The sequence below is a fragment of the Chenopodium album genome, chromosome 18 (assembly GCF_948465745.1).
Source record: "Chenopodium album chromosome 18, dcCheAlbu1.1, whole genome shotgun sequence".
Taxonomy (NCBI): Eukaryota; Viridiplantae; Streptophyta; class Magnoliopsida; order Caryophyllales; family Amaranthaceae; genus Chenopodium; species Chenopodium album.
In genome coordinates, this window is record NC_137851.1 from 9,131,224 (window position 1) to 9,203,312 (window position 72,089).

At 35.1% G+C, this 72,089-nt stretch overlaps 5 protein-coding genes and 1 non-coding gene across 7 annotated transcripts; 4 read left to right on the plus strand and 2 right to left on the minus strand.

Annotated features, from left to right (window-relative positions):
- The first annotated feature begins 793 nt into the window (after nt 1-793).
- LOC145591748 (oleosin L-like) lies at nt 794-1,288 on the plus strand. Its single transcript, XM_081648252.1, has one exon. It carries the CDS (start codon nt 794-796, stop codon nt 1,286-1,288), a length of 495 nt encoding a protein of 164 aa, XP_081504378.1.
- Nucleotides 1,289-1,994: 706 nt separating this feature from the next.
- TRNAE-CUC (transfer RNA glutamic acid (anticodon CUC)) lies at nt 1,995-2,067 on the plus strand. Its single transcript has one exon. It is a non-coding gene; the product is annotated as a tRNA-Glu (tRNA).
- A 922-nt stretch (nt 2,068-2,989) lies between these two features.
- On the plus strand, nt 2,990-18,259 carry LOC145591422 (calcineurin-binding protein 1-like). The gene is made up of 19 exons (XM_081647866.1): nt 2,990-3,166; nt 3,302-3,376; nt 4,188-4,307; nt 4,393-4,433; nt 7,158-7,369; nt 7,518-9,367; nt 11,063-11,278; nt 11,373-11,963; nt 12,089-12,321; nt 12,404-12,614; nt 12,769-12,924; nt 13,295-13,452; nt 13,549-13,741; nt 14,153-14,523; nt 14,718-14,898; nt 15,986-16,218; nt 16,516-17,161; nt 17,678-17,756; nt 17,919-18,259. The coding sequence occupies exons 1-19, from the start codon at nt 3,164-3,166 to the stop codon at nt 18,173-18,175; spliced, it is 5,826 nt and encodes a 1,941-aa protein (XP_081503992.1). The 5' UTR covers nt 2,990-3,163; the 3' UTR covers nt 18,176-18,259.
- A 4,192-nt stretch (nt 18,260-22,451) lies between these two features.
- LOC145591423 (glutamyl-tRNA(Gln) amidotransferase subunit C, chloroplastic/mitochondrial-like) lies at nt 22,452-28,409 on the plus strand. 2 transcript variants are annotated; one of them, XM_081647867.1, is made up of 7 exons: nt 22,452-22,600; nt 22,800-22,898; nt 24,715-24,983; nt 25,111-25,151; nt 25,774-25,829; nt 27,996-28,047; nt 28,139-28,409. In XM_081647867.1, exons 3-7 carry the CDS (start codon nt 24,777-24,779, stop codon nt 28,212-28,214), a joined length of 432 nt encoding a protein of 143 aa, XP_081503993.1. In that variant the 5' UTR covers nt 22,452-22,600; nt 22,800-22,898; nt 24,715-24,776; the 3' UTR covers nt 28,215-28,409. The 2 variants fall into 2 exon arrangements, with proteins under 2 accessions (XP_081503993.1, XP_081503994.1); XM_081647868.1 differs by having other exon boundaries at nt 24,719-24,983.
- Nucleotides 28,410-29,145: 736 nt separating this feature from the next.
- Nucleotides 29,146-44,930, minus strand: LOC145591424 (uncharacterized). Its single transcript, XM_081647869.1, has 22 exons — nt 43,685-44,930; nt 39,833-39,948; nt 38,373-38,581; nt 37,700-37,819; nt 36,921-37,049; nt 36,703-36,828; nt 36,193-36,248; nt 36,010-36,109; nt 35,803-35,920; nt 35,299-35,508; nt 34,461-34,794; nt 33,725-33,818; nt 33,111-33,219; nt 32,603-32,874; nt 32,268-32,395; nt 31,906-32,140; nt 31,154-31,342; nt 30,744-31,033; nt 30,414-30,618; nt 30,058-30,300; nt 29,671-29,756; nt 29,146-29,559 (listed from the first exon to the last, which is right to left on the minus strand). Exons 1-22 carry the CDS (start codon nt 44,524-44,526, stop codon nt 29,412-29,414), a joined length of 4,359 nt encoding a protein of 1,452 aa, XP_081503995.1. The 5' UTR covers nt 44,527-44,930; the 3' UTR covers nt 29,146-29,411.
- Nucleotides 44,931-52,947: 8,017 nt separating this feature from the next.
- On the minus strand, nt 52,948-58,107 carry LOC145591426 (RNA polymerase sigma factor sigC-like). Its single transcript, XM_081647870.1, has 7 exons — nt 57,782-58,107; nt 55,783-55,934; nt 55,165-55,701; nt 54,823-55,053; nt 54,102-54,242; nt 53,819-54,016; nt 52,948-53,481 (listed from the first exon to the last, which is right to left on the minus strand). The coding sequence occupies exons 1-7, from the start codon at nt 57,879-57,881 to the stop codon at nt 53,203-53,205; spliced, it is 1,638 nt and encodes a 545-aa protein (XP_081503996.1). The 5' UTR covers nt 57,882-58,107; the 3' UTR covers nt 52,948-53,202.
- Nucleotides 58,108-72,089: the final 13,982 nt, after the last annotated feature.

Sequence of the window (72,089 nt, forward strand, 5' to 3'; positions counted from 1 at the left end):
TTAGAATGACCAAAACCCATACCCGGTGTTTGTTTTAATTTTAGAATTTTCATTTTTCAAACCCATACCTCAAACCCCCAAGGTATGAGTTTTTGAAACTCAATGGGGGAGGTGGGTATGGCTCATACCCATACCTTTAGGTTCAAAATTAAAGAAAAACTATCATTTATAGATAAAAACCAAACATATGAAATCAAGTATCAAGTTCTAATCTCATACCACCCAGGTTTCATTCTTTATTCCATACCTATACCATTGTTTGAACCAAACGCCCCCTAAATGAGTTTCTTTATTATTGCTAATTTCATGGGCATGATACCCGATCCAATAAAAATGAAGAGAGTCAAGTCTGAACCTGAGTCGGGTGATTGACCATGGGTACCCGAGAAAACCTATAGTTTCTGGTGCTGAATTATGAGCACCCCTAATTATTAAATCAATAGATTTTATTTTTTATACTACGTATAACATTTATCCGAAAATCAAACACACAAAACCAAAAACACCAATATACAATTTTAAATTTTTCATATTTTAATGGTGACACCAAAGGAAAAACCAAGTCCTCCTCCACGTGTCAAACTCACACAAAACCCCATGCATGCAAATAAACACTTGCCACCCTATTTCAAACCCTCATTTTAACCCTCTTCCACGTACACCCCCCTCCCCTTACAATATATCCCTCTTACACTCCCTCCCATCTTACACACTACAATCTCACCAAATCACAAAAAACTAACAACAACAAAAAAAACAACACAACATACAATTCAACAACATGCAAACAAACATGTCATCTTATGAACAACAAAGGCAACACCAACAACACCACCACCCTATTAGCCCAACCACCCGTCAAACCGTAAAGTTCCTAACCGCCTCAACCATCGGCACCGTCCTCTTAGTCCTATCCGGACTAACCCTAACCGGTACCGTCTTAGCCCTAGTCCTAGCCACACCTGTCCTAATCCTCTTTAGTCCTATCCTTGTTCCTGCCCTAATAACAATCTTTTTAATTGCATCTGGCTTCGTGTTCTCGGGTGGGTGCGGTGTTGCGGCCCTATCGGCTTTGTCGTGGATATATCAGTATACGACCGGGAAGCACCCGCCCGGTGCTGATAAATTGGATAGTGCTAGGATGAGGATTGGTAACGCGGCTTGGGAGGTTAAGGAAAAGGCTAAGGAGAATTTGCAATATGTACAACATAAGGCTCAAGAGGCTACTACTACTAGTAGTACTATTGATCATAACACTTATCGAACTAGTCAAGCTCAAACTTCTTAGTATTTTGTAGGGTTTTATTTTTGCACCACCTTTTTTTTTTCGTGTTGTTTTTGTTTTGATTTAATTAGTGTTTTATTTTGGTTGTAGAAGAAGTACTTTTGTTTTTGGGTGGGAAGGCAAGTTAAAGCTGTATTTGCCATGTGGTGAGATAAGTGTATGAAAAGGAAATGCTAAGTGCATTTTATTTTTGAAGTATGTTCCAAGTATTTTAATTAATTTGTTAATTGTCAAAAAAAAAAAAAAAGTGTTTTTCATGCTAATTGTCGATGCATTATATACTAATAGCTCGAACTGTACTACAATAAAATATACTCTCTACGTCCCTATTTGATAGTCACTTTTACATTAGGAATGCAAAAAAGTAGAGAGAAAAAGTGATTAAAGTACTATATGGAAAAGCAAAATTTACATAAGAAAGTTATTTTGCAAATTGGAGAGAATTTTAGTAATAAAATTAATATTAATGGTACTTGACTAATAAAAATGGAATAAGTGACTGGGGAGTACAAGTAAAATAATAGTGATAGGCCTCAAAAAAGTAAAATAATAGTGACAAATAATTTTTATTTGAGTATAATAATACTGACAATTAAATAATTAATTATGTTGCATTAATTAAATACAAATATAAATATTATAGAAGTGTTGATTTGAGAAATACTCGTATGTTATTGTTAAAATTTATTCTACTATAACTACCAACAAATCCGTTGTAGTCTAGTTGGTCAGGATACTCGGCTCTCACCCGAGAGACCCGGGTTCAAGTCCCGGCAACGGAACTTTTTTTAAAATTCCATTTCAGTAAAAATGAGTAAACTTTAGCTCGGTGAAATGACTTTTAAAATTTGAATGATCATATGCTTGTGTGTAAGATGGGAGGAGTTGATAGTAGGGTTTTTTTTTTTTTTATTTTTTTTTTTTTTATTTTTATATATATATATATATATATATATATATATATATATATATATATATATATATATATATATATATATATATAAATTTTTAACAGTAAGGAGTAGGACCCTGATTGAATCTCAACCCTTACGATTTTTTTGGTCCGAAATTTATGGGTCAAACACCTTTAAGATTGAGGGGGGGGAGGGTAAGAGATCTCCACCCTCAAAGTGCCTTTAGTGAGGGTTGAACCCCAACCTTAAGGTCGGAAGGTACAATCCTTTCCACTAAACCAAACTCAGCTTGGTAGTTGAGAGGCAATAGTTGTGGAACATCATTTCACCAATTGGATTATTGATCAATTAAAGTATCACATGAAAAGTTGAATGTCATAGCCGGTGTAAGTTGTGTAACCACACAAGACATGAAGATTGATTACAACGCATATAAAATTTAAAATTACAATAATATATACTAATAATCAGCAATAATATGATATGGATGAACGCAACAACATAATGTTTAGATTTAGAATCCTTAATCAGCGTGTGCATCTCACATATCAGCATAATCATTCACGTATCAGCATTTGTATCACATACAAAATATACTAATACATATATTTCACACATACCGACACAAAGACATTCTTTATTGGATTATATTTTGGCAATAAGTTTCTAATAAAAATGCATAATGTTATTAAAGTAAATAATATTCAATCACTAATCTACTCTATCTTTTTCTTGTTTCTCTAATTTATCGACTCCTAAAAAAGACAAACACCGTAATATTTCGGACGAATACTTCAGTTGTCAAAAATACCAAGTTCCCAGTTCTCAACTCTTCGCACTCAATTCCGCGCCTAAAATTCTCTTCACTCCAGAAATAAATTTACGAACAAATTCTGCAATCCCCAAATTCCAACTATGGCTCTCCAATTTCTATAAACCCTAAAATCACAAAACATCAGGAACAATGGTAATTTGATTCATATATTAGTATTTTTGTCATCATTCTTTGTTCATGTTAATTTATCGACTGAATCATAATTTGGGCTTGAAATCAATTTTTTGCTGAAATTTAGTGTTTTTGTTGATTACCCTTTTATTGCAGTTTGCAATTTCCGCCATTAATGATACTGATTCGAAGAACCAGTGGGAACCATTAGCTCCTACCAAAGAAGCTCAGGTACCCTTTTCTGGGTTTTTAAAATTACTTTTTATGATATGAGTTTATTCAATTCTATAAATTTATGCCGCCCTTTTGTATTGATTTCTACGAGTATATGTTATGCTATATAAATTTTTGGGTTTTTTCATTTGATCATGTTTGAGATATTTGTGAGGGGCATTGCTTGTATTTTGTGTTTGATATTTGAATTCTGCTGATTTTTGTGATTGATACTATAATAGCTATCTGGTTGATTGGTAGATTGTCATATGTTGTCGGTGAAGATTTTCTTGTAAGGTTCAGGGGGACTCGTGTTTTCGCCTGTGGCAGTTTAGGTTGTTTGGGTCTGATGCATTTTGGAACTTTTCTGATGAAACCCTAATTTGGCTGACAATGTGACTTAAGATAAGCTGGTATGATATTATTGTAAAGGACGTTGTGCTGATATGATATCGTTGTAAAGGGCATTGGGCTGATTATTGAAGTTGTATGCTGTTAATTACTTTAGTTATGTGAGTTATCTCAATTATAAGAGGGGATTTCACTGATGATTAATTGGTACGCATAGGATTTTGGATGAAATGAGTTTTCAAAAGAAAAAAAATGAAATTGTGATCGGGGAGAGGATACCATTTTCCTGAACTTGTTAGTTTTTAATGTGAGGACCTAAGGATTTGGTGCTGATTTATAGTTGTAGTTCCTGCTGGCTTAGTTATATTTTGATTCTAAATCTCCTTATGTTAAGCTAGCTCCTTGTGTTCTTGAATTCTGACCATAGTAGACATCCTTTTTCCAATAAAATTCACTCTCATGATTCTGTTCGGTACAGGAGTTCCACCTTACGCAAACTTATCACGATGGACTCTTGAAGTTGCAAGCTAAAGACTATAAAAAGGCACGTGAATATCTGGAAGCTGTTGTCAAAGATCCTCTGGTGTCTACTACTCAGGTGATTCTTCACTCACATATTTTGATCTAAGTATAGCTTCCTTATAAGCTTGGATGAGGAATCATGAGATCATTTTTATCTTTAGGTGGAGAGTACTGCAAGTGATGGCCATCTCTTACAACTCAAGTAAGCTGTTGCAACCCCTTAATATACTGCACACAATATCTCTTTGCGTGAATGTGTTTATGCTTTGGACATTTTCCAATTCATTTTAGATCCATATCTTCCTAGAGTAATCAACTAATCATTGCCTTCTTATCTTTCCCTTCTTTTTTTTTTCCTTTTCCTCTAGGTGTGTACGGTTTTCTTCATGACTATAAACTGACTGTATGACCTAGCTACGTTTTAAATAAACTGTATCACATCCTCTTATATTCTATTGAACAGTTGTTGGTTACAATTAACTTTATTTCATATTATAAATTTGTATCGTTTATCTCATATACATCCATCTTCGCTAAAGGTTGTGACTTGTAAAGAGTGCTTGTGGTAATCATGCAAGACTTTACCATTCCCATGCAACTATGGTTCTAGACCTTGAAGCATCATATTTTTTTAACAGTTACCAGACACCAGCAGTAATTATAAAATTTGCAGTCACCTTTCCCCGAAGTTTTGTGCTGTATATATAAATAAGTTTAGTTCTTGCATAGGCTTTAAGTTTGGTATAAAATTATTGGAAATTAATTTCCCCATTTCTTCATTGATCTGGAGCTAACTAAAAAATTCAACTAGGTATGGACAAGATCCATATTCTGGACCCATAGATCAAAATAATGTAAAAACTGTTAATTGTATGTAACTCTCTTAATGTCTGACTGTCTGTCTGAACCTCTCTCATCCTCCTACCAATATACCTTCATTAGTGTCAATCCTTTTTCACTGTGGTTAACAGGTAATCTTTATTAAGCAAGAACTACAGTTTGTGACCTGATTTGTGGCTTATTCGTTTGTGTACTTCATTAACTTAGTTTTTCACACCATTTTCCTCCCCTGGTTTCCTGAAGAAGTTTTAAATAGATAAGTGCTAGGGTTTGTTCCTGGGTGCATCACCACATTCTAAGGTTTTTGAACCTACTATGGCCCCTGATACTATGTATTTGATTGAGACTGCGGGGACAATTATCCACATTGCTTGCAATAGTGGTTTTGCTACCATGTTGCCACCATGACCGCATTCAAGATGGAATTCCTTCATTGAGCCCCTTGGCCCATCTTCATTCATGGTGTCCTAGTGCATCAGAACTCAGAAGTTGTGTTGGGGGCATTTGAGACTGGCTTTTTTTTAATTATACAGTGAGCTATCACAATTCAGACCTTGGCCAGTAGACCATTGTTGGTTTGTTGGTTTGAATATCATGGCTACATTGAGATATTTGACGTATTGTCCACTGCATCTCCCCTATACATGATTACATGGTCATTTATAGTTTCATGGAAGCAATGATAGCAAGGGTTAACTTTTCTTCTTATTTTGATTTTCACTTTTTATCTTGCCCAGAAAGGGAAACTTAACCCCATAGTGGGGATTATAATCAATGTTTGTAATGCTTGGTGGGGCTGATTATTTATAAAGAGGAGGGAGAATGCAAATAAAGTAAAATCAAAAGATAATCGAAGGGAACCATCTCTTTGCAATATCATTCTTGATTCAGAAAATGCTGAATCAAAACAACCCCTAATTTCTTGCGGCATGTCTGACACTCTGACAGAGTTATAGGTAATATACTTAGAAATGCTAAATCTGTAATTGATTAAGGCTATCTGTCAATAGAGTGAAATGCTAACTACAGGGTAATTGTTACAAAATATGGCATTGGGAGCTAGAGAGGTCTCAATGTACCTAATTTTTAATCCTAAGCAGTATTAGACATGCTGCAAAAGATTGATATTCATAGAATTTAAGCTTGTGCTCATACATCAAAAATAATTTTTAGGTTCAGGCGTTCAGCCATATGAATTAAGTGGTCGTCAACTCGTCATCGTGTAATTCTGCTATTCTCAATCTGTTGATGAGAGATGCATAAGTCTGTATTTTGACAAAATAATGATGGATTTAGGATATGTTCTCCTAAACTTATTAATATAGTTGTTGCAAAAATGAGTTTTTTTTCAAAAATAAAAATAAGTCCTGTAAAAATAAGTCAAGATCAGAAAAAGTAAGTTAGTTCAGAACTGTGGCAGAACTGTGCCACTGTGGTGAAGAAAGGAGATAAGGAGACTTATTTCTACCCCCCTGCTGAAGTCTTTGAAGCTTATGCAAATGAGATCCCAAGGCACCATACTGCAGCTTAACCTCTTTGATGAGCTGCTTCCTGTTGTTCCCTGTACTCAGATTGATACACGCAGGATGTCTTTTGTCTATGTAGCTATTACAAACTTATCTTATCCTTTAGCTCTTTTATCTGTTTCTATGTTTCCTATCTTTCAAAGCAGGAAATGGTTGCTACACATGCGCCATTATGCTTTGCTTTTGCTCGAGCGTTTAAAATCGCTCTAATATAATATATTTCTATTTTGCGTAAAAAAAAGTTAGTTCAGAAAATTTACGTTTTTTTTAATGATTTTTTTAAAGCAAAAAAAAAACTGAGGAGAACAAGGCATTAAGTGATAAATGTAAGATAAGCATTTTATGATGATACAATCCTCCACTTTTATAAAATACCTTAAAATTTATTGTTTTTTGAGTAATAGATATCTGCAGCAATGTAGTGCTTTTATTTATTGATTAATGTCATCCGGCCAGTCATTTTGCAGTTCCATGAGATATATGCATATTGATTCATTTTTTAATCTTATTTTTTTTTATTCATTTTCTAATTAATTTTTTTCAAATCTCATTTCTGACAGGTTTTTGGCCCTGAAGAACCTTGCTACTGTTTTCTTGCAACAAGGTTCTGCACATTATGAAAGTGCATTGCACTGTTATCTGCAAGCAGTGGAAATTGATACTAAAGATTCTGTTGTCTGGAATCAGCTGGGTACGCTGGCTTGTTCCATGGGTTTATTGAGTATATCTCGTTGGGCATTTGAGCAAGGGCTTGTTTGCAGTCCTAACAATTGTAAGCACTACTCGGTCCCTTTTATAGCTGATGCTCTTTACTGATACATGCTATTAATTGAACTGGTTTGCTGCTTCTACAAGTACTTCTGCCTTTTCTATTTTTTCAAGAAAGAAGCGTTATTGTGTCTTTTTTATGGTGTATTCAGGGAATTGCATGGAGAAACTTTTAGAGGTGCTTATTGCTATTGGAGATGAAGTTGCAAGCCTTGCTGTTGCAGAATTAATTTTGCGCCATTGGCCATCGCATGCTCGAGCTTCACACGTCAAGATAACTATCGAAGAGTCAGAACCAATACCTTTTGCTCCAAGAGGCATTGATAAGCTGGAACCAGAGCATGCCAGACTTAAATTTGTTGACAAGAGAAAAGCATCCAACAGTGATCTGGACATGGACAATGTGCCGAAGAGGTTGAACCAGATGATTGAATTACAGTTAAAAGAACTCTCGTGGACAGCTCTTGCGGATATTGTCTTGGGACTCTTGAATTCACTTGATGGATCAAATTCTGAGACAGCAGTTGAAAATTCTAATTTGTCTGGAAATATGAGAATAGCAATCTGCTTACCTTCAAAGCAGGAAGATGCTGAAATGCCTTTTGCGTCTTCTTCTCAAAACATCTCAAATGGTGAGTGTGATACAAGAGAGGAAAATATTACTGATAAAAAAGAATTGCATTATTCTGAAGAACAAATATTTGAAAGACGAAGCACTCGTTTGGTAAGCCTTAGGAGTCAGAAAACAGGAAAGGAAGATGCAGAATTCTCTGGGAATAAAGACATGGAGAAAGTTGTAATTCATTCTTTACAACCTTTCATCATAAGTGGACAGCAGATTAAGGATTTGGATTACTCTTCAATTCATTCTCTGGACAATGAATGGCAAGATGTACAAAATTTTGTGATTGAAACTTCAAAAAATTATGGGGCTCATCACTTGGGACATTTGCTTTTGGAAGAGGTTGCAAAAAGAGAACCTTTAAATCGTGATGCATTTATGAAATTTTTAGAGATGGAAAAATTGACGAGGCTTTGGGGATGTGATAGAACGCCTGAATGCAGTATCTTTCTCGCTGAGTTATATCATGATCTGGGATCATGTTCACCCACATCATCTAAAATGTCTGAGTTTATGCACGAGGCATCCTTCCATCTATCAAAAATTGTAGAATCAGTTGCTCTGGAATGGCCTGTGGATTTAGGTGTTAATTGGGGTAAAGTTTGCTCTAAGGATGGTGAGACTACAGAAGACTGTGTTCAAGGTTCCTTTGACTGTCCTCAACGGCCAAAATCATCAGTGCATGCACGCATTTTGACTGAGAAAAGTTCTTTTTGGGTACGATTTTATTGGTTAAGCGGTCTTGTGTCGATCTGGGAAGGTAATAGATTGAGGGCTCATGAAGAGTTTTCAACTTCTTTATCCCTTTTGGAAAACAACAGAAACTTGAATGATATACCTGGTTCTGTTCAATTGCCTCACTGCAAGGTTAATAAAGAGTTGACTACTGATAAAATACTACATGAAATCAATCTGTTAGAAGTTCAGTTTCTGCTGAAGAATGATGTTGCTGAAATGCTTGAGAAAGAATTGTATATGGAATGCATAGCCTTGCTTGCTCCACTTTTGCTGTCCACAAAAGGTGTTGATGTGGATGTTGCACCTGCAACTGATAGATATGAGGGAGTTACAACTAGTGAACTATCAGCATTAGATGTTTTGATCAAAGCCTGTGAAAAGGTCAATCCTCTGAATGTGGAGGTATACCTTAATTGTCAGAAACGCAAACTCCAATTACTCATGGTTGCAGCTGGGATGGAAGACTTTGTAGCCTCATGTGATCTATCTTGTGAGAAGACGGCTCGAAAAGTAATGTCTTATGGAACAGAATCAAAAGATACTTTATCAAACAACTATTTTGATTCAATTGCAGAGCAAGTCAAGGCAATTTCAGAATGTGCATCTCAGGTGAAGAGTTTTATTGATCAACACAGAGATCTGGTAATGACTTTATCCTTATTAAATGCTGACATTTCTTTGCCTTACTTTTCCTTCGTGTTCAGTCACACCAAGCAAAAAAAAAAAAAGAAAGTTGGAATAATTTTGTTGGGAGCAAAAGATTAGAGGGTCTCTATTGATTTACATCCTTATCTATGCATAATTTATTGGAGAGGACATCATTATTAAAGAATTTGTAACAAATACCTCTGTGGAAAGATATAAGCATAAAGAGAGTATTATGTCATTCTAAAACAATTCTAAAACACAGATATCTTGAAGGAACCTGAGTATATAGTGCGAAGATGTCCCAAATCTCTATAAAACATCATGTCCTAACACAACTACACAAGCATTAGAATTTTTTAACAAGTGATTTTTTCGGAAATTATATATATGTTGCTATGGCGCTGCCGCGCTGGAGGCAAGTTTACACCATCCCAGAATCATAATTCTTAAAATTTTCTGTTCAAGAAAAGGTCTTTCTAAATGCTTTTCACATTAGAGATATTGTAAGAAGCCATCTATAATACATAACATGTTTCTACTTCATAGTAGTATTTTGCAGCTAAGTGCATTTGGTGGGAGTTGATATCGGTGTCAGACTTCCAGATAATTTATATAGTTTGCAAAGTCAGTTTTTGTGCTGCTGTTGACCGAGTATTGTATACTTGCTCTTCCTGTCAACCTCCCCCCTTCCCCTCTTCCTTGCTTGTCGTTAAGGTGTTGGAAGCTACTGAGCTCGGTTGTTCTAGTTAGAAAGAGAGAAATGGATGTTTCCGGAATGGTGGGGACGGAGGCCCTCCCTACTTCAATGGAAAGGGGCACACACACACACACACTCGACACACCCAAACCAAAAAAGGAAGAATAATGTAATCCTTTTAGGTTTTGGGACGAGTTTTAAGAAATCCTCATATGCATACACACCATCAACTTGTGTATTGGCAAGTGGGAAGAGATTTAGGTTACTGTGACTTATAAAATGGATGAAGAAGGATATTATGGAAAGCTAATCTGATATTGATGGTTTGTAGTTTGGTGTGGTTCTAGCAAGTTACCTTCTGGGCTATACAGTATACTTTTTAATAGAACAATGTGATGCTGAAATTTTTAATCAATCAACTACGTAAACGCTGTTCTGAACTTTTTATTAATTAATCACCTGGAGTTTTATTTAGAATAAGTACCATTCAAAGATATTTGTTTGCTTTCTTGTTGTGAAAGGGTATGTGGTTCATTGGGCGTTGAATTTGTTGTGCATGTTGGCTAAAAAACAAAAATAATAAACTTTCTCATTTCTCCCTGGCATGTCTAATGGTAGCAGGCACATTATTACTAAATTAGTTGTGTATAAAGGAGTTATACTCGTAGACCAAATTAATTATGGCTTGCATTGGTTCACAAGACAACTTTTTTCTAATAAACCTTAAGATACCTCAAATTCCAATGACAAATTTGATAGTATTGTGTTTCTGTGTCAAAATATATCAACTCAAGGTTAATTGATGATCCCTTTATCTACATATCATGTCATAGTAGAAATTGGATTCTGATACCATTATGTGGTTATGTATGCATGTTTACCTTTCGCAAGCTTTAACTATTCAATGTCCAACCATTTTTGTATGTGTGCATGCTTCTACTAGCTTTGAAGGTTACTTTTACAGCTACTCATATCTGAATTTATTGTTACAGAGGGATATCAATATCCCAAGAAGCAGTATTGCTGATATCCAGGCTTTGTTGTTGGCACTGATGTGCAACATTGCAAGAATGAGCTTTTGCAAGAAACCTTCTGGCGTCTCGAGTCCAGATCATGGAGAATTGAAGCGAAAATGTTTCTTTGTCAATGCAGCAATTGCATTCTGCAAGCTTCAACACCTGGATCTGACAATCCCCATTAAAACTCAAGTGAGTAATCTGTGTCAAGTCTTCTCCAGATCATTTTTCTAAGGTTCATGCAATTTTGCAAATTCTTCAATGTTCTTTACCCATCTTGTATCAGGTTGATTTAATTTTAACAATCCATGATGTGCTTGCCGAGTATGGGTTGTGTTGTGTTGGTGAAGATGGCGAAGGGGTGGATGGAACATTTCTTAAACTTGCTATTAAACATTTGTTGGCTATAAAACTTAAGTCTAGTCACCATTCTTTGAGCAAAGAATCCAATGGATCTCATGATGATGCAAGGATGTCTGCGGATGGGCCAAGTGCAGGAATTAGTCCACCTAAGGAAGTCTTTACAGGACCTAATGAATTAATAGTTCCTGATACTTATTCCTCTGCTGAAAGCGAACAGGGAAATGGCATAGAGGATGTTCCAATCAACAAATTGAGCAATGGGGAAGAACAAAGCAAGCCGGATTCTCCTTCTGGGTCTGAACTTTCTGAAGATGAAAAAGAAGAACTTGAATCAGCAATTGATAATGCCTTGAATCAGTGCTTTTTCTGTCTTTATGGTCTAAATCTCCGTTCTGAATCAGGCTTTGAGGATGATTTGGCGGTGCATAGAAACACTAGTCAGGCAGACTATCAGTCCAAAGAGCAGTGTGCTGATGTGTTCAAATATATACTGCCATATGCGAAGGCTTCAACTGTTAGTTTCTTTCTTAATCCCTCTGTATGTTTTAAAATAATAGCCCATATGCGTACTTATTATGTCTACTCTTTAACTCTTTTTTCTATGTTTGTTGTTGCAACTTGCAATATCATTCATTTCAGAAAACAGGGCTGCTCAAGCTCCGAAGAGTGCTGAGAGCCATACGCAAACATTTTCCTCAGCCACCAGATGATGTTCTTGCTGGAAATCCTATTGATAAATATTTAGATGATCCAAATCTCTGTGAAGATAAACTCTCAGAGGTGTCAGGATCTGATGAATTTCTTGAATCAATAGTCAAAGCTATATTTCTTGATACAGGAATCCTCAACCAGAAAAAGATTTCAGTTGGAAGGTAAATTAATTGCATTGCTACTTGAATTTATTCTCTTGCTTTCTTCTTCAATAAATCGTTACTATTGATGTTATGACTACAGCTGCGAGCCTTATATGGAGGTTTATAGCGACCTGTACTATCTTTTGGCTCAGTCTGAGGAAGCAAGTGCTACTGATAAATGGCCTGGCTTTGTTCTCACCAAGGAAGGGGAGGACTATGTTCAGCAGAACGCTAATGTTTCCAAATATGATTTATTGTTTAATCCTTTGCGCTTTGAGAGTTGGCAGCGTCTTGCCAATGTTTATGATGAGGTAAGACAGATCTATTTTATTGTCAAAACCACCGAAGCCTTCTTTAACAAGTTTTTTTTAACCCCTGTTAATTCTATGAGCAAATGTTAAATTAGAATAATGAGAGGGTATTTTCTGCTATATATTGAAGGTAAGTCTCTCTTTGGTGAAACAGGAGGTAGATTTATTGCTAAATGATGGGAGCAAGAATATAAATGCAACTGGATGGAGAAAAAATGCTTCATTGCCTCAAAGAGTGGAGACAAGTAGGAGGAGGAGCCGACGGTGCCTATTAATGAGTTTGGCTTTGGCTAAGACTTCAGAACAACAGGTAATATGCCTTCTTCGCCATGGCTTTGACCTTGTGGATAAACTTCTCAAGCTGACAACCATCTTACTTCCTTGTATTGACCAAGATGTATTGAGTTCTTGCCTCAAAACAAAAGTGTAAAGGTTGGGACGTTGAAGTGTAAGAGTTTATCAGCTACTAGTATTGTAGTAGTACCCATATTTTTCCATTTGAGTATCAACTAATTATCTCTCAATCCAATTGGAGGGTGTTGGGGGGGGGGGGGGGGGGGGTGGAGAGGGTTGGGGGAAGTTTCTTCTTTTGTTTTATTTTTCAATTTTTTCTAAAGGTACTGGCACCCTACAAGGTCTGACTTTCTTATATTTTGCTATTCTTCCGATGTAAACTACAGAGTGAGATACACGAGATGTTGGCACTGGTGTATTATGATGGTCTTCAGAATGTAGTACCATTTTATGATCAAAGATCTGTTGCGCCAAGTAAAGATGCAACTTGGATGATGTTTTGTAAAAATGCAAAGAAACATTTTGAGAAGGCTTTTGCGCACAGGTACCTTCTGGTCTTTTTGTTCCTCATCATGTATACCCTGTTTTATTAATATTGGAATTGGTTCCAAGTTTTATGGGTTTTAATTTGTGGTCTTAGGCAGGATTGGTCACATGCATTTTATTTGGGGAAAATTTGTCAAAAGCTGGAATGTTCCCCAGAGCTATCACTCTCATATTATGACAAGGCTATTGTTATAAACCCATCAGCAGTTGATGCGATTTATAGGATGCATGCTTCTCGCTTGAAATTACTTCACACATGTCAGAGGACAAATGTTGAAAATCTTAAGGTGGTATCTCATTTATCTTATATAGAACTGTTATTTATTTTTTCAACCAATTCTATGTTTGGGCATGGAAAGGAATGTTTTTACCAGAAGGATATATTCAGAAGCTATTTTCTTAATCTGCTAGAGTGCTAGCAGTGCGACTATCTTGCTCTTTCCATCCTAAAATAATCATCAGTCTTTAAAAAGTTTACCTGATAAACTAGAACTTTCTGTATATAGTGATTATTTGATTTTGTAAGGCTTGACTTTATCATGCCATGTTTCCTCAAAGTCTTTGCACTTGCATGGCATCTTTGAGGAATACTGTTAAGCTCGATTTGCTGGCTCGGGTGTCTTTTCAGCCTTCACTGGACAGTTTCTGGAATTTTCTTTTGAAGTCTCTGCAAATTGACTTTGCTCTATTTGATCTAGGTTTTTGCAGATTATTCCTTCAATCAGACCACCAAAGAGAAAGTAATGAATATTCTTGATAAAGTAGAAATTGATAGGAAGGAGGATATCCTATCTGGTCATGATGGCCCTAACCTTGAGAAAGTTCATCAATTGGATGAACCCTGGCGCATGCTGTACAATGATTGCCTTTCTGCTCTTGAGATATGTGTGGAAGGGGATCTTAAGCATTATCACAAAGCTAGATACATGCTTGCTCAAGGATTTTACAAAAGAGGTGGAATTGGGGATCTTCAGAAGGCAAAGGATGAGATGTCTTTCTGCTTCAAGTCATCACGCTCTTCCTTTACAATTAACATGTGGGAGATTGATAGTTCTGCAAAAAAAGGAAGGTTTAAACTCCATCCATTCTGTATTAAATTACCTTTCCTCCTTAATCTTGATGATGCCTTTCATTTCCGTGGGGCAAAAATATTAGCATATGTGGCCCAATTTACTATTTTAGGACTTCATGAAAAGTTTGTGGATATTCTATAGATTGTAAAAGCATTTAAAGGGGCTTTACCTGTCTTGTCTTTGGTATCAGACGAAAAGCACCTGCTGTTGCTGGGAGCAAAAAGGTCCTTGAAGTTAACTTGCCAGAAAGTTCTAGGAAATTTATAACTTGCATAAGGAAGTACTTGCTATTCTATTTGAAACTCCTGGAGGAGACTGGAGACCTTTGCACCCTTGATCGAGCATATGTTACTATCCGAGCTGATAAGCGGGTACGTAGATTAATTCTTTTAGTATTCTCATGTTGTACTGTTGCCTATGATCTCTTCCTTCTCACTAGTATTAATTTATAATTTTATAATGAATACTAGGCTAAACTAGAAACAAAAGAAGTTATTGGGTTAGAATCATAGAAGACCAACAATGTTTCAAATGTGTAGTACATATGCTTAAGAGATATTCTCAATTGAGTGGGGCCAGATGGGTGATTGTTTTAATTACTTTCTTCTGTGAAGAGAAGCTACTACATATTGAAATTCCCCCCCCCCCCCCTTGCAAATCACTCGTATAAGAGCAGAAAAGGCTGACCTCCATAAAATTAATAGACCTCACTCCTATATTTTAACAAAATCTCACATGGGGTGTGAAAATGCTCCAAAATTGTAGCTGGACTATTCATCTAATACAGCACAACCACATTCTAGAGCTGATTTCATGAAAGTTAGCCAATTTCCCATCCTTTATACTTGAAAGGGTTTATTTCTGAAGTGTGAGTCCAACTTTCATCCCATCCATTCCTCTAGGGACTGACAACTGTAAGTGCTGAAATTAACTCAGAGATCTGAAAAGTTATAGAATTTTGAAACTTAATAGAGTCAGCCATTAACTAGCGTCCAACAAACACGGTGAAGACAAGCAACTTTGAATCCATCTCCTCCACCTAGGCTTTGGCGTCATTTTATCCTTGGCTGCCATTTTACGAATATTTATGCTTCCTACCCAAGTTGAAGGAATTTTGCATATCCAGTTTCTTTCTTTCTTCTCATTTAATTTTCCTTCTTTGTCTTGTTTTAATTTTTGGCTTATGAAATCTAGGGTCTTTGTTCTTTCTGTAGAAGTCATATAGCTCGTGTATTTAGTTGGTTTTCTCTTGCCCCTTTTCCTCCTTAGTCCTGGAAAAAGGAAAAGGAAAGGCCGGGTTTGAAGTTTGTCTTACAAATTAGAGATCTTTTCTGTTTTCTTCTTTTCTCTGTTGTTTATGTTATGGAGATTTTGATGCCAATATTCACTATAAGATTAATGCTGTGCCTACAATACATTGCTGATTTGAAATATTTACTCGTATGAATTTGGATCCAGTTCTCCTTATGCTTGGAAGATCTGGTTCCTGTGGCTCTTGGGAGGTACTTAAAGACTCTTATCTCATCCATGTCGTCAACTGATGCTGCTGCCTCTACTCCTGCAAAAAGCTCTCCCGAGCAGATACTTGAGAAGATGTTTACTTTGTTCATGGAGCAGGCAAGCCTTTGGCCTGATATTTGCAGTTCGACAGAAATTAAGTGCCCAGAACTGTCAGAAAGAACATTATATGGGTAATTTATGTTCAACCACTTATTTCTTTTATTGGTCTTCAGCAAGTTTATTTTGATATCTACATGCTACTATTGCTTGTTTCTTTCCCTTTTCAATGCTATATTTTCAGAATTCTAAATTTTTCATGGAGACTATCACAAAAATATGCTTGACTGTAATGTTATCTCCTATGTAATCAATTATCATGAACTCACTTTCAAACTAAGTCCCCTTATTGTACTCGATATTAGCAGTCAAATTTGAAATTGAACTGAAATGGGCAGATGCATTATTTTCTTTATCTGCTCTTAATGCAGTTATCTCCACCAATATCTATATTCATTGGAGAAAGATGTCAAGCTTGAAGTCCTTGAAGGCTTAAATGAGAAGATACGGAAACGTTGCAGAAATCCAAAACTGTCAAACGATAGCAGCTGCTCTGGGGTTTTCAAACATGCTTCTGTTGCCTGGTGCAGATCTCTTATAATCAATCTTGTTAAGATCACACCATTACATTCTAGTGCCTGTGGTGAAGCAACTGCTTCAGACAATGAGCAGCTTTTGTGTCTAGATTTGCAAGCCAAAGATTTCTGGTATCCTTCGTTTGGAAATTCAGCTCACGTTGCGATTCTTGAAACAAAATGGAATACATTATTGTCAAAATTTGAGCATGTTGTAGTCAAGAAAGCTTCAGAGGAAAATCTGGAAACGGCAAATTCTCTGCTGAGATCTACTTACAGCTTTTATCGTGATAGTTCATCGATCGTTCTCCTATCTGGTTTGAATCTCTTCTGGGTTCCAGCTCGACTGATCACAACTGGGCAGTTTAACCACAGTGCAGATGGGGTTGAAATTGTCGATGTGAGTGTACCACGGAAACTTTTATTGTGGGCATACACACTATTGCACGGGCGATGCCCAAGTATCTCTGCTGTTGTCAAGTACTGCGAAGAAAATGTTAAGGTACACGAACTATATTTTGCCGTATTCTGCAATCATGTATTTACTTTTAATTATGCATTCATAATTCATATAAGCAAACTTATTGTGTCAAGTATTTTAGCATGCACTTTTGTGACCTTTTATTTTAAGTTTTTGGTAAGTTTTCCTCTGGATGAAATTGGATATAGAGTAGAATTTAAGAGAAAGCTATATGTCCTTGAGTTGTATACAACCTTAGTTAGCTCACACAAGAACAAAGCTCAGGCTCCTCGTGTTTACAGCCCAAAGCTCAAATAAATACGTGCTCATCATTAATCCTAATTAATTCAACAACTTTCTATGCAAGCTTCTTTCAGATGGGAGCTCTATTGCTCAAATACTTATTGTATATAAACAAATTAAAAAAAAAAACTGATATAATTTGAGTAATTTAAAGAACTATGCTTAGTATGCTGTAATTCCTGAGCCACAAATATCTCTTTCATTATGTTCTGCACCTCAAATTTCATTTTACCTAATGCTATCCTTTCATCCCAGACTAAAAGCAAAAAAGCAAGCAATGCCTTATCCTCGGCTTCCACCACCAGCCTGCCAACTGTTCCAACTCCTCAGTCAGGTATGTAAATATTTTATGAACCTTATTGTTAGAAGAAAAATAGGTCTCTACAAAACATACTGTATTATCTATGTGTAAAAGGCCATCTTTCTTTATGGTTCCCTTCCCGCTTCTAAATTCTTTTCTTTCTCCAATTGTTTCTTCATTGTATTGCTACTTTAGTTGTTGGTGGCTGTAAAGACGGTGTGGCAAGTCATGTTGGAAGCAGTGAAGCTGCAGGAATTGCTCCATTAGCTGATACGCAATCTTCCATTTTGCCTGAAGCGAGTAAAAATCCGGGAACAAACACTTCCCCTAACACAAATGACAGCCAAAAGATTCTATCCGCAGCTCAACAACTACACCATTGTAATAATACTACTGTCTCAGAAAGGAGAACTTTTGATCTTAATAGTGACGCAGAACCTGAAAGAAATTGAAATTTTTGACATGATGAACTGGCCTTTTTGTGCATTATTTATATATATTGGGTGAAATAAGGCAATTTTCACGTTCACATTGTATATGATCTAGTCCCTCCATTTTGAGTATCTACTTCGCGTCTATCTAGGAACACAATTTATCTGGAATTTGGCAAATCAAATCTCAAAATGACAAAATTACACGTCGGCTCAGTTGTATACTTGTATGTGGAATTTATTTATTTTTTGTATTGTTGCCTTTTTTAATAATCCTTAAGGTTATGTGCAACATAAGTATCAAATTGGTTGCAATTTCGCTGTTTAAATTACTAAAAAATACTACTTAAGAGTACTATCCTACTGGTTCTTGCTCCTTTCGACCAACTAAGAAAATAAGTGCTATCGTGAAGATGGTGAGTATGGTGATATTAAGCCTAGGTTGCATTAGCAACTTGTTTCTATTGAATTTTATGGCAGGCAAAACCGTTTCTAACTTTCGTTTCATACTCTTGCTTCAGCTTTTTCACTTAATAAACAAATCAAATGGATACGATTGCTCCTTAAGGACCTTAACTTTAATAGGTTGGAGTAAAATTTTGTGTAACATTATAACATCTACAACTACATGTAGCCATTGAATAGTCTTTCTAACCGAATTAACTTTTAAAAAAAGTCAGTTAAAAGTTTCAAAAGAATTATGGAATTTAAATCTATTAAATTTTATAATTTCACAACTATTTCGGCTCTTTAAACTAAATTTAGAAAATTGACTAATTAATTAAAATTTATTTTCCAACTTTTTATTTACCTTCCTAGTATTTCCTTTTTATTTAACTCCGCCAGTGGGTTTCCCGCTGCCAGTCCCAAGCCTGGATAAAGGAGGAGGGTTACGGTAGGCCAGTGACAGCCAGTATAAAACTTCGTCACATCCCATGACATGAGCCAAACAGATATTTTCGTGGGGGCGTTCCCTACTCAGCGACGCGCTGCACTTCCTAGACCCGGGTGTAGTGATAAGTATGCAAGGGTTGCTAGGTCGTCGCCCAGAAGCGACGCGCCACATTGCCCGAGTGTGGTGTCAAATGAGCAAGGGCGTGCCATTGGGGCGTTCCCTACTGAGCGACGCGCTGCACTTCCCAGACCCGGGTGCAGTGATAAGTATGTAAGGGTTGCTAGGTCGTCGCCCAGAAGCGACGCGCCATATTGCCCAATTGTGGTGTCAAATAATCAAGGGCTTGGAGTTGGGATCAGGAGGGAGCGTGGGAGAAAAGAATTTAGTTTGCGGATTGGTTCTTGGAATGTGGGGTCTCTTACGGGAAAATCAGCAGAATTGGTAGAAGTAATGAAAAGACGACGCGTGAACATCATGTGCCTCCAAGAGACAAGATGGACAGGAGAAGGAGCTCGAGGCTTGGTTTTGGGGTATAAGGTATGGTATGTTGGGCAAGAAACGAGCCACAGAACAAGGAATGGTGGAGCTAGGAACGGAGTTGGTGTGGTTCTCGATGAGAGGTTGGCAAAAGAGGTGATCGAGGTCTATCGGAAGAACGATAGGTTGATAAGGCTGAAGTTGCTATGTGGCAAGGAGATTGTGAATGTTATCAGTGCTTATGCTCCCCAAGTGGGTTTAGATGCAGAAGAGAAACGACAATTTTGGGAGGACCTAGACGAGGTGGTGCAGGGTGTCCACCACTCAGAGAAGTTATATATTGGAGGGGATCTAAATGGGCACGTTGGGGCGAGCCGAGATGGCTATGAGAGTGTCCATGGAGGCTTTGGGTATGGGCAGAGGGACGCCGGTGGTGAAGCTATTATGGATTTTGCCCAATCATATGATTTAATTTTGGCTAATACTTGGTTTAAGAAGAGGGATTCACACTTGATAACTTTTCGGAATGGAGCAAATGCAACTCAAATAGACTTCCTGCTCACAAGGAGCATAGATAGACAAAGTTGCATAAACTGTAAGGTTATCCCAGGGGAGAGTGTGGTCACCCAACACCGGCTATTGGTAATGACTATTCGTCTGAAAGAGAAGGCGAAGAAAAAAGTTAGACAAGAAGAACCAAGGATAAGATGGTGGACCCTAAGGGATGCAAAAGCTAAGGTTTTTACAGAAAAGGTAATTGAAGAAGCGGATTGGGATGGAGAGGTGGATCCGGACATGACTTGGTTACGAATGAAGAACTGTTTCCTAAGAGTGGCCAAAGAGGTCTTAGGGGAAGTAAGGGGAAGAACTTCGGTACAGAGAGATACTTCGTGGTGGAATGAAGAGGTGAAAGCAGTAATTAAGCAAAAAAGGGAATGCTATCAAGCCTTAGGAAAATGTAGGAGTGATGAAACCTTTGCAGCGTATAAGGAGGCTAAGAGTAAGGCAAAGGCAGCTGTTCGCCAAGCAAAAGAAAAGGCATATCAGGAGGTTTATGAAAAGCTTGATTCCAAGGAGGGAGAAAGGATCATTTATAAGATGGCAAAGAGAAGACAAGAGGCAAGGAAGGATATTGGCATGGTGAAGTGTGTCAAAGATAAGAACCAAATGGTCCTAGTGCAAGAGGAGGGCATCAAGGACAGGTGGAAGGGGTACTTCGATGAATTATTTAATGGAAGTAATGGAGTTGTGATAGGAGATACCTCTATGAGTGATGAAGAAATCAACATGGAGTATGTGCGAAAGATTAGGAGAGTAGAGGTGGAGATTGCACTGAGGAAGATGAAACCTAAGAAGGCGGTTGGCCCTGATGGGGTACCGATAGAGGTGTGGAGGTGTTTGGGTAAGATTGGTATTGATTGGTTAACAAACCTTTTCAACAAGATATGGACGGCTACAAGGATCCCACAAGATTGGAGGAAGAGCACCTTGGTCCCGGTTTATAAAAACAAAGGAGACGCTCAAGATTGTTCTAACTATCGAGGAATTAAGCTTATGAGCCATACTATGAAGTTGTGGGAAAGGGTGATTGAACAAAGGTTGAGGGCATGCACAAGCATTTCAGATAACCAATTTGGTTTTATGCCTGGGAGATCTACTATGGAGGCAATCCATTTGATAAGACAAATGATGGAGTTTTATAGGGTAAAGAAGAAAGATCTTCATATGGTCTTTATTGATTTAGAGAAGGCATATGACAAGGTGCCAAGAGAGATACTTTGGTGGGCAATGTTGAAGAAAGGTATCCCACGAAGGTATGTAGACCTAGTTAAGGATATGTATCGGGATGTGTCAACAAATGTGAGGACATGCGGAGGGTTGACAAAAGATTTCCCTATTACAATCGGATTGCATCAAGGGTCTGCATTAAGCCCTTTTCTTTTTGCAACGGTTCTAGATGAATTAACTAGACCAATTCAAGATGAGGTTCCATGGTGTATGCTGTTCGCAGATGATATCGTTTTGGTGGATGAGACTAAGGATGGGGTTAATGTCAAGTTGGAGCAATGGAGGCAAAGGTTGGAATCTAGAGGGTTTAAGCTAAGTCGGAGTAAGACTGAATATTTGGTATGTCGTTTTGGCACTCAGAGGGGGACAAGCAATGAAGTGGTGAGTTTGGATGGAAAGGATTTGACCATGAGTGAATGTTTTAAGTACCTAGGGTCGATCATTCAGAAGAATGGTGACATTGATCAAGACGTGACCCACAGGATTAAGTCAGGGTGGCTTAAATGGAGAGCGGCCACGGGAGTGTTATGCGACCGCAGCATTCCCTTAAAGTTGAAGGGAAAATTCTACAGGACTGCCATAAGACCAGTGTTGCTCTATGGTACAGAATGTTGGGCTTCTAAGAAAGAGCATATTAAAAAGATGGAGGTTACGGAAATGCGCATGTTAAGGTGGATGTGTGGAAACACTTTAAGAGATAGAATCAGAAATGAGGTTATTCGCAAGAAAGTAGGTGTGGCGGGCATTGTAGATAAATTAAGGGAAAATCGTCTGCGTTGGTTTGGACATGTAAGACGGAGACCCGAGGGTGCACCGGTGCGAAGAGTGGAAGAGTGGGACCATGGAGGGATTAAACGAGGAAGAGGGAGACCAAAGATGACTTGGTTGGAAGGAGTGAGGAAGGATATGAAGTGCATGGATTTACGTGAGGATGAAGTTTTGGATCGTAAGGGATGGAGGAGAAAGATTTATGTTGATGACTACACGGAATAATCAAATTTGGTTCATGTTAGCCGACCCCACTTTTGGGATTAAGGCTTTGATTGATTGATTGATTGATTGATATTTCCTTTTGTGTAATAAAAAAACAAAAAAAAAATATTTCCTTATAGCACTGTGGATGAGCATTCCTCACTCTCCATCACCAGTCACTAAATTCCTTCCTCCTTCCACGCATTCTTCCGACCACAATTTACCGGCGAATTCGGCGGCGACGGTGACGGAGACGGCGATCAGCTGTGCCCTAATCTCCAATTTGATTACTAGCACTACCTCTATCTTCTCAGGTATTTCGATTTATCTTCTCAGGTATTTGCATTTATCTTTTATTCACAATTTCTTTTTACACTTAAATTATTCCTAATTACTTCCCTAATGTAATCGATTTTTGTTCGAAGTTCTTTTGAGAAAGTTTTGTTTGGATTTCTCATTTTCTTTAATTCAGGAATAATCGTTGATATATAAGTTTTTTCATTTTTTTTATAGGACTCTTCGGTATTCTCTATAAAATTTCCTCCATTGAAGCGGCTTTTGAGCTTTCTCTTCAGTCTCCATTCTCCACCATTGAAAGTAACGGCTTCCGAGGTAAGATATTGCAATTTTTGCTGTTCATATATTTGATAGTTTGGTTTACATAACCCTTTAATTTGATAATCTGGCCAATTTAGAGGTACTATTTGTTTTAATCTATCGAATATTAATTTCACAATCTAGTGTTAATCGATTAATTTAGTCGTCAGTATACTCAATTTAGGAATTATTGATTGTAATTAATTATGATTAGTGTTTTGATTATATGTTTGTAATGTTGTTTAGATGGGTGATTATTGGTCTATGTTGCCAAAGGATATCCTTGGTATAATTGCATTGAAATTGGAAACAATTGAGGACTTGGTTTATTTCTCCGCGGTATGCATAACTTGCATACTAATGGAGCTTGTGCTTATCTACTTATCTTAGTTTTTTACAGTGCAATAGTGCTTCTTTTCCATGGTTTTATGGTGTGTAAGATATACACTTTGCCTGTACTTGGTTTCATGGTTTTTATTTAGTTTGCAGATTTCAAGTATTAGAATTTTGAACGATTTACATATTAAGACTATTGTTTCATGGTTTTTATTTAGTTTGCAGATTTCAAGTATTAGAATTTAGAACGATTTACAAATTAAGACTATTGTAGCTCTAATTGTTGGTTTATAAGAACGATTACTTGTACGACTAGTATTATCTTTCTTATGCACATAAGCTCATTATACTTTTCTTTCAAAAAAAAAAAAAAAAAAAAAAAGCTCATTATACTTTGTTTGGTTTTTTCATCTAAACTAGATGTTTGGATATCATTTTTTAACAATTTACTAAGTATTTATCATTAGATATTTATACTTTTATCTTGTATGTATCATTAATTGATATCAACTTGCCAATGCAACCTAGGGGCACTATCACCGTACTCAACATCTTCACTCTTAAGAAATTGTTTAGTTTATAATACCTAGTTTAAGCATTCTATCAGAATATACTCCGTACTTGTATATGTTGGATAGGCTAGAGATAGCCAAATACAATTAACCTGGTTTCGTAGGTTCCCTCCTTTTAATTCCTTCCTCTTCCTTTACCTCAAACTAGAATAAGACATAGCAGATTTTAAAATCCGCTGCACTGGCAGTCTCACGTCCAGGTCAAAGCTTTCTCTCTCATTATTTGATCTTAATCTTTCACTAGGCCAAAATCAGAATTTGTAGAAAATTTGGAGCTGACTGGAGATTGAGTTTTAACAGATGGGGAGGGGGTTTGATGGCGGAAATTTCAGTTCTTATATTTCAGCATCTAAATAAAATTTGGCTGAGTTTGCAGTTTGAAGGCATGAAATTTCAGTTCCAAGGGAAAGGGTATCTTGCGCCTCTGATTTGTGTTTATTTTGTAAAGATGAATTGATTTTAATTTTTAAACCCATCTTATTACTTTTTTTTTTCAACATTGCACACTGCAACTATTAAATTTTGTTGCCTTCGGCAAATTTCTTTCCTCTCTTGTTGATAAATCCGTTTTATTATGAGAATCAGCTCTAGTTTTGGGTTAGTTTGAGTGGGGATTTTATTCAACATGATTTTTTCTATGCTTGGGAGAGGTGTTAGATGTGGGAGGATGACACATTATGTTGGAATTGGTTTAGTTTAATTTGTGTATTTTTGCAACACCCAATGAGTCTTATTCTGAAAATTGTGGTTGCTTTGTATTTTAGATCATAAGTTGTACTGATTGTTACCACCTATTGGCTCTTTTCAATTATAATAATGGTATTTTGTGATAAAATGTTAGTATTATTCATAACATGCTGTTTTGTTAGCTCTTTATCCGATTACTTAGCTCTTGTTCTTGTATTTGTGTCCGTCGATAATAGCTAGGGGGTGGGTGAGGCATCAATTCACAAACTAGCAGTGTTGAAGAAAAGAGTGCAGGCAAATGGCAAGCTTCTGCAGCAGAGCAATGGTTGCATTTAGAACAGGAACAAACATGTTAGTTGGTGGTACGAGAAGCACTACTGCAATTCCCAGTTTGTTCATAAAGAAGAGAGAAAGACGTAATTACTCCATTAAATCTTCTTCTTTTGATCCACCTGATGTGGGTCGGTTGGCTGAAACTGCTCGTATCTCTCTCACCCCCCAGGAGGTAAAAGTTGAACAATCTAGCACATCCTTTTCTGCAGTTTGGTCACACCTGTTTTTTTTTGTTTCTTTTAACAATTTTTTTCACGGCTTGAGCAAGATTTGTTAAGCTGTTTGTCTTCTGATTTTAGGTTCAAGAATTTGGTCCTAAAATTCAGCAAGTCGTTGAGTGGTAAACCTTCTCCTCTTGCCTACTACCCTCTTGTTCAAATTCAGCTTATGTAATCGCTGATTGCTTTCAATTTTTAAATTCAGGTTTTCCACATTATAATGGCTGATTAGTCTATCTTCCATGTTGTGATGCTAAAATTGTCCATATTAGCTTCAGAATTTGCAGTGATGGATTACTGTTGAAACTTAAAAGTTTATTTAACCTTCAAAAATCAAATTGGAAATTTTTATTTGGGGGGCGGGAGTGGGGGTAGAGGGATATAAATAATTTATGTAGTTGTTTGTTCCATATGCTGAAGTAAGGAAGGTTAACCTAGGAACGTTTACTGATTACTTTTCGTTGAAATAATCTTCATATGACATAGGATTGTGAATTTATTTGCTTCGTCTTTGGCCCTTTGGTGTTTTTAATATTCATGGATTGATGCTGTCTTGTGGTAAAATAGTTTTTAAGAGGCGATTTTCTTACCTTGGTGATTGGGTGTGTTGCATCATTGCATGATTTACGGAAGGACAACCTTGATCTAAAATAAGGATTTGCTTTGGCTGTAATAAACATTTTCTACTTTCTTGTGCTGTCTCATCTTCGCTTATAGGGTTTTCTTTCCTGGTTTATTTATTAGGTTTGGACAACTTCAAGATGTCGATCTTGAAAGTATTGAGCCAGCCATTCGTTCAGGTAATAGTGTCTACTCTTCTAACTCCCTGACACCCCTTTCTTTGTGTAACTAAAGGCATTTTTCTTATTATGTTTGCAAGAGAACATTGCAAATATTTCCTCTGACTGCATTATTATTTTGACTCTGGAATGTCATAGGATTGTAAATCATATGGAAATTATTTAAGTTTTTTTTTTTTTAATCCGTAGAAATTCATTTCAAGATAAGGATATATATTTACTTCTAGTGTATTGAAAAACAATATTTGGAAAGAAGTCTGCATTCAATCATTGTTATCGAGAATACACATGCTTTTTTTTGTCGAATACTATCATCTTTGTCAAACCTATCTTCATTACTGCTGTCTCTAAGCTCTAATGTCTAATTCTTCTTCTCCAATCCTCTTTACTGCCCCCCTCTTATAAACGAACGTGTTGATGTAAAATGATTATAAACGAGAAAATATAGTTAATTGGTAACATTGTATTGAGCAAAATGAGTTGTATACACAATATGTTATTTGGAAATAATGTTGCATAACTTGCATACTAATGGACCTATTCCACTACATCCATATTTTTTTACTTTCCCGCATAGAGAAATGGAGCAAGTATTTAAAAATGGAGCAAGTATTTTTTAGGCAAGTAAAAGCCAATTACAACTCTGTATTGTAAACGTAAAATTATCTGCTTATAAAGTTCCCTAAAACCAAAAAAACGATCTTGAAAGTATTGAGCCAGCCATTCGTTCTGGTAATAGTATTTACTCTTCTAACTCCCTCTAGCCTCTGCAATATGATACCCCTTTCTTTGTGTAATCAAAGATAATCTTTTTTATTATGTTTGCAAGAGAACATTGCAAATATTTCCTCTGACTGCATTATTATTTTGACTTGGGAATGTCATAGGATTGTAAATCATATGGAAATTATTTGTTTTTTTTTTTTATCCATGGAAATTCGTTTCAATATAAGGATATATTTGCTTCTAGTGTTTATTGAAAAATAATATGTGGAAAGAAGTCTGCATTCAATCATTGTTATCAAATACACATGCTTTTTTTTGTCGAATACTATCATCTTTGTCAAACCTATCTTCACTACTGCTGTCTCTAAGCTCTAATGTCTATTTTTTCTTCTCCAATCCTCTTTACTGCCCCACTCTTATAAACTGATTTATCAATTTGTCTAGGAAATGATGCGGTCATTTTACTGAAATTTTGTGAATAACCTCTCCCTAAGTGCATGGTACACAGTATATGAGCTTTTTTCTTGCAAGGATTCTCCTCATATACTCTCTATGCACCTGCCTGTGAACTTGTGTGCCCATACTTCCCCTATTTGTTGTAATTAGTTTTACTGATTCATTGAATTAGGACTCCTATCCTGATTTACTTCATTATTCTTATTGCGAAACTAATTAACTTGGCACAATTGCATCCACATATGTTGGAAAAATGACATCTCTGTTACGATATTTTTACTTGATTGCTCCAATTTTTAAATTTTGGGTTGCTATAGCCTAGATGAGCAGAGTGTGAGCCTTTATCATCTACTCAGTCTTTTTGGAGATAAGAATCCTTTGTTTTAGTGTGGTTGTGTATTTATGCACCATTGTGAGCCTGTTGCTGTTATGTTAACTTCAGCTGTATTTCTAATTTATCCACTAGGCCAGTATGGTTGGTTCTTTGTTTCAGACTTGCTCACTTTTGCATTTCTGTACATTCTAGAAGCTTCAAACTAGACTTTCTTCAAATGTCAATCAGCATCTTGGCTTTTTAGATGAAATTACGAAGACGTTTGATTAGTTCTAAAGTGTATTGTAGACATTGTTCTAGTAGATATTGATGATCTTGCTAACCCTCTTCTGCAATGAGCATTGTATTCTTCGTCTTGAGTCTTGACTTTTTAAGAAAGATTCACTAGGAGAATTCATAGCCCTTTAGGACCTTTGCCTATGCTGATTTGTGAAAACCAAATAATTGAAGTGTTTGTGTCATTGGCATGTAGAATTCCGTTATGATTTGCTAGAATTAAATTTCACATTATTATACCTGAGAATATTGGTTGCATTACATGGTATTCTAGATAACTACTTTGTATGATTAAGCATTGAATATATATCCCTGATACGATATGGGCATGTACAAATCTCCTATCTAACTTCAAAATGTAATCATATGTGCAGAAATTGATGGTGACAATTTACGTGAAGACATCCCTCAACCATTTGACAATTGGTAAAAAAAATTCTTCATTTTCATAGCCATTTTGATTGCTCTTAAATTTCAACTTCTTATCTAAACTAAGTCTCCTGTTTCTACTGTACAGGGAAGCTATTGTAGCTTCATTTCCCAGTTATGAGGAACCATACATCAAGGTGCCCAAAATTTTGAACAAAGAGTAACAGCAGATATGTTTTTTTGTATCAAGAATTTTCTGAAGATGTTCAATGATTCTTAGGCAGAGCATATTCTAAACTAGGAATAAAATGCTTCAACTTGTAGTTATTTGTGTTATGGCTGAATATAAAAAATTCAGATCTCTTGGGAGTCATTGTAATCTGTCTCCTGTGAAATGTGAAGACCATCTTTTTAGTTGATTGTCAAGCTGTAACATTAGGATTTCGGCACTAATTACACTCTAAAAAATATTCATGTATTACTATCTAGTTAGATTCATCTCAATTAATACTATTAAATTTTATTAAAAATCTAATTTTACCAAAACGCAACAAAAATACTTTAAAATATAGATTAGTAAGAGTGAAACTTCTTAATACTTTAAAATATAGATTAGTAAGAGTGAAACTTCTTAGTGTTGCAAGTAAAATTCTAAGCTTGATTTGTGCATTAGTAAGTAGAATACTACTACTGTTTTTTTTAAGTCACAACGTTGAGGATTTTGCGACTGTCAAATGTCAATGCATATTTTATAACTTAAATTTCTCAAGTTGTATTTTAGTAAAATTATAAAAAATGTTAATACTGCCTCTGTTTCATATTATTTGCAACGATTTAACATAAAATAGAGAGAAGTGTCTAATCATTGCAAATAATATGAAACGAAGGTAGTATTAAGTATGCTTCATAGATAAATTTAACAAGATTTAGCATTACTATATTTTTGAAAGGAGAAAATAGCAATTATCATTCCTTCCTAAATCCCTATAACTACAAGTTCATATTCACATGAATTAAACATTTCCATCTACCATTGCAACACTTCAAGAATTTCCGAAACCTATTCAATGGTTAAATCGAATGCTCCATTCTGAGTTAGTTTGGGCAAAGCGTAGAAGTGCACGTTATCACAATTGTTCTGTTAAATAAGTATGGTAACATTTGTCAAAATGTCATGAAGAATCATAAATGGTCAAAAAGCGAAGCACATATGTACCTATTATGTACAACATGGGATACAGAAGATTACATAATGGATCAGCTACACAAAAAGAATGACATTTATCCTAGGCCTAATAATTTCTTTTACTCCTGTTGTTTTCTTTTTCCTTTCAGTTCTTTTGTGTTTCTCATCTACGCCCAAGAGCAACATACAAAAAACCTAATACTTGGGCAAGAGACAAAGTAAATGATGTTATGACTTATGACTGCCAAAATACGTCAAAGTCGGAACTATACAACGAGCGATCTTGTATCTCCAAATTTGCAACATGCCAATTTATCAGTCGAGACTGAAGACATTTACACAAAAGCAGTCCCACTGGAAAAATCCACCATTCACCTTCATCCCTGCAAATACACCCAGCAACAAAGGAAATCGTTATGAGGCAGGCCGACGATAGCCTATGTTTACCTGTAATTAGCGAATAAAGAAAACATCTAGTAAAAAAGTTAACTTACAAGCCCCATGGCTGCAAATAGGGAATCATTTTGCTTCGTGATGCTTGAGACTTGTAGTGGATATAACCACAAATAAATGCAACCACCTGTTCAAAATAAAAATAAATAAAAAAGACCGTGAGCATTCAGCAGGGCCAAGGGATGAGCTGAAGAGGATCCAAATTGCCAAGTAAACCCTTCTTAAGTAAGCTGATTGGCAAGTTGAGCCAGATATGTAGAGTTGGTATTGAAGATTTTACTAGAGAAATCAATAAAGGATGAACTAAATAAGAAAATACTTCACTTCTTTAAAGCATCAAATTCTTTTAAAGTACTAGATCAAGGTCTTTAAGAAGAATTAAACCATATTTGTAAACTAAACAAAAGAGATGGACAATTTGTACTTACAACATTGACCAAAGAGGTGATGTTCCACAGAGCATACAGACGTGCAAGACCAGCTGAACGCCGAGGACCATGACTAAACAAAGCATTAATTCCAGCAGGAAATGGAAGAAGAATACCCAGTGGTAAAAAACATAATACAAGGAACACATCCACCAGTGATACAGAATATAGCTGGAGTAAAGTAAGCAGCACTAGACTGAAATCCCCCAGAAGCAATATAGAGATAAACAAACCAACAAGATCCTGCAAGAGGACAATACATATAATAGTGATGGTAAGTTAATATCCATGAAGGCCCTTGTAAACTATTTTTTTCAGCAGAACTCAATTCAAAATTAATTAGCAGAATCCATTACCTGGTGCCCTACAGGCTTAGTATTGTGAAGAATGAGAGAGAAAGGGAAGAAGATATCTCTCTTTTCCTCCAGATCTCGTATATTTTCAATGTCCAAAATAGCTCCATATGACCTCTTCTGCCGCATCAAATATTCATCTGTTTTGCTAACATTGTCTAAGAGGGCATCTTCCCAGTGATAGCCAGATGAATTTCCTACCCGGATGCTGTTATGTGATCAGAAGCATTCATCAAGACAGTCACCAGAACTAAAAAATACTAGACAGAGGCTGAGTATGCACATATACAACAATATAAGTATAAATAAACAAGAATGATTAAAACAACATACCTAGAAGGTAGCTCAGTTTGCATATTCCCATCATGATACTCAGGGGATAGACACTCAAGGTTCTCATCAAGAGTACAAACCAAAAGACCATACTGACAATATCCACAAGCTGTGGCTTGAAACCAAGCAAGGTCAATACGTAGAGCATAATTCTTCAGCTTGGGGTTAGCATGACTTTCAAGCCACCTAAGAACAGGTCGAAATGATTTCCTTAGGCATCCACGCCGGACCAAGCGTAGATGCGCATTAAGACCGGCCACCAGACGATACCAAGTGGTTGGAGGGACAGACTGAAGGGAATCATACCCCCAAAGAGCACACATACACGATCAGCATTAAGGAAAACATAGCATCAACACATATTTATAAATATTTAATTCCTACTCAGACATGAGTTTACAACGGCATACCTGACTCATTAGGCTAGTTAGAATATTGTCACTGTGAAGAGTAAAGGGTGCCATATAACTTCCATCACCGCCAAAAAGTATAGCCAAGGGAAACCTTTGAAGTAGATGAGGAGGGAGATCACTCCTTTTCTCATCACCACCAAGGAAAAAATCCACATATGCGAGCATCAAATCAGGAGTAGCAGCAACCTGTTAAATTCAAATGTGGGTTCAAAAATAAGCTTTAACAAAAAACCTGTTCTGAAGACACTTCCTTTTTTGAACATCATCTCTCATATTTCATTTCTCCTCACACGGTCCCCCCAACTCCTACTTTTTTACATTACCACCACTATCTTTGTTTTACAATATTTTACTCCATTCAACTCACCAACCTAAAACTAAGTGCCAGTCAAACCGATACACTTAAAAATCAAATTATGTAAATAAATAAAAACGCTGGGAGTATAATCAAACAATCTAATCAGCCATATTATCACAAACCTATCAGCTACCCCAGTACCCTTTAGACGCAGGAAGTCTGAAAAACTACGCCTTTCGGACAAATCAATATCTCAATTGAGAAAGACATCTTACAAAAAAGATCAAAAAAATCAGCAACCAGTACAAAATGATCCAAGAAAAAGCAAGTTTTGTTACAGAAATTACGTAGTAAAGGTTGGTGAACAAAAGAAAAACAGACAATCCTATTCCAAAACACAAAAACATTCAGATATAAAATAACAGAAGAAAGTAAGCAGGCAGAGCTTAACCTTTATCCCTTCATAAAGAGCACGAGAACGACAAGATCTTAAGCAAGCATGATCATATTCTGATCGAACAAATTCTCGAAGTCGCTGCAGTTTAATCCTACGGCGCCACTGTAACCAAGACCAAGCCAATGGATATGCTAAAACACCAAGTATACTATATACTGATCCCTCCCACCACTGATATGTTGCAAGAAGATTAACCTCATCTACAAATCTATTAAAGGCACCCTCATACCTGCAAATATGAGACAAGATACCCTTAATGTTTGTAAAAGATTTCAAGCATCGGAGAGCATTTAGAAGCCACCTCAGGTACATCCAAAGATCAAATGTATAATGGCTGAAAAAAAGAAAGTACTAACACAATCTCTTTTAATTGTTCCGGTGGGGAGTGAGGGAGGTGCCAAGGTTCAGCAAAAGTGTTTGGTCCCATAAAATACATCCTGTGAACATGACTCTGAGACTCCTCGGCTCTGTTTGTTTCCAAAACCTGCGACAAGAAACAGCAAAGTAAGACAATAGTATCAACACTGCAAATGTAAATTTAAAAAGAAAATAAATGAAAAAACAGAGATAATTGAAGATCACTTCCATAGTTCACAAGATTAAACCAGGTCATGTCCACTTAATTAGAGAATCCCCCCCCCCCCCCCCCTCTTTCTAGACAAATAAAAAATCAGAAGACAGGATTGTACACCTCATTAAGTGACTCCAAGAAAGGGAAAGAGTGGTCTATCTGAGAACCATGCTGTGTTGGAGCAGGACCAGGTAATTCATCGACCCCAACAAACCTCATACGTGCAACACTGAGCACAAGAGCCAACAAGATAAGGAGGCCCAGTAGAATAAGACCAAACATCCAGGGTCCTCCAAATGTATAAATCAGCTCCTCAAGGGCTGTATAGCAATGTGGCATATGATATCTGTCTGAAATACATTTGTAAGGGCATGTAGCTTCAGTTGCGCCACCTATCAGAAAGGATCAGCTTATTAATGAAGCAGCCAATATTTAAACATTACATCCTCCATATTATAGCTTGTAGTGATTAAGAAGCGCAGGAGTAATTAATTCAAACATGAAATTTCCAGATCTGAACAAATAATTACAAGAAATCACAGCAGCATAAAAACTGCCATAACCTTTTACTAATTCAGCTCAGCAACTGTAAAACTCTTGCTGACATTTAATCAAGATTTAGAAGTACCTCTGACACTAACGTAAACAGCACGATGAGAAAACTCCAGCGAAGGACAATGATGGCAGAGATGTTCTTCCGATCCGATGACATCTTTGTAAGTGCCAGGGGGGCATTCCTGTAAAGTAAAGCATTAATCTAGGAAAATGGACTCAGAAATTTTATATTATGTGCACAGCCAACCTACTCCAAGCCAATGAAGATGAATTTTAGTGTGTAAATAGCACACTTATACAAAGGCAGATTTAGAGATATTCCTGGCCAGGGAGCGCTAAAAAAATTATGGAAAACAAAAAATTAACAAAACATTCTTTTACGCAACCATTAATTCTGTCCAGAAAACAAATTTGTTATCAGGCATAATTTTTTTTTTCCCATATGATTAATATGTAACTGAGTAAAAGCAACAAGATGTTGTCAGTTGTTTCCCATAACATACATGGCTAAAGGGGAAATAAATAAACGTCTATCAGGCCACATGCATAATATCATCTACATCATTAAAAGACATGCAGCTAAAAAAGCAGTTTTCAACTATACAATGACCAAAGAGACCACAAAACTCCAGTAATTAAATAAAAATTACAAAGAAAATTCTGCAAGAACTTCACTTCCAAATTTACCTTGCAAAAGGTGCCATAGAGACCTTTTGGGCAAGCCTTTCCTGTCATTGTTCCATTTTCTCCAGCACCACCTTCATCACCACCAGATCCTCCCCTATAATAAAGCAAACACATCCAAGCGTCAATGGAAAATTGGAAACAGTAAAAAAAAAGTAACAGAAAGAACAAAACTCTCATATAATTTCCAAAGAACACGTAAAAACAAAAGAGATGCTAGGCTCCAGAGAAAGATATCAAAGAAGGATCATCATTTACAAGGACATCAAAGTATATTTAACTGCAAGCTTTAAACCATCAATTATTTTGTTTCATTGGTGTCAAATTACTCAAAAGAGGAGGGGGAAGACGTTTCAAAATTTTCTACCAAGAGTTTGTACAACAAAAAAATGTCTAATGCAAACATGTGCCACATCCATATATGAAAAGAACAAAGCTCCACATACTCCTGAATAGCTAAATATCATCTCAAACTATATACGAGTATGTACTAAATATGAAACCAGATAAGAAAAAATGCATACGAAAATGACAGTATGACAAGGTAACCAAAAAAATAACAAGGGCATGAACTATTGACTTGAGTATATAACAGAACAAATGCCAGATTTATTTCATATCATTCACAAGACAGCCCAATACAGTAACAAAACAGAGCATACAAATCCAAAGCAATAACGGCAATAAAGATTACAATTTCATGCAAAAGATATAAACAAATAAGGAAGCCAATACAAACCCAGTGACAATTTTTCCCCTAACGCTGGCAATTGGCTGATAAAATTCACCGGTAGGGATATCAGACCAATGAAAATGCACCCTGCCTCCAGCACCACCACCACCACCCAGTGGACCACCATTCCCACCAACACTAGATAGGGTGGCATTATCACCAATAGTCAAGGTCCTCAAAAATAATAGCACAGTACCACCTGATCCACCCCCAAGACCTTCACTAAAGCTGTCAAAAATAGAATAAGCTTTCCTAATTCCATCTTGATAGCTTCCTCCATCAGCTCTCAGTGAGCCCTCAACAGAAAGGCTGGACAATGGATGCTCCATTGAACCCATGACTACAACACAAAAACAAAGTGAAAAAGTATACAATTAGTTTTAATTCGCATTATCTAGGAGTTCGAAAAGCTCACAATCACAAATTCAGCATCTTCAATGCATTAATTAATTCTACAATAGCTAACCAAAAATATGCATAATTCCCTTCTCCAAGATAAATGCTCATTTAGATTGGACTTAGGAATCCATGTCAACCTACGGCCAACAGATTAACATATAGAACTATTTTCATAAAGTTTGACATTTAGATCTAGCAATAAGAGAAGAGTCAACAATATACACATGGCATGGACTACAAACTACATACCATACACACTTCTGTAAAAAATATGTGGAAAAACAACAATCATGTTGACTAATACAAAGTATCAAATAACATCAGAAAAATTGGACTGCCAATATACATTAGAAAAGCAAAGTTATAAGGCTTTGATAGACAATTAGACACTGAACAGAAGCCAATAAAATACGGTGACGATACCATCTAAGCTCATGGTACTTACCAACAATTCCACCACCAGCAGTGGAACCAGCTACGCTATCATTTCCACTTCCACTACCAAGTTCGCAAGGTAAATATTTATTTCCATATGATACCCCACCCTCAACACAAGTATCACCATGACATCCAGCCCCACCATTACCACCGTGACCACCACCACCACTGAGGCCATTACTGAGAACCTTTCCTCTGCCAATTCCACCAGTGCAACCTGCACAATTATATAACATGCTTTTTCAAAACAAAGGACAGGGTACTTAGTAGATCCTCCCATTGCAGTCCAACCAAACATACAAAAATAAAATAAATAAAGTAAAAAAGGAAAGCAATAGGAATTTAGGGAAGGGATTGATGTCCATGTCAGAGCAACCACCGCAAATTACTAACGACAGATACTGCCTAAGGTTATAGCTTAGGGATCTCTTCTGAATCTCAGACCTATAAACGAGATCCAGCCACATAAACAGATATACACCTCGACTATAAGAATTTAAAAGATGCATACCCAAGCCAGATGCAGTTATTGTTCCAGATGGTCCCACATCTACAGTCCTGGCTCTATGAAAATGAATAACTGACCCTTCTATAGAGCCTTCAACAATCACATCTTCAACTCTACACACCTGTCAACAACAACTCCTCCACGTGAATTAGATTTAAATATTCGATCATATTTGGATCTTGTTAATAGCATTCATTTAAAAATACAAACCTGCAGAGTGAATGACAGGGAAGAATTGACATTACAATCTTCAGGAGGATGCAGCAATTCTAAAGGACAGTCATTGTCATCACAGTACAGCCTAGGTGTCCTGCAAGACAAAATGAATGAACCACTTTGACACCAAATGATGTGGTAAAAAGGTTGAACTGTTAAGAGTTCAACAAAACTCACATGTCATCTTTCTTTTCACTCTCCAGTGGGCCACGCAAGACAGATCCTGGCCCAATCTGCAAAAGTATATAAAAATGAAATGGTTGCACAGCAAAATAATTTGATGCTTCAACCTAATCCAATACTTGCGTATAATACAATAATGAACCAATGAATATTCTGTAAAAACATGACTACTAACTGACAATAAAATAATCCAAACCATGGAATTAAATCTCAGGCACATCACAACCTCTTTGTTAGGAATTTTAAGCTTACCGCAACCAAAATATTAGGCCACAAGCCACCCACATTGCCCACAGTTCAGACCGTGTACGAGATTTAAAACCATCACAAAAGCAAAGAATAGGATTTTAATATATCGCAGATCTGCTATGGTCGAGGGTAGATCTAACATACATCTAAAAATTTAAGCCTTGACCCCATATCTGATCGTCCCACTAAAATGTACTTGCATTATTTCAGCAATGCATTTAATGGACAACTTGCAAAGTTTAAACATAAACTTACATGGATACCATAAAATAATGACAGCACCAAACGCTGTGCCTCAATCGCATCACCAGGACCTGTCAAATTTAGCAAACCTTGCCCATGAACTCCCAAATTAGCATTAGAGTGTATGGAAGATGATTCCTGGCATATAAATGAGTAGATTTCAATACATGGACAAATTATCATGAACCCAAAAAAAAAAAAAAAAAAAAAAAAAAAACAGAAGGATGTACCCTTAAAACCAACAAATTACTGGCCTCAAGCAAGGATGTCGCAACTGCAATATCTGAACCACCATCTACTAGCAATTGAGAATTCCACATCAAAAACATTTTCACAGACATACGAAGAGCTCCATACACCTGTGCAAAACACAGTTAATTACAGAAAGTAACTCAAAACAATCAGAAGAACAAAATGCTATGCTATCAACCACTAATAAATCTCTACACTGGGAATAGAAAGATCATATCTTTATGGATCAAATTTAAAGGAAATTAAAAAGGCCCAAGCAAATCTGATAAGGGTTTGCCGAAGGAAAACAAAAGACATATTAAATAAGATAAGAAGCTAATATGTTTGAAAAGAAGAATCAAAGCACCCAACCCCATAATAAATATACAAAATTGTGAAAAAAAAAAATAAAAAAAATGGCGACATAAGAAGTCTGGCTATCCAGGCTCTAGCTAAAAAAGATCAATTTCCAAACCAAAATGCAAGACCTCTCAACAATCAAAAAACCACAATGGATAGCACCTTTAATCTTCCTATATCAAAATACCCATTTTGTAAAACAAGTTAATAAATAAAATAACGACTTACTTTTTGGACTTATATTAAAAAGTATTGTGATGCTTTTATGCTTTCCACTCAAAAAACATTCAAATTAGACAGAGAACTGATATTCTTGGAAATGTTAAATTGCTACCATAAACTATTTGACATTACAATAAAAATAAATAAATAAACTCCTAAAATGAATCCAGAAGGTAAAGTCTGAAATAGCAGAAACCTTGATCACTGAATCACTCATCAATAATTCTTCAGCCAACAATTCAAACTCTGACGAAGCGTACTTTGCCAGCCCAAAGCTCAATTCACCACCAGCCTCCAGTTTAATTTGGCCTTGAACCTATTAATTATGAAACGAAATTAAATTTACGTAATACTAGAAGCTGAAATCTGAAAGTAATACGCTATAACATGTATCCAAGGGTGAGGGCACAAAATGAGACTAGAACTCTCTGTTATGATAGATTAGATGTGTAGGCATAGACTGATCCAGTACCCCAAAACCGCAAATTAGAGGAATGAAAGCGAAGCGAAGACACTTCATTGTTTTTATTACAAACTTCCTTTGTTCCATTTTACTTGAAACAATTAGTCTTACACATTTGCCGATGCATAACTTTCAACCATTAATAACCTTTTTTATGATCAAGTAAAAATCTATTTTTTAAAAAAAGTTGATACTACGAAAATATAACATAGGACAAATCTGACAAGATCCCACTTGTCTATACTTTTGCCTTACATATTAATCACTAAAGATGGTCAAACAGAAATATGTGATTAGTGGCAAATGTCAAATTGTTGGGAGTAAAACGGAACGGAGGAAGTATATAGCTATTTCATAAAACATGGTATTGACAACAGTAAATGAATAAAGAATGAAATAAACTGACCTGCACACGACTCCAAAGCAACGGAACAGATGCCTTCGCATGGTTGCGTACATAAACATTGGTCCAAAGAGGCTGGTTAGGAAAATCCATCAGCAAGGTGTTTGTGTCAGTAGAACGATTGTGGTTACTAATAATAAGGCTGCGGGGAACGGCATCATAAAGAGTTCCAGCAGCACCTGCATTATCTGAGCATCCATAACTAATTCCTCCTGCATGCAGTGATGATGTAAGTGTCAAGTTAGCAATTAACACTTGTACAACTCTAAACAAAATAAATGACAGTCATCATTTCACAAAAAATAATTATAACCTTCACAGTACTATCTCAACGGAACAGAAAACATGGATTGTAAAATTTAAGTCTCTCCCACAAAATTAATCCTATGTTTACATACATAATTTTGATGAAGTAATCAAAAGTATGGCATTAAATCAGTGGAGCTTCAAGAATCAAGTCACATAATAGACAGAAGACATAATTATCTGAGATGTAGCCATTAGTTATTCAGTTACACCATCACAGTAAGATCTGACGTTTTAGGTATGACATGAGAAGCCAAGTCTCAAGTCAGAGTAACATATAAAAATGACATAAGAAAACCACAATATCCACAAGGTACTCCCTTTCTAAACATTGTTCCTACTTAAAATATTTCATTTGACGAGAAACAAACTTTTAAAAATCAAAGTTGGGAGCTTGTTAGATTCATATACTTTTTAAAGTACGTATTTTAAGATATTGATGCTCACATGAAAATGTGCAAAAAGCAGGTAGAAAAAAATAAGCAATGAAGGGGGAATAAGACACGAGAAAGTTTAAAATTTAGAAAAAAAAATTCATAAAAACTAAAAAAATAAGAAATGGAGGGAATAAGACACAAAAAATGTTAAAATTTTAGGGAAAAAATATCCATTCAAACTAAAAGTATGATTTTTTTAGTTACGTATAATGAGTTTGAGAGTATAATGAAGTAAAATTTTTCATGAGAACACTACTTCAAAATATTTTTATCTTGTTTCAGATGAGTCGAAGGACTCAAAGCACATCAAAAAGTTTCAAGATATGGTACAGTGGTACCACAATAGTTATGAGATACACCTCGTAAAAAAAGTGTGACCTATCTAGATTCTCATGTGCATTGTACTTCTATTATATGGAAGATCCAGCCATCTATAACCAAGAAAAGCTGCTCATCTCACAAAATCCCAAAATAGCAGCCCAAAAATAGATTGTAAGCAAAAGAAAGCTTATGCAAGCCGATAAATTTTTCTGAGAGCCATACAAAACAAAAAGTGCAGCAGGCAAATAGAAGCAATCAAATCAACATAAAAAAAAAATAAAAATAAAAAAAAAAAAGATTATGAAACGAGAAATAAGAATCAATCAAACAAAGATATACAAGAATTTCAATAAAGTGAGAATGGATCAAACAAAGATAAGTAAATATCAGATATCTCACCATGAGTATAAGTATTTGGCTCATCACGCCAGCTAAAAACATCAATGGAAATCCTCCCACCACCTCCACCACCAAAACCATTGCCTCCACATGCACTCACTTTACCATCACCGGACCTGCATATGTTTAAGCACCAAAAACCATACATTTGAAATCAACACAACAGTCAATTAACTTGATACAGAATGCACATAGTAAACAATCATACAACTCCTAACCACTATAATGAATAGAAAAGAAGGGTAACCAAATAAAGGGAGAAAAAAGGTGTGCCTTTCATAATACATTTATACTTCCAACTTCTAAAAGCTTGTTCTCTTCATTTTGTTTCTGAAACAAATGACTAATTCATAGACATCTGTTAATTATTACTGTGTATCCTTTGTTGCATATTAAGAAAAAAATTTATAATTACATACATGGAAAGTACACATTGAGAAGAATTTAACAAGATCCTACTAATTACAACACACCAATATTAGAGGTTCTGACTAGGTCAAACTTTTAAACCACTCAAAATCATAAATAATTTCCCAAAAACTAACTTTCCCAAAGAAGAACTTCATCTTCATTATTGGTTGACTTTATGCGGTATGTTTAGGTGCTTGTCCATATTAGCCATCCAAATTGATGCAATACACAATATCTTCATCTCACATCACCTTGAGCAATTTGCCCCAAATATTTGAAACAATCTACCATTAAACACAGCATACATCCCAATCTTCAGAAACATATCCAACACATCCCTAACTTTCCCAATCATCCACTCCAAGGACTCCATATTAACTCAATTTAGAGACCTTTGAAAGTTTGGAATCTGATTGATAATCTTGTCATTGGCACTTTGATATCACATCCACTAATGTCAAATCTTGAAAAAATAGCATACACCACAGAAATGCCCTTAGATTGTCTTTACTCTTTATGCACTATTAGAAAATAATGAGCTGATGTGAAAAGTATGAGGATGAATCAAAACTTTTCATTGATAAAGTCACACATATATGAGATACAAGTTGGTTTGGCAATCTCAAAATTGTCTCCCTACCCCACAGCCTGAATTTGTGAAATATGAATCTCTCACAACAGTTCACTGTACTCAATCATAAACATATTTAGATCAATAAAACCCACAGGTACATTCTATAACTTATAATACTCTATTAAATGCTTGAAAATAAATAGTTTCCACTATAGATCTTGAAGGCATAAAACCAGAATAATCTCTTATACGTTATAAGGATGATGTATAATTGATCGTTAAAAAAGCAAAAATTCAATGACATCTACCAGAAGTACAAGAACAGGAATACAGGACATTCGTAAGGAAAACACCATTCATGAAGCATTATGTCAACGCTAAAAGATCAAGGTCTTTCAACATTACAAAGACAAGTACAAATATTGTAAATTGACTTTTTAATATTTCTTGTTGAATTCTTATCTCAAGCCTAACTTCAAACGATATATTTGCATGAACTTGTCTCATGTTCCCTCCTTTTCATAACTTTGTATCAACAAATACGCGGTTGTTGTGTTGAAAATCAAAAGCAATAAGGGTTACATAACCTTGTAAAATGTATTTGAAATTGATAGCCCTGTTACAATCTTCTTCTTAACTCTAACCCAAAATTGTGTCATGTGGGCAAGTAAACTCTTCTTTGATTACAAAAACTATCAAGAGTGTCATATTATTGAACATTCAAAAGTAATTCATCATTTATCAAGAACATATCAAATATTATTAGTCCTTGGTCAGACCGTCAGCGGAAAAATGGCGAGACAAGAATCAACCCCAAAACAACAGGGTGCAAGTGACACGTTGAAAGCCTATTACTCTAAAGCTGGCCATCGGCATTGCAACATTAAACTCTATAAACAATTATCTCAATGACTGAATTTCATTTCACATTTAAACAAAAACAGAATCGGCAGGTTATGTCAACATTATTGATGAGCATTTGGCCGAGTCAATATGGACAAACCCAAAACCACATGGATCATAAAGCCATAAAGGCCTTACATGTTTGCCTATTTTTGTCCCATTCACTAGTAGATTCCACTAATACCTCAAAAAAAAAAAAAAAAAAAAAAAAAAAAAAAAAAAAAAAAAAAAAACTTTTTGACTTATGATACACAGTGAAACTCACACACTCAAGCAACTCAGCCACTATCATCAAACAGGATAGCTAGATTTAGTAAAGGCTCTTGGATGTTTAAAACTCCAAAATGTAATAATAAGTACTCACACTTAATTCCCAAATGACCTGATAGGATTAATAAGTTCTAAATTCATAGATACTAGGAAACTGGCTTGATTGGCTTAATGGGGCAGAATCAAACAAGACAGGTCACTTGGTAAAGTCATAATTGATTGGCACTATAACCATTATTGCCATTACCTTGAGAGGGAAAAATATCCCACCTAAACTACTTAATCATCATTTTTATTTTTTGTCCTTCCAAGTTTCAAAACTTAGATAAAATTTCTTTTATCAGTTTATGACTACACATTTCCCAAATAAAAAATGACTATATATATTTTAAGCATGCAACACGTGGGGGGCGTGGGGCTAATCTAGTTAAGTAATAATCATAAATATTAATAAGACACTAAGAAGCATCACCCATGAACAAAAGAAGGCAAGAATAAAAGCTCATCCTCAAACTATCAAGAAGCAATTAAACTAAAAATTAAGGTAATATTAGGTATATCATCAGAGCCTAATACTTGACTCCAGCAGTAAAAAAAGTCTAAAAATGAGCTATAAAACCTCAAAAAGGGCAGGTTACAGTGTTACACCCTCAAAAGATTGAATATTTCTTTCTTTCCAAATACACTCCCAAATAGCCAAGAGGACCATTTTCCACAACAGCAAGTCAACCTTTATTCATTCTCCTTTTCTAAGCTACACAAGCATCGGTAACAGAACAAGGTTGAACCAAATTCACCTCAAACAAGGCTAAGGATAAACTCCAAACTCCAAAGGGATAAAACACAAGGGAAGAAGAATCCTCAGGGTACAGAATAAATGCTCATAATGTAAAATTCCCTTCTCTTAAGAAGTTAAGAGCATCCTAAAATAGAAGCTTTTCACTAACAGCTGCCAAGTAAAGAAGCAAGCTTTTGGAGACCTTTTTTCTTCCAATTTTTTTTTTTTTTGAATTCCTTTACCATCTTCCTTATCATATCCAATTCACCTCAACTAAAATCCACCCCTCCTACTCTTAGCATATACCAAAAGCGTATAATAGCCATGACTTACAAGTTTAAGCAATGACTTCTCACACACTTAAATGTATTACATTTCTAAAAGGGGAGCATAAATGATTAAGAAAGAACATACGCATATATTTAGGGGGACAACCTGAACTTCCTAAACTAAAAGGGAAAAACCCCATGTCTTCTAGGGCTACATACCTAACAACCTAGTTATTACGGACCAACTAATTAATATCCCAAGGTCTTGCCAACGGAAACAACATTGCTTTAAAAAGACACAACCCGGCCAATAATTTCTTGATAGATAGTTTGATAGGGAAGCTACCCACTCTAATCATCTTCATGAGAAAAAATAATAACCTTACAAATGAAATGTGATAGATAAACCTCAACCAATGCCACAACTATACGTAGATTGAAACCTCAAATTTTTCTAATGTCACAACTATACGCACATCACCAGCAGGTATGTCTTGTGTAAAACCAACTAAACACAAACAGGTATGTTTTGTCACAAATAGAGTAGCATTGGAAAATGAATTCTACTATTATCGAGAGTTAAAAAAAACCAACTGCTAGAAAACAAACATCACAAAATAATTAAAAGAAGGGTTAAAGATATTTACATCTTGTGAGCAATGATGTGAATGCTCCCACCAGAACCACCACCACCTTTGTTTCCCCCATTGCCACCATCAGCCAACACTGCCGCATTCACCACAAGATACTCTTTAACACAAAGCCTAACCCGCCCACCTCCTCCCCCACCATAATCAACCTCTTTACTCGTACTCCCTCCCTTACTTCCATAACTCCAAGGCTTATCCAACGTTGACCAAGAATAAGTATCCCCACCCCAATAATCCTCAGGACTCTTCGAATTGTCAATCATACAACAAGCGCCTCGTCCTCCATGTCCTCCACCCGACCCATCCAACAAAGCAGGCGACCCACTCGTCTGGGGCGGGGGATCACCCGCCATTCCCGTGGTATTTATCACTGACCCTTGACTAAATGTTGCATTCCAAGCAACTAAATCAAAAGTACCAGCAACAATCGTGGAATTTTCGCCTAAACTAAAATTGCCAGTAATATTAATAGCAATCTCACATCCTGGAGCTTCAACACAGTTGAGTTTTACATTAGGGAGGATGAAAAAATTGCCCGTCCCTTGTATATACACACTATCAGTAAGATTCAAATCCGATACAATTTGACAAGTGGTATCCAAAGAACCAACACCATCTAGATCTCCCTCACACGATACAGTCGGTGGATGAGGCGGAGGAGGCGGCGGCGATGGCGGCGAATAATCATGATGAGATAACAACATACTCAATTCAACATCATCAACACCACCACCACCATCATCCAAGAATGATGAAGCATAAGCAATTTGAGAGAGAAATCCAGGGTTTAAGAACAACAGCAGTAAAAGTGGAATCATTGAACAACGGAAACTCGACATTACAGTAAACACAACAACAGATTAAGCTAAACTTGATTCAATAACACTACTATTTAACAGATATCTAGGGTTTAAGAACAATAAGAAGAGAGAGAATAATATCATCGAGGAACTGAAATTCGCCATTACAGTAACAGAAGAGAGGACAAAATCAAACCGAATCGAATCGGAAACTTGTTCTGCTTCATCAAAATTAGCGAAATTGGCGAATTCAAGAACATGGAAAAGTGATGAATTAGGGTAGAAATTTGGGGAAAATTGAAGATTGAGTTTAGAGAAGAGAGAGCATCCAGAAAAAACCCTAGAAATGGTGTGAAACTGCTCTCTGTGTTAACAGTGGTAAGAGGAGAGAGAAAGAGAAGAAGGTGAAGGTGGTTTTTTAAGACAGTTAATTTTCACTTGAAGAAAAGAATACAGTGGAATTGGTTTGAAAAACTGTAAACAGGTTAGCGACATATAGAAAGAATCATTGTCTAAGTAAAGTAATATTAAAATTAAATTTACTTGTAATTTAAATGCAACTACTTAACAAGTAATTTGTTACTTTTTTCGTCCCCAAAATTTCGATATTTTGGATTGATTTTGCAGTTATTAAGAAAGTTAAATAAAAATAAATAAATAAAACATATTAGAAAAATAAATTTACATGGTGTTTGTAAAAAATTAGAGAAATAAAGTATTAAAAATACATGAAAAAAACAAAATTTTATATGGGAAAGCTAATTTTGCACATATATTGTTGTAAATTGGTGGATATTTTTAATGCAAATGGATCGATCATTTTGGGACTGAAATTAGGCCAAAAGGATCGAAGTTTTGGGGACGAAAGGTGGATGATTAATAAAATGCAAGCAAATAGTTTCAAGGAAAAAAAAAATAAAATAAAATTTACTCCCTCTGTCGCATAATATAGTTCATGTTTATGTTTTTTCACGGTATTTTATTGATTATATTTCACTTTTATTGATTATATTTCACTTTTATTGATTATAATACCGTGAACAAAATTGCTACTGAATCTCCAAAATTCTTGGAAAGAATTCAGGGAGATATATGTGGGCCAATTAATCCAGCATGTGGACCATTTCGATATTTCATGGTTTTAATTGATGCTTCTACACGATGGTCACATGTTAGTCGACTTTCAAGTAGAAATGTTGCCTTTGTAAAATTACTTGCCCAAATCATCAAATTAAGAGCACAATTCCCAGATCATACAATAAAGAGAATAAGACTTGACAATGCTGGGGAATTTACATCCCAAACATTTAATGATTATTGTATGTCAATTGGAATTGATGTCGAACACCCAGTAGCTCATGTTCATACACAAAATGGTCTAGCTGAATCACTAATTAAGAGACTACAATTGATTGCAAGACCATATTAATGAGGTCAAGATTGCCATCATCTGCTTGGGGACATGCTATAATACATGCAGCAGCGCTAATTAGATTGAGACCTACAGCTTATCATAAATTCTCACCACTACAACTTGTTTGTGGTCAAGAACCAAGTATCTCACATCTAAAAATCTTTGGTTGTGCTGTATATGTTCCCATTGCTCCACCCCAACGAACAAAAATGGGTCCACAAAGAAGACTGGGAATTTATGTCGGGTTTGAATCCCCTTCTATAATTAAATATCTTGAACCATTGACTGGTGACTTATTTACGGCTAGATTTGCGGATTGTCACTTTAATGAAACAGTATTCCCAGTCTTAGGGGGAGAGAAAGTGGACCCACGTAAGAAAGAAATTGAACTTATTTGGAATGCAACACAACTGTTGATGTTAGACCCACGAACAAATATGTGTGAACAAGAAGTCAAGAAAATAATTCATTTACAAAGTGTTGCAAATCAATTGCCTGATGCATTTGTAGACACAAAGAAGGTGACAAAATCACATATACCAGCAGAAAATGCCCCTGCACGTATTGAAATCCCAACTGGTAATAAGGCCATAGAAAATGAATCTCAGGCACGCAGAAAGCGTGGAAGACCACTTGGTTCAAAAGATTCTAAGCCAAGATAATTGAAAAGATTGGATGGAATAGAAAATGAGACTAATGATGTTCCCCCGTCAGAAGGTCAAGAAAGACCAAATGTGGATGAAAGTAAAGAAAATGATGATAATCCAAAAGGGGACGAACAAGAAGACAACCCTACGGGGAATGAACAGGATGTTCAAAACATCGATAACAATGAAATTTCAATGAATTACGTCTCTACAAAGACTCGGTGGAATAGGAAAGATGTTATCGTTAATGAAATATTTGCTAATTCCATCGCAATCGACATTGTGTCTGATGAAAATGATGTTGAACCAAGAACTGTAGAAGAATGTCGACGTAGGAGTGATTGGCCAAAATGGAAGGAGGCAATGCTGGCTGAGTTAAAGTCACTTGAAAAACGAGAAGTTTTTGGAAAAATAACCCTTACACCAGCAGGTGAAAAACCCGTTGGATACAAATGGGTATTTGTGAGAAAACGTAATGAGAAAAATGAAATAGTTAGATACAAGACAAGACTTGTAGCCCAAGGATTTTCTCAAATTCCAGGGATTGATTATGAAGAAACATATTCTCCAGTGGTTGATGCAACTACATTAAGATTTCTGGTAAGTTTGACAGTCACAAAAGGACTGCAAATGCGATTAATGGATGTAGTGACTGCGTATTTGTATGGGTCACTCGATACGGACATTTACATGAAAGTCCCCGAAGGACTAAAACTACCAGAAAACCACAAGCCTAGACAACTGCTTTCCATAAAACTAAAAAGGTCACTTTATGGATTGAAGCAATCTGGAAGGATGTGGTACAACCGTCTGAGTGAATACCTTATGAGAGAAGGATTCAAAAACAACCAAGTTAGTCCCTGTGTTTTCATAAACCGATCACAATCAGGATTCGCTATCATTGCAGTTTATGTTGATGATTTAAATATCATCGGAACCCCAAATGAACTCGAGAAAACTGCAAAATACTTGATGAAAGAATTTGAGATGAAAGACCTTGGGAAAACTAAATTTTGCCTTGGACTGCAAATTGAGCACTTGAGTCATGGTATTTTTGTCCATCAATCAAACTATACAGAAAGAGTTTTGAAACGATTCTTCATGGACAAAGCAACTCCAACCAACTTCCCAATGGTTGTTCGTTCTTTGAATATGAAAAATGATCCATTCAGACCCCGAGAAGAAAATGAAGAGATTCTGGGTCCAGAAGTACCATACTTAAGTGCAATTGGAGCCTTAATGTACTTAGCTAACAATACTAGACCCGACATAGCTTTCTCTGTGAACTTGTTAGCCAGGCACAGCAATGCACCAACATATAGGCATTGGAAGGGAGTTCGACACTTACTCCGATACCTACGAGGGACACAAGACCTTGGTTTATATTACCAACCAAAACAAAATGTTGCTCTCATTGGGTATGCAGACGCTGGATACTTATCAGATCCTCAAAATGCCAAGTCACAAAATGGATATGTGTTCACTTATGGCGGCACTGCAATATCATGGAAATCAACAAAGCAGACATTGACCGCGACATCATCAAATCATGCAGAGTTGATAGCCCTCTACGAAGCAGGACGGGAATGTGTATGGCTAAGGTCGATGATTAGTAATATCCAAAAGGAGTGTGGAATGAACACAATAACAGAAGACCCAACCATCATCTTTGAAGACAATACAGCATGTATCGCTCAAGTAACTGAAGGATATATTAAGGGAGATAAAACGAAACATATTGCCCCAAAACTGTTCTTCACACATGATCTGCAAAAGGACGAGGAAATAAATATCCAGCAAATTCAGTCTTGTGAAAATCTTGCTGACCTGTTCACCAAATCACTTCCTTCGAAGAAATTTGAGCAGTTAGTTCACAAAATTGGAATGCGACATCTTCGTGAACTATGCTGAGATCAGGGGGAGTATTATATGTACTGCACTCTTTTTCCCTTCGATCAGGTTTTTATCCCACTGGGTTTTTCCTGACAAGGTTTTTAACGAGGCAGTACCCCAAAACATATAATACAATATAGTTGTATTCTTTTTCCCTAGCTATGGTTTTTATCCCACAGGGTTTTACCTAACTAGGTTTTTAATGAGGCAACTTGTACCCCATTCCATGTGAACGTTCAAAGGGGGAGTGTTGAGAAACATGATTGAATTGAACTTTTCACATGTGGTAATTAAAGTCAATGAAGACTTTACTAAGTACAATAATTTGTATAAAGTACAATAATGTATATTATTTTATTCAATTATTTTGGCTATATAAATGAAAGTTCACGTATTGTGAACTTGAGGTTGGAAAACAAAAAGAAAGAGTTTTCCTACCATTCTACTACTTGCTTCCTATCTTCATCCCCTCACTGATAAATATCTTACTATCAGTAAAATATTTTTAACAAAAAAGTGAATGTCATTCAAATTATTCAATAAAGTTTTGCAGGTGATACGGAGTATAAGATTTTTTTTTCTTTTTTTTTAGAAAGGTGATAATATAATATATATATATATATATATATATATATATATATATATATATATATATATATATATATATATATATATATATATATATATATATATATATATATATATATAAGATTTTCGTTGAATTTTTTGTTATTAGTTTCTTTAAACATTTAATTATAAAATAATTTTTTTTTTAAAAAAAAGCAATGAAATTTTTTTTGAAATGGAGAAATAATAGTTAAAAGGATATTTCCTTTGTTCCAAAATGTCTGACATATTGACCTAATGTTATCTTCAATTATGTATTTAGTTATTAGCATTTTATTTCTTGTAATAGCAAAAAAAAAAAAGAAAAAAAAAATTATATTGGGTTAAAACTTAAAAATCAAAGTGTGTCAGATATTCAAAAATAGGGAGTATCATTTTTAATTGTCAATATTATTTTTTGACAAGATTTTGAAAGAGCATAAAGACAAATTCATCTTCAAAAAAAGCTCGTGTAAACTCCGTACATATATATTTTTATGATTTTATTATTATAAGTCATAATCTTTGATATGGAGCACAATTTATTAGTTTGTCTAATTTATTAATTACACTATAATTCATATCATTATCATAAATAAATTGGTTTAGTTATAATAGTTTAGGATAACAATGTTTTTTTCATTCGAAGTATTAATTATGTTACACTTGATTGTTATGGTGTTAATATATGAATTAAATGCTTTTTGGGTCATGTTTCACATTATTGTTGATTGTAAACATAACTATTATAGTAATTACTCCGCATGTTGGTGTGAAGTGTGATACACAAAATGGGCGATGTAGATTTATTTATAATGTGCACTCCGTTCAATTTTCTCAAAACACAAAATTTCTAACAAATGTTCACTGCATCTTTTTCACAACATAAATTATGAAACTTTCATCTATTTGCTTTGTCTCCATATAGGACGTGTTCAGCGATAGCTTTTGATTAGTTTTTAGGTAGCTTTTAGTGGTTTAACCAAGTCAAACCACTACTTGACAAAAAATGTGAGTGTTTGGCACAGTAGTGATTCAAGTAGCTTTTAGTGGTGGAGGTAGCTTTTATGAAAGTTAGGATTATTAGCTTTTGAAGTTAAGGTAGCTTTTGAGGTACCTGTTGAAAATTTAATGTACAGTTTTAAAAATAAAATATTGATTCTTATACGTAACAGCTAGTCAACCACTACTTTACTGAACACTCATAACTAAGGGTTCGTTTGGCATTGTTGTGGTTTTTTGTTTTTTAAAAGTATGTGATATATGTCCCATAACAAATCAAAAATAATTTAAACTTATTAAAATCATGATAATTTTGAAAACTAACAACAAAAAAGTGGAAACACCTTTTTCTTGTTTCCTGTTTTTGGTTTTGATTTAAAAAAAAAAAACAGGAAACTAAAGCAAGCCCTAAATTATCTATTTTCACAGCTAACAACTTGTTGGCAGCTAACTGCTATCTACACAGCTAACCGCTACCTTCACAGCTAGCTAACAACTACCTACACAGCTATATTTTGCCGAACACGCCCATATACTTGGATTAGATTGTGGCTTTAGGGACTTAGGGTAATTAATAGGTATAGTTGGATTATGGCGTATGAAATAAGGATTATGGGATGCATAATGGTTGTAGATTGTATAGGGACAAAGGTTCCTATTGGTAAGGGTGGCATATGATCCAATAGGGATGATAATTAGTTCAATAATTAGGTGTGCAAAATTTAGGACCCGGATTCAAGGTTCAAAGGGGTTAAATTGGGTTCAAACTAATTGAAGTTTGAATCTATATATGTTTTACAAATTATTATCCTATTTTTGGATTTTTATATGATAAGTAGGTGAATGGATCAATCTAATGATATTTTTCTTGTTATATTCGACATGTGTGCTGAATCAAATGAATGGTTTGATTAGTTCAAATTATGTTTTGACTTGATAAAATGTTGTGAAATTAGTGGATGAGTTGGTGCCAAGTACAAGATGATGGAGCTTATGATGATAGTTAATCACAATTATACAAAGTATTTAGACCATTACACATCAACTTAAAGGTTATTATAGAGTTATTTTTTTATTTTAAAAGTGTTACGATCATTTTAATTATTTCATTAAAATAGGTATAATCACATGAAATTTCTCTCATATGATGTTGTATGTTAAATTGTTTTATAGTTTTGATTGTACACACGTACTGTTATAAAATACTTTTGTAACACCACTGAAATAAAGATATATGGCATGTTATAAATAACTTATTCAAATCCCTTATTTCCTATTTGTAATTTGAAATGCACTTAACTCTCATTCGGACCAAAAGAAGTAACATTTTCACTGATTTCTAAAATAAGAAAGAGTTTCCAACTTGATGTCTTGCAAACGTTGACTACAGGTGTCAAAATAAACCAATCCAAATTGTATTACAACATCACATGAGAAATGAGATATAAGCATGAACACAAGCAATCATAGAAGTAGAGGATCTTAAGTGCACGTAGCATAAAAATGTTAAAATAATAAAGCAACTCATAAATGACTACAAAATCTCAACAAATTAGCGGTAAGAATGCGGCAAATGCAACTACATCTACGCACAAAAATCAGCATCAAACTCATTTCTAATTACTCTAAACAATTGCCATGTATTATATCAAAATCTGATCCCTTTGAAATATTGAGTCAATTTAGAAAAGAAAAGCATATAATATGTGGTAATGGACAATTTCCAAGAATCATTTTGATAAAGCTCTTATGTTATTTTATTGAAAATCATACTAATTTTAGTACTCCTGTTTTTTCTTTTATAGTACAGTACTCATACCTTTTTTTTCTGTTTTTTTTTTTTTGGTTGGTAAGGAGAAGGACTCTATTAAGTCGGAACCTCTTACAGGTCCTCCCGACTCGGGTTAACGGGTTAGACACTTTGAAAGTGGGGGATGGGTAAGGGAATCCCTCACCCCCAAAGTGCCTCTAGTGATTTTGTAGCCTTTAATATGTATATTTGTCCATTAATACGTACAATCATACGTGACTAAATATTATAAAAAGTTGATATTAGAAAAATACATTTTAAATCAGATTTGCTATCTTGCATGACATGTTTTGTATGTTTATAATAAAATTTGGTAGTATTTTTTTAAAAAAAAAAGTTTTAAAAAGTTGATTATAAAAGTCTAAGCTTAACAAACAAAAAAGAACGAGAGAAAAATATACAGAGTAGTATAGTTTACTCATTAGGATAAATATTGTTGCTTAATGAAAAGGAAGATTAAAACTTTAGACTAAAAAGGAGAAGGATATATACATGTCAAGCTAAATGCATAAAAACAAGAGTATAGAATTAGCATCCTCTCCTTGTCACAACAAATAGGAAATTACAAAAAATTATTCTTGTTCCAATTTTCATCATAGATGATATCGACTGGTTTTTATCATGATTCATGAGACCCTCTTCATGTTTAATTTCTGACAAATATTCTTCTCTTACACATTTTTGGAATCCTAGGGATAAGATAATTAGTATATACAACAATCATTTCGCTTGGTTCGGGTTTGATTTGATCTATTTTGATTCAGGCAATATACGAGTGATTAGACAAATGCCTTGATTCTGGTTAGCTCAGGTCAAATCTACTAATAATATACTAATAATATTGCGAAGAAATTGTATTAGTCATGTTAATTTTGAAATCCAATTGATCATTTTTTATTTGAGTCACAATACGGTTATCTAATTTCATTTGTAATATTGAATAGGCTAATTCAATACAAATGATCAAATACAGGTCAATGTTTTGACACGTTTAATACTACGTAAAAATTTGTTAACATGAGACCGTCTCATTAATAATGTTACCAAACATAGCGAGTGCTCTTTGAAATTACTTTATTAATGCTCTCCCAAAGAACTTGCTTGCTGTAAACAATCTGAGTATCTGACGAGAAGTGTAGTATACTCTATATGCACATTTCTTCGTCAAAAAGAGAGTATATTTATTACACTAGGCCAAAAGAAGGAAATTTAGGTAATGTGACAGAATAATCTATATGGTTCTATACAAAGGATTTTGTGTACAACAAGATACATGGGATGAAAATTACAAAGGCATCTGATTTTTTTTGAGTTTTGTTCGTAATGGAGTTATCTATCTTAAACTACAGATCTATGTAATGCTTTAGATTTCTTCGGTTCTCTTCACTCTTTAGCTTATTGAAAGCCCTCTTCTCCATTTTTCTTATCCATTCTTTGCTTACGTTGAAAATCTTTCCGACCTCATGAAGTGACATACAATGACCTTCCAATCCATACCTAAGGATCAAAACCCGTCTCTCTTTTGGATCGAGCTCTTGAAGGAGCTTATGTACGTCGTTTCTCATATGCTGCTTCATTACAGTTTTTCCAGGCATCTCTAGTGAGGTATCTGGAGTGCATTCCTGTATCACAGATGCCAAATGAAATTATATTCTTTACTACATGACAACAGAACCCAAAAAAACGTATTAAGAAAACAACTTTGATGTGACTCTTAAGATGATTTCCTGCATCAAACTTCATTATCGTATAAAAATAACTTCATTATCATTGCAATTGTGAAAACGAAAGTTGTATACCTTAATCAATCACACAAAAAAATCTAAACCAAGTGTTTTAAACTCTCAGATTCACGGAACTTGACACAATTTCAATTCATATAGGTGGCTTGTATAAGGAAACACAAGTCAAATAAGACACAGATTTGTTCATGATAAGAAGTGAGGTGCACTGTCTTACCAAATATTTAATATTTATATCTCCAACTTTTGAATCCAATGAACCCACAATTCGCAAGCACTTATCAGCAGACTTGATTTTATCCAAGGAAAGACCGGTGACTTTTGAAACTTCAACGTCATCAGGGAGTTTACCCTGACTTCTTTTTAGGATCTTTCGAGCCTTTTGTATGCGGCTTATTGTAGTGCTCAATGTCGCCTACATGAAAAATGGATATCCATGATATAAATACTCAAGAACAAGTTTGCAGAAAAATAAATAGCCATAATATTCAGGTACATACTGGAACTTTTATCCCTCTTCCATGCCGAGATACCAATTGAGACATCGCTTTTCTGATCCAGTACTGGACATATGTAGAGAATTGATAACCCCTTGTGTGGTCAAACCTTTCAGCACCTTGCAATATTCCAACGTTCCCTGCCTGTGTCAAGATTGGTAACAAGCAATTATATTCAGGGAAAGCAACACATAAGCTCAGAAAGAAATAAAGTAGCATGGATATGTTATTTTGACGTCAATTTCATCCCATCTAGTAGAACAATTATCTTCTTTGAAAGCAGGATATATAGAGTCAATATAAAAAAGAGCTAGATTTGAAATGTTAGTCCAGCCCAAAGAAGTCATCTTCAGTGTATATCCAATATTTGAAGCCAATGAAGATTAACAATTCTAATTAGTCTTGCATACAGGTTTCTGTTGGGTATAGCAGCATACAACAAACTATGAGTAATTACAAACTAATGACGTCAAGATACCAGAAACAGATGCAATGATGCAGCATCAGAAGACAAGGTTGACTAAGCAATTGATACTCCCCAAAGTCGAATTAATGTTCCTCATTTGTCATTTGAAAGATTATAAGAAGTTCATGGTGATATTTTCACCACTACAGCAAAGCAGCAAACATTTTCAAGTCTCAACAGTGTGTTCAACTTGACTTCTAGTAAAGGATGGGAAAGAAAGGATACTTTGTCTTAACAGATGGACAAAAAATAAATCACCTGCATCAAATCTTCATGTGCAACTCCTAGTCCTCGATAGTATCTCGCAAGGTACAATACCAAGGAGCGACCACTTTTAAGAAGTTCATCCCTGCAATACCAACCAAAGTGCAAATCATGCTGCAACACCTTTTCATCAATACCAGCTGCTTCAGCCCAGCAATTTAAGCTCACTGCCTTTCCAGATTCCTTTTCCAAGGTTGATTTCATCTTTTCTAGTTGCGCAACTACCTTAAACAGTGAGGGGTAATTATAAGTAACCAGCCTAGAGTATGCTAAATTGCTAAGCACCAAAAATAAGTTAATGAAATTAAAATAATAAAAAAATCAACAAGAGATAACCTTTATTCCCCTTGACATTTCTGCTTCATTTTTGGCAATTACTGCTCTTCTGCTTCTCGCCGTGGTCTTCTTGGCGGCAGAGGAAACTACATGATGCATTGAATTTTCAATGGAAATTTCTGATCTACAAGCACATTTTTTACTGGTAGCTTGTAACCTCCTCTGTTGTCTTGATTTTCTTTCTTCCTTCCTCTTCGAGAAAATCACATTTTTTTTCAAAATATTATCTTTTCTAACATTTGCTTGGTTATCTACAGTGATCTGATCAGGTAAGTCTAACATATCAACAGTCCTAGATAAACATGCATGAAACAGCTGCAGTGCTCCCAGCCTTCCTAATTGAACTAGAATATCTCTTTCGAGCTTTAATAACTCAGAATCAGAAACTTTATTCTCAAGTACATTGATATTTTCCATAAGTACATGAAAATGTGAGGCACTGCAGGCTTGTACACTTCGAACATATACAGAGGTGTCTCCTGCGGGTAGTACTTGAGTATTTTGCAAACCTTTGCAGGGTCTTTTACTGATAGTCGTCTGAAATAAACGTAAGATTGGATCACACACTCGGTATTGCTCCAGATACAGTAAAATAGAGTTAATTATACACCTCTTTACCTCCAAGTTTGAGTAGTCATTCTCAGCAGTTTGTGGTAAAGAAGAACTTGCATGTGGTCTTGATGTGTCTTTACGCAGACTTTCACTTTCATCAAAGCCAAATGTCAATAGAGACAGCCTTGCTGAGCCAAAATCAAGCTCTTTACCTCGAACTGCAGGTTCCAAAATAATTACAGAGATTATTCTACAGTCTACACAATTAGGAGGAGCTAAAGCAAACCTAGTCTAACATGTATGATACTCCATTACTCCCTTCATCTCAAAAAGAAAATAAATTTTTGATCTTGGAAAAGAATAAACAGTTAGCAAAATGTGTAACTTTTAAAAGATACTTTGGCGTTGGGTAAGGTCTAACATGTATGATACTTCCTTTATCTCAAAAAAGACATATATCGATCTTGGAATAGAATTGACAATTAAAACAATGTACAAGTTTCAAAAGATAACTATGGCATTGGGCAAAGCAATAAATCAGATGAATTGGGCAAGTTTATAAAGGGTTAAGCAAGGGTGTACCAGAAAATCACAATTATTCAGAAACCTTGTCCATGAGGAGGTTAGAAAGGACCGGAAAATGCATTTTGATTAAAAATAAATAAATAAATAATAAATAAATAAAAAAAAATAAAAAAAAAATAAAAAAAAACAGAAGCCCTGAACAGTACGTATATATACAAGTCATCAAAATCATTTTCTCTACACCCTGGAAATGGGCATTCTTTTTCAGATAGCTTGGATAAAACTATGGAAGTGACCTTTACTCCTCAAAGAGTAAACACAATAGCAGCAAATCTAGGCCGTTCTAGATAAAGACAGGTTTGGGCAAAGATAGAAGGATTGAGTAGTTTCTAAACCCGAAGTTTGAGTTAGTCGCCTCTAATACTTGTATTCGATAAGTACCTACTCAAAGAAGAAATCTGGAATCAATCCTCCAAATTTCAAATAGCTGAATTTAGAAGCATTTCACTATACAGGATTGTAATAGTTGTTCCCCGCATTCTTTCCAAAAACTTCGCTTTCTCTCTTCTAAGAACAACTAAGAATCTAAAAAAAGAATCTTTTTCTTTTTTGGACTTTTTGGGTTTCATAAGATACGTTTGCTGCCAAAAAACTACAAATCCAATTCAAGAACACACAGAACAGTCACACAACAGTAATAAAGACATATTTTTTACATATTACCTTACACAAAACCCAATCGAGCAACTTCCAACAATCAATGAATATTCGTTAAAGGCCTTAAAGCTAACAGATTATGGCATTGTCTGCCATATATGATATATCCATAGTACCAATATCACGGTTCTCAATCATCACTTCGGTAAATCATTATAACAGCCTAGGTTAATAATTCTACGAGGAAGACTAAATTATCGCCAAGATTTGTGAATAATGCAAATTGCATTCCCAAATATCCTAAGCTAACCTTCCCCCTTTTCTCCACGCCTTCTTAAAAACCCTTCATCAAGTTAGGGAAATTACACAATGCGCCAATACCACCTAAATGCGACATTATACACAAATCTCGACGATGAATCTATCACATCACTAATTCCATATTGATCTATAAGTGCTTTACACTACACCCAAGTGATGCAACCATATACCATACACATGAAATTTAAAAACCTACATACATCTTCACAATCCCAACTAAAGTTCTTTAATTCATTCTACTATCAAATAAAGAAATCATAGTTCAATTCAAGCAATTTGTGGTGTATATCATACAAGTATAAAATTCATGAAGTAAATCAATTCAAGCCAATTGTATAGATTATGTTATCAAATATCAAACCCTCCAAAATGCTAGTTAAATTCAAGCAATTCAGGTTCAATTCAAGCAATTTTGCATACTTAAACATCAAACCCACAAAAATTAACTGCAATAAATAACATTACAATTCAATAATTTGTAGTTTTGTACCATATATCAAAATTTAATAAATTACAAAGCATTAATAAAGAAAAGCTAAAAATAAAAGGGGAAAAAACTTACATGAAGTAGAACAACAAGGAGGGGATGAATTGATGGTGAAAGGAGAACGAAGTGAAGGAAGAACGCATCTCATCATATTCAATTTACAGCCTAAACCCATCAAAATTCAATAAAAATATGTTCTTTTTTATCCCATTAAAGTTGAAATCATACAGAGTTTGTGAAGATTAGCAAGCAAAAGAGTAAAAGGGAAATGATATAGGTAGTGTTAAATTAAAATGAGCAGAAAATGGACAAAATTTGGGTGCCTCAGCTCTCGACCACCGGTTCTTCATCTTTTTAGGAGAAAGATTGAAGAATGACTGGATATTTTCTGATTTGCTATAGGATTTTCCAGGTAGAATTGCCCCACGTGTATATATTTTATTTCTTTTTTTGTGGTTGGAAGGTGAATATATACAAGTGTTTATTTTTTTTTTTTGATCGAATATTGATTGAGGCATGGTCTTGCATAGTAGGAGGGCGATAAATCTAAGGGTTTGTTCTCATTGACTGAAATAAGCTGAACTGAATTGAGCTGAATTGAACTTAACTTATTAGAGCTGAATTAAAATGAATATTTTATGAGAGATGAAAATTAGGAACTGAACTGAACTTATTAGAGCTGAACTGAACTGAAAATAATCTGATGAGAATAGGACATATAGTGTTTTCAAAGGGAGGATTGTTATACACAAATAATTGCATAATAAGAGATAAGGCCATAAGGGTGTGATTATACATAAATGCATATCCAATTAAGGGGAGTATCATTGGAGTACATCTCAAAATAGATGTTATGCATTTACATAGCATATAGGAGGGTAAAAATGTAAATTTGACAAGCTTTTGGAAAAAAAAAAAAACTGATTCTAGAGTGGTACCATTATACATGTATTATATACCATTAAAGTATAAATGGTCTTAATAGTATTTTTGTGTACTATTATGCATGTAGTGGTACTTTTTACCATCCTATAGGTTGAATATTTTTTCCTTAAATACTTACCACCTATCACCTATTATGCATATAGTGGTACATTTTTTTTGTCATATATGTTTGCTAACAAATAGCAGCTATGCACTAAGGGTTAACCGTATCATTATATTTTCGATGGTACTATGTATTTATGTAATGGTATTGTATATGCATTCAGTGATACTAACTACGTATAAATATAGTATCACTAAATAGCTAATGGAGTACTCCCTCTGTCCCTATTTTATTGCCCCATTTGACTTTTCACGGTTTTCAAAGTGTGTTTTAAAACGCATATATCTTCATTTCCATATATGTAAAAATTATAAAAACTTGATATTAATAAAATATGCAATAAGTCGAATTTAACAAGAATACTCATGACTATATTATCTCTTGTAGATTAACAGTAATTTACGATCAAAGTATACAAAATGATATCAATTATCAACTAATTTAATCTTAATTTGACTATTTTTTAAGTGAAATCCTAAATACCGCCGTCCAAATTTATCGCCACCGCCATTATTTCGAGCAAACTGACAATTTTGCCCTTACTAAACCCAAACCCATCTTTCACCCTTATTTTTTTTTCTCTCTCCTCAAACACCAACGACCCACCTTTTTTGCCTCACAACCTCCACAACCACATATTTAGGGTTTACCGGGAGGCAATTGGCGGCGAGCTTCGGCGGCGGCGGTGGCGCGATCTCAGGCGGTGGAGGCGGCGCGGACTTAGACATCGGCGACAGCGACGGCTACGGCGGAATAGGTGGAAAGGAGGTAAGTAGGTTCTGATTTTATTTTATTTTATTTTTTTTTCTGATTTTTTTTTTATGAAATAAGTGGGTGGTTACCGGAGGTGAAAACCGGTTGCCAACACCGGTAACCGATGACAAAATCCGGTTGACCGCAGCCGGTAATTGATTTTCACCTCCGGTTACCGATGGTGGGCAACCGGTTTTCACCTTCGGTTACCAGCCACACCATATTTAAATTTTTTTTTAAAGAAAATTGAGCAAATTTTGAATTAGGCTCCTATTATCGTCCATGGTAACCAGTTTTGGCCTCTGGGTACCGTGGACGGTAACCAGTTTTGAACTCCGGTTGACCATGGTAAACGGAGCCCAAAACCGGTTAACGTCCACGGTATGTAACCGGAGGTCAAAACCGATTACCGTGGAGCTTCGGTTGATCCTTGATTCTTTTTTCATCAAGCCACCTCGATCACCATCCATTTCTCGTCGACTTTCACCGTCGTTGTGGATGTGCGGTGTAGAAGGTGGTGGTTGATACGGTTGTGGTTGATGGATTAATGTTAGAGAATGAAAATGGGGAAAAAAAATAGTAAGGACAAGATTGTCAATTTGCTTGAAATGATGGCGATGGCAATAAATTTGGACGGTGGTATTTAACACCTCCTTTTTAAAGCATCTTAATTTGACGATTTATCAAAACTTTAACACTATTATTTAAGTTTTACTAAGTTCTACATAGTAAATGCTTTATGATGATTAAGATTTTTACTCAGTATTCAATATACTTGACTACTTGTACTAGATTATTGTAAAACACTAGGATTGCTTGAAGATTTTCTATGTTGAGAATATTACAAAATTCATGCATCAATCAATGTTATTAATTTAGTTGATGCCTAATATTTCTACATCAATCTTTTATAGTCCGCAGTTTACTTGCTCAGTGTATCTAATCAAAAGATCACATATTTGGAAAAAAAAAATTCTTTCCTGTTGGAAATGGGCCTTATGAGCTTATGACCCGTACATTTGCTGTCTATTTATGAATGATGGATCAGCCCAAAGTTTTGGAGCTGCATGTTGATCATGGCTCAAGACCTTTTAACAAGCAAATTGGCAAAATGGCTTCTTGTCTAACTCTTTGTGGGCCCAATTACAACCCTTTAAACTAGTATAAGATAAAAACGTAGGTGAAATAACCTTTGCCAAAACCACTTCAAAGAAATTTGTATGGACTCTATACCCCAAAGCGTTCAAACTTTGGCGGATCTTGATTTATAAATTAATTCCCCGTGTTCATCTTCAAAAACAACAAAAAAAAAAACACTTCATTATACGTAGTAAATTTATAACTTCATCACCATCTATTTTAGCTTCCCTTTGTTTCATTATTGTATAATACTTCGTACGATATACAAAGTATATATGCTGCTTAGCTAGAGAATTTCTAATAACATCTTCACCCTATACCAAATGCTATTTTGATATACGAGTTTATGATGAGAGCAAAATAAACAATTGTATACTCTTCTTGATTATGATGTACTATGTAATTCCGTGTTACTACAACGCGAAGGCTCAATAAGGGTGCAAATCATTCACAGAGGATAGCGCTTCCATCGACATTTGTGACTTAATCACATCGGTTGAAGGCGGCGCGTGCCACTTACATGGCTCTCCATGACTCCATGCATGCCATCCTTCCCTTACTAGGATTATCTTATTTGGTGATTAGAGTGAATTATACAAGTATATAACCTAGGATATGCGCCTTACTGTTCGAGTGTTCGATCAATAAGATTTTATAACCTTATATGATTTGACATCTACTCGTACATGATATAACATGTGATACGTGAAACTTGAAATATAATAGCAACCACACTTATGTAAACTTGTTGAGCCCACGAGAAAACCCACTTGTGAGTGAAAGTATTGTCCCACATTGAAAGAGTATAAAAAGTGAAGAGAAATATTGGAATGTGTATCCCACATTAAATAAGATGAGAAAGCCGTGTCCACTTTATAAGGCTAAGGGATTACTCCCCTTATTGCCATATGGTTTTGAGATGAAACCTCTTTGGTCGTATAAAGTGGACACTTGTGACGAGTGTGTCTCAATCTTGTTTATCATGGTATCAGAACCAGGTTATGTTGTGTTGAGATATGGGCTAGTATTATGGACAATTCACATGTGAGGGGAAGGAGAAATATTGGGATGCGTATCCCACATTGAATAAAAAGAGAAAGTCGTGTCTACCTTATAAGGCTAAGGGGCTAATCCCCTTATTGCCATATGATTTTGAGATGCAACCTCCTTGATCGTGTAAAGTGCACATTTGTAACGGGTGTGACCCAGACTTGTTTATCAAAACTCTTAGTAGTAGTTATTAAAATTATACTTACAAGTTTTACCATTGTTGATAAAGACTAATTATGCCGAACAATTGTGCTACATACAATACTCATAATGACATGGGCACAAGAAAAATTACTTACAGTAATTTAAAATCTGACTAATTGAATTTCAATTTTGGTAAATGGGTAAAATCGAAGTGAAATTACATATGAAATTAAAATCAAAGGTCATAATTATAGAATTGAATTTTTTTATATATATGTACTTGTATATATTATTATTATTGTATTAATTAGGTAATAAAATGACATTAATATATTATTAGTCACTTGAAAGTTGAGACCAATAAAAATCGAAATGAGTGGGGCATGGTTATGATGGACAATAAGTATGAAATTTGGCACATTGCAAATTGCAAGTCTATGAACAGAAAAATTGTAGCCTAAATGACAAATAAGGTGAAGTAGCTTAGCTTGGTCAAAACTCAATAGTAGTTGCCTCTTCTTTATAATCATATTTTTCCCTTTCACTATGTCTCCTCTCTGCTAAACACACATTGTACCATTGGCCCACACCAATCCATGAATCATGGTACGAGGAGTCTCTTGTCTTCCAATTACTTCATTTTTTTATTTATTTATCAAAAAAATTAAAAAACGCACATCCATATCATTAATTTTAGCGGAACAGCAAACTCCGTTTTTATAAAGAAGTAAAACTTTGGCTGGTGTAACATATTGATTTTGACGTGATAAATTCAAGATCATTTGATCCCGCTATGTTAATTGATTCTTATTTATGCACTTGGTACATCTAGTTGTATTAATGTTAATGATAGATTATTAGTCTGGACTCAAGTGTTACTTAAATAGAGGTAGTTCTAGGCAATCAGTCTGATTGATGAAATTTTGTCAATCAGCCATTATTGTAGGCCATACAGCATGCCAGATAATATTTTTATATTCATGTGTACGGATTTTGCTAGCGGACGGAAATCAGCCGGGCATACAGCGTGCCAAGTAACGTCGTTACATCAAACGCAAACGGATAAATGAATTTTTAAAACAAAACCCTTTACTCTCAATCCTGGTACACCATTTTCATCCCAATTGGCATCTTCATTTGGTCGATCCTTGTGAGTTCGGAGGATGACTTAGGGGAAAGTTCATCGTGCAACACAAATTTACTTGCTTACTCGTAATCCCAAGTATTATAATTCGATATTTTCAATTTAATTAGGTTTATCTGTAATTAGTAGTAGTACATCTGGTTGTATTGATGTTAATGATAGATCAATACAACAAGAATTTGGAATTATCGTCTGAACTCAAAAGTTACTTAAATCTGTTCATTTCTCTACTTATATCGTATGTGGTACCAACATCACAACAAGAATTTGGAATTATCAGGAATATAAGATACAAGTATATGCAAATGAAATATAAGTTTATAACATACTCTAGAGAGTCTAGACCAAGCTAAGCTTAGCTTGGTAAAATGTCATACTAATTGCTGCAGGAGTTTTACTGCTACAAATTGCAATCTTAACTGCCCAAATTACTTGCAATAATTAAATTATGTAGAAAAACATAACCATTAACTTTAAATTATTTCTATTCCCTCCTATCGAGGACATTGCATATCAACTAGTATGACAATTGACAATACTACTTACTGTTTATATTTGTTTTACTATATTCGACAGTAGTAATTAAAAAGAAAGAGGGGGGGCCATATATGCATGGACAGCATGGTATATATTAACATATATATTGGTAGCTATTTAATGGGATTGAAAATTGAATTGGCAGACTTGGAACATTTGTAACTTTGCTTACATGACTTGTCAAAGTCCTTGGATCCTTTGGAATTGAAGTAACTCAATCTTATTTGAGATATTGGGTGTCTAATGAAGTCATGTAAGGTACACTATCAGCCTATGTCATGTCTATTGTGAGCTTATAGCTCGATAGCTTAGGGTCGATCGATTTAGTCAACATACATACTGTATTACCTCTATTATAAAACTCTTCATACATTATTATTATTTTGTGAATATATATTCTCTATCAATACAATATATAAATTTCAAATTTTTCGTAGCTAAATTTGAAGGAATTATGTCTTCGATAAGTGCAATTACTAGATATATCAAGGATCACTATTATGGAGATAATAAGTTCATTCTATTGGGGCGTCATCCTCTGTTGCTAGACTATGAGAGATGATCTTTGGGCTAGTCAAATAGCCCAAAGCCCTTTAGAATGGATCCTATATTGGTCACACAACAAGGGTATTGGGTTAAGCAAGTAAGAGGCCCATTAATGGGCCTCATGAGCAATTAACTAATCATGAATTGGATTGGGCTAGCATAGTTAGATTGGAATTAGGTTTTGGGCTTTTGACATGGGCTCTTATTTAGAGATGAGATCTATAAATAAGATTCATGCCTAGGGTTTGTAAGAAGTAGTCATAATTCACACACTGTGAATTTTGACATCAATGCACCAATCCCAAAACCCTAATCCTCTCTCCAACTCACGGCCCTCATCCTCCCCTCACGTCCGTACGGCCGGCCACCCCTTGGTGGCGCGTGTGGTGGTTATCGTGGTGGTTCTTGGTTAGTATGTCTCTCCTCTCCGTTGAAGGTTGATTGAAGCATTCAGTCACGACTAACTAGCATTAGTGGAGGTCTTAATCTGTGCCCGTGGACCAAGTAGAGGAATCACGCTTGGGGTTCTTTATCTCCCTTTGTTCTTGCTCGATCGCACGTGGAATCACGCTTCAAAGGTACGATTATTTGTGCTTTATGTGTTATGCATTAGATCCTTGGATTAGGTACTGTATGAATATGATTCATGTTATTTCCGCTGCGTAGTACCTATAAACTCCGACAGTGGTATCAGTTAGCCTATTGCATTTACGCATATTGCCAATAATTCTTTGATAATCCACAATTTTAATTCAATTAGGAGGGAGAATAATTAATTATGGTTCAATCTTTATATTAAATGGAGATTTAATTTTTGGAATATGATTAAATATGATTTAATTGCTCAATTGTTCTAGCAAAATCCGAATTAAGCCCTAGTATTTTCGAAAATTTTAATTGAAATAAAGCCCTAAAATTTTGATTTTTGTGCTTAATTTTGATGAATTTCGAAAATTTTATGCTTCATAGATTAAATTGAATTGATTTTGTACATAAAATATGATTTTTGTATAATCAATGTTTTAATTTAAAAGTTAAATTAAATTTTAATTAATTTTGTGAAGAACCCTAAAATTGAAATTGAATTATGAATTTAATTTCAAAATTGAATTAGGCATAAATGTTGTGTTTTAATTCAATAGACCCTAAATTAATTTAATTCAACAAATGTTGTTTAATTAGATTAAATTTCTCAAAAAAAAAAAAAAAAAAAAAAGGAAAAGAGTTAAACTTGGGAGGGGCAGCCGTGGCTGGGTGGTCGAACCACCGTCAGGTGGACCACGGCGGCTGCCAGTAGGTCGGATAGGGTGCGCGAAGAGGGCGGAGGACAGGCGGCAGCAGCGAAGTGCAACCGTTGCACTGCCGCGTGCTGCAGCCTGCGTCTGCTGGTGGCTGGGCTCCTGCCTAGCCGTGACGTGCGGAGGGTGATTTCGGGAAGGCGACTGAGAGAGGAACTGACTCTGGTCAGGTGGTTTCCTCAGGCTTCCGATCTCGGTCAGGTTGTTTGAGCCATGGCTGGGCTCTTCCCCTTGCTGCGGCTGTGCGTTGGTTGGGCTCTCCCTGACTGACGCACATTGCGGCTTCCTGTTGCTGCGTTGGTTGGGGTTCACCCCTAGCTAACGTGGCAGCAGATTTCAAAAAAAAAAAAAAATTATTTTTATTAAAATTATTTTATTTTAAAGATAATTTCAAAATAAAATCAGATTTTATTTTGAGATAAAATCAAATTTCAAAAGTTGGTTTTTTGATAATTATCCTTAATTAAGGTTGTTAATTTTGGATAGGATTTGTTAGAATATTCCGAGCATATTCCAAAAAGATAAAGATTGATTTAAATAATGTGATTATCCCATAATTATTTTTGGATATAATTGATTTAAAATATTGTGATTGGCTAGTAATTAGGATAGAATTTCCTAACTTCGTTAGGATAATCTTTGAGGATAAATATGATTTATCTTTTAAGATTAAAATAAGATTTAATTCTATCTCATGACTAATTTAGAATATATGATATTTTATTGATGATCATGAATAATATATGATATTATCTAATTACATTAATTAAAATATGAGATATTTAGATGCCATGTTTCCTTAATTGTGAACATTCGATGTTGTAGTTTAGGAAAGCATGATGAGTGATTTATTATGTGACAATTTTATAATATATGATGTTGTTTATTGCTATATAATGACTAGTATGGCCCAGTAGATTGCTAAATACGATCTGCGCATCGTGATGTATTTTTGTAATCTTAGTACGGTCTACGAACCGATAAAGTATTTTGTAATTTTATTTTATTTTATTTAAGTCGTAGATAGAATAGAGTAGAATTACAGGTTGCAGTTAATCCAAGAAGCCCATGAAGTGAAGGCCCAAAGGAGCAAGGTGGATGCGATCCATGATGGTTCAAGTGGGAACATTTACTTTATTAGTTTTCTTAGGATTAGGGGCCATACTATGTCTTATTTATGCATTCAGTATTTTATGCATGTTAGATTTTATTGATGTTTTGTGATGATGCGCTAGAGTTCACTATTTAATCACAACATAATAAATCTAGATCCCAGTAATATTGATGCAGCTTTTCCAATTAAAAACCCGACGAAAACCTTGATCGTTTGTGATGGGTCAGCCCACAGCAGAGCATCATAATATATCTTGGGGAAGTGGGGGTAGGACCGCATATCTACACTTTTAATTGGTTATATTCAACAAGGTTACCTAAACCGTTTAGAACCTTGAAGCTAAGAGTAATAATTAAACATGCGATGGTTAATTATTCAACCAAGAATTACAAGAGTTGTAATCAGTAAAGAGTTTACTCACCTTGAAAATGTAATGGTTGATTGCAGAGCCTCACTCTGGTTAATTATTGCACGAATAAAGGATCTTGGAATCACTTAATTCAAGTTGGGATCACTTAAATTGAATAGAGTGTTTTAAAGTTACCAATTTAATTCTCTTATGGTACTTTAAATTTATTAAACATAATTGAATTTTGCGTTTACTTATATGTAACATATCGTTCTAATTTTATTTTTATATATAGTCTTCTCGATTGAAAATAAAGTTGAGAAACGTTCTCAAAAAGTTTAAAAGATAATCCACAAACCTATATTCCAATTTTGCTAAGATTATTCTAAAAGGCAAGTTTTAGAAATTCATGTCACATGTCTAAGGTTGGTTTTATTCAAAATGTTTGAGTAAAATACCAACACATCTTCATTTTGAAAAATGTTTCAAGGGAATTAATGAGATGAGAGGTACAATCCCTCAAAAGACAAGTGTACAAATCCAATAAAATCTCTTATCTTCAATATGATTGAATATAAGAAAATGATTGGAAATCTCTATGATCAAAAGTTAATCAAATAACAGTATTCTTCATCTACTTTATATAGAGTTTAATACTTGATTAAACTCAAATATAAATAATGATAGAATAGACTTAGCAAAATCATGAAAAATGCTTAAAGTAGTTGAGCAAGGTATCATTTTGAACCTATGAGAAATGTTCTAAGTGGCTCAAAGGGAAAGGTTTAGGAATATATGAGTATTGCATTAAGAAGTTATAGGCCAAGAAATGCAAACAAGTTGCTACTTCTCAAACCTAGAACTACTTACATGCTAAAAGTTGTTATGAACAACAAATGTTTAAAATTAAATGGATGAATTCCAATTGATTAGAAACTACCCTCATATAGTTGGAAGGTAAAAGAATGGAAATGTTCCAATTTAAGAATTATATTATAGAAATTGATTTAGCATATTGCTACTTCTTGGAAATATGATGTCTTGTTTAGATCACTCATTGCACAATTTGGTCGAACTAAAGGAAGAAATTAGCTAAAGGAGGAATAAATCTACAAGTCTGGAAGCAAAAGTTGCAACTTTACAAGTAGAACCAGTATTTCACCACTAATAATTGGCTAGAATTTAATAAATGTTATTCATTCTTGCCATTATCAAAACACCATTCAATGTTAGTAATGACTAAACATCGAAGATTCAAAAACGTGGAATAAATGTTATTCTATGTTTCTTTGAGTCATAATGTGTTTTGAATTGCTAAATAGGTTTAAAGTTCTATATGATAGAAATAGTTAAACCATTTCTATATATATATATATATATAAATTATCTCTAATATGTCAATCAATTCGAATGAAAATGAAAAATTTCATGCGGAAGATCCAAAGGGATGGACTTTCAATATCATTGGATTATGAATCCATTGATATATGTAATTATCATTCTAATTTGAAATTTTGACTAAGTCACCATTTAGAGAAATGATGATGAGAACTCAAGGTCGAATACATATCGATGTAAGAAAACCAAAGGTTCAAAGACTAGAGATGGACAATGAAACTTCATTTGTGATACGATCACTACTTGTGCTTGGTTGAAGCATAAGAGTGAAGATTTTGAAAAGTTCAAAATGTTCAGCATGAAGTTCAGTATCAACTTGACAAGAAAATAATTACATTACAATATGATTGTAATTGTGAAAATTTAAGTCAAGACATGTACTTGGCAACACATTCGAAATATTGCGATATAATCGTAATAATGAGAATTTAAGCCAAGACATTGATAAACATCCAAGAGTTGTGAAATCGTTTTACAACAAACTCCGAAAGAAAACCTTGTGAAGTGTTTATGAAGGAAGTTATCAATCCATATGAGATATAATTTGATAGTGGATGTAAGTTACCTATCTTCCAACCATTGTTCAAGGGATATACTTTTAAGATAAGCTACAAAACTAAACAAAATTACATAGGTCAAATCAGAATGTAGCAAAGGCTTCATATGTGATATGGTTAAGAAAAGTTCTTATAAAGTCTTTCTACAAAGCAACAATATGAGCATGATTCACCTCATGTTACAAATGACAACGCGTGGTCTCATTATGTGTAATGGGATTAATAACCATGTGTCGAAGGTAGTACATTCCAAGTGCACATCCTCTATTGTCGTTTCTCATTGAAAACTAAACAAAGTTGTTGTATGAGTTTCAATTGTTGCATCAAACCCACAATGATGACTAGCATATGTAAAACTTAGCCAAAGAAATATGATTTCATAATGACTAAGAGTTTTAAAATATTTATTTTGGAACATTATGATTATGCAAGTAATAAGGATGATTTGACAAGTTATAACTCCAAGTGGTTAAAACCAGGAAATCTGCAATAGATTCTAAATCTGTAAGCAAGCGTATGACACTTGAATAATTTGCCTAAATTGGGTGAAACCCATTGTAAGAAAAGCAGACAAGAAAGAAAAATGTTTTCTAACTAAAGCAAAGACTTGTTAAAGGATTCAACTAATTCATAGTATGACTATGATTATGATGAAACCTTTACATGTTGCAAAGATCTATTAAAGATACTTAGTGATTTCTACCTTATAAGATTTGGTAGATGGATTTCAAAACACTTTCTTGAAATTGTTCATGAAATAAGATTAGTATATGATACAATCAAAAGTTTGGAGATCTAATAATCCTAGGGATGCCTAAAAGATCCATAATGGATTGAAGTTAGCATCAGGGAGTTAATGTTCTTAATTTTGTGAGTTAATCAAATCGTTTGACGTTCTCGTAAAATAAAGAAAAGGTCTTGTATGTACAAGATGTTTAGTGGGAGCTATGAAGTCTTCTTGGTCTAGTACAGAATGCAATTATTGAAGGATCAAGTAATGGCTAATGCATTTTATATGAAAATCTTGAAGAAGAAGATGAGTACATTTGGGATTCAAGATCTATATAGATAGGTCTCGAAGGATGTTTGAATTTTGGTTAAGAAGCTTACATTGATAAGATTCTTATAAGGTTCAACATTATATTGAAAAGAGTTTCAATCCCATGTGACATGGCACGTTGCTCAATGATTCAATACCTTGAGAAAGGTTGATGAAATTAAGACTTTGAGTGATGATCCTTATGCTATTCGCAAAGGATTCATCATGTATGCCATGGACTATACTCATCTATTTGATTCACGTGTTTTAAATAACAAGTGATGATAGATTTCAATCGAAATCCAATGTAACGTTGGAATACAAATTAGAAATTCCTAAGTTCATTCCTTGCGAAAGGGCGAAGGAAAATTCTTAGTGTATGGAGATGAAAATGATTATGAGATTTAGAAAATGCAAAATTCATGTTTATGAGAATGTCTCATGAACTCTATTTACTAAACCCCTTCCATGACCAAGGTATGAGTGTCATACTAAGGTTTTTGGATTGAAGCAAGTTATGTAATTTTAGTTGTGTATGTTTTGAGAAAGCATATTACAAAAGTAAATACATTAGCTTGCAGAATTATGTTTATCAATTGAAACAAAGTTTCAATCTTATTTAATCTTGGTTTCAAGATTAAATAAAATGTCCAAAATAATTATGAATTGATGGGCTCACTAGGTTGATGACCTTTTGAATGAAACCCCACAGGTGAACTAAATTCATATATTATTTAAGTTCCTAGTTCGGAATCATTAAACTGGACATAAATGATTTCCAATAATGGACTAGCATGTTAAGATTGATTGGATAGCGCAGTTTCATGGGCTATAGGAGCGTAGTGATGCTCGGTCAATCACATGGATATGCATGAATGATGCATGATCGAACTATAGACCTACTTTGAAGTTCAAGTATAGAGCTTCCGGATATATTAGTGGATTCCTTTGACATGAGTGGAACACTGATTCTATTCAATGATTGTTTTGACTGTGGTACATTCAAACGTCTGGCCGTAACTGGAGATTATAAAGGATGTTTCCCGGTTACTTCATGAGTTGAGTGGGAGCTTTGGTTGCCATAAGATTGGATTGAGTCTACCTATTTAATTAGGAATGTGTCTTGGCCCCTTGAAGAGGGAGAATTCAGAAAATGCATGGCCGTGCTCAAATGGATTACATTGTAACCATTTGTTTTGTAATTCTAACTCAGATTTCAAGAAAGATTTGTAGATTAATATGATCACGACATAAGATGCAATCATATTATCAAATCGACACACATTGACTTTAGGAATTTGAATATTGCGCACTTGTCTCAGACAAGTGGGAGATTGAAGGAATTATGTCTTCGATAAGTGCAATTACTAGATATATCAAGGATCACTATTATGGAGATAATAAGTTCATTCTATTGGGGCGTCATCCTCTGTTGCTAGACTATGAGAGATGATCTTTGGGCTAGTCAAATAGCCCAAAGCCCTTTAGAATGGACCCTATATTGGTCACACAACAAGGGTATTGGGTTAAGCAAGTAAGAGGCCCATTAATGGGCCTCATGAGCAATTAACTAATCATGAATTGGATTGGGCTAGCATAGTTAGATTGGAATTAGGTTTTGGGCTTTTGACATGGGCTCTTATTTAGAGATGAGATCTATAAATAAGATTCATGCCTAGGGTTTGTAAGAAGTAGTCATAATTCACACACTGTGAATTTTGACATCAATGCACCAATCCCAAAACCCTAATCCTCTCTCCAACTCACGGCCCTCATCCTCCCCTCACGTCCGTACGGCCGGCCACCCCTTGGTGGCGCGTGTGGTGGTTATCGTGGTGGTTCTTGGTTAGTATGTCTCTCCTCTCCGTTGAAGGTTGATTGAAGCGTTCAGTCACGACTAACTAGCATTAGTGGAGGTCTTAATCTGTGCCCGTGGACCAAGTAGAGGAATCACGCTTGGGGTTCTTTATCTCCCTTTGTTCTTGCTCGATCGCACGTGGAATCACGCTTCAAAGGTACGATTATTTGTGCTTTATGTGTTATGCATTAGATCCTTGGATTAGGTACTGTATGAATATGATTCATGTTATTTCCGCTGCGTAGTACCTATAAACTCCTACAAAATTATACTCTACTTTGAAATTAATATTGTTATGTAGATAATCTTATTTATATTCTTAGAATCTTAGATAAATAATTAGGTTTACTTGGCCGAGAGAAGACAAATGTTGATATGTAGTATGACTTGTATCATAAAAATTATACT

Coding starts and splice junctions, on each gene's coding strand:
- LOC145591424 (XM_081647869.1), bottom strand. CDS start 44,526: ATGTCGAGTTTCCGTTGTTCAATGATTCCACTTTTACTGCTGTTGTTC. Junction 37,050..37,699: donor TGAGTGATTCAGTGATCAAG/GTTTCTGCTATT, acceptor TGTTTTGCACAG/GTGTATGGAGCTCTTCGTAT. Junction 29,757..30,057: donor TCACCTCTTTGGTCAATGTT/GTAAGTACAAAT, acceptor TATTTTGAACAG/GTGGTTGCATTTATTTGTGG.
- LOC145591426 (XM_081647870.1), bottom strand. CDS start 57,881: ATGGGTTTAGGCTGTAAATTGAATATGATGAGATGCGTTCTTCCTTCA. Junction 55,935..57,781: donor TCCTTGTTGTTCTACTTCAT/GTAAGTTTTTTC, acceptor TGGAACCTGCAG/TTCGAGGTAAAGAGCTTGAT. Junction 55,702..55,782: donor ATGACTACTCAAACTTGGAG/GTAAAGAGGTGT, acceptor CGTTTATTTCAG/ACGACTATCAGTAAAAGACC.
- LOC145591423 (XM_081647867.1), top strand. CDS start 24,777: ATGGCAAGCTTCTGCAGCAGAGCAATGGTTGCATTTAGAACAGGAACA. Junction 24,984..25,110: donor TCTCTCTCACCCCCCAGGAG/GTAAAAGTTGAA, acceptor TTCTGATTTTAG/GTTCAAGAATTTGGTCCTAA. Junction 28,048..28,138: donor CCTCAACCATTTGACAATTG/GTAAAAAAAATT, acceptor TCTACTGTACAG/GGAAGCTATTGTAGCTTCAT.
- LOC145591748 (XM_081648252.1), top strand. CDS start 794: ATGTCATCTTATGAACAACAAAGGCAACACCAACAACACCACCACCCT.
- LOC145591422 (XM_081647866.1), top strand. Junction 12,615..12,768: donor TTGCCAATGTTTATGATGAG/GTAAGACAGATC, acceptor TTGGTGAAACAG/GAGGTAGATTTATTGCTAAA. Junction 17,162..17,677: donor ACTGCGAAGAAAATGTTAAG/GTACACGAACTA, acceptor CTTTCATCCCAG/ACTAAAAGCAAAAAAGCAAG.